Genomic DNA, 72089 nt, shown 5'->3' on the forward strand with positions numbered 1-72089 from the left:
TCTCCCCTGGCATAAAATGACACAACTCCACTGATGTCCTCAGAGCTGCCCTTGCCAACCCCAGCTGTGGATCTGGCCCTTATCACACAATGTGTTGTTGAAACATCAGTTCTTTAGAGAGTTCCCCAGCTTGAACTACCTCACTAGTCCTGGTTAGTCATGCCCTAGGGGCAACCGTGGTAATCTCCATTCAATCTGTACTTTCTGGAATGGAGCTGTTTGGAAATAATTCTTTCACCTTGCTTTTGGGAGCTTTGCCAAGAGGCTTCTTGCTCTGTTTTGAAATAAAGACTCACATCTCTACTGAGATTTTGGCTCTATTCCCTGTTGCAGAATTTTCAGTAAGTTATTAGGTGCATCATTACCCCATTTCATTTCCTGGCTGTTTTGACTACCACCCTCATACTTTTACACTGAAGCCACCAAGACCTTTTCCTCAGCCCTCTCCCTGAGTACCTGATCCAAATCCCACTGAACTCCATTCAAAGTTTCCCAGCAAACTTTCTCAGATTCCTTAGAGAAAATGAAGAAAAATATCTAATGTTTTTGATCATGAAATCTTTTATGCCACAGGTTGAGGTGCTGGAGTGGAGCACAGGAAGGCAACAGGGAGATGAAATTTTCATTACTGCAATGCCTTCTACAGGTTTTCCTCTGTATCTGCAGAGAGGAAATCTCTTAGAAAGCACCTAACTATGGACTTTTTTGTTTCCATTTAGACCATACTGCTTCCTTCTGAAAACGGGCAACTGACTTCACTGAAAACTTTCTACAGATTGCTCAGGTTCATGATTTTCAAGGAGAGAGAAGATTCAGAAGGTGTGAAATAACTATTTTGGGGTCTCTAAGTTTGCTGTGGGTCTCTGCAATTCTTCCATAATACACCAGTGGGTACCATGCTGATTCATATTTCTGCAGTCTCTGTGTTCAGTCTTATAGGGTACCTTGTTAGGATCAAGAGCAGGAGAAAAAATGAACATGCAGACAGGTTTTCCTAAATCATGCACACAGTTCATCCTTTGGATTCAAGCAGTTGGCTAAAAAAAAAAGAGATTTTTCTAGAGAAAAGGAAAAACTGAATGCGGCGGGAGCATCTTCCATCCAAATTTGCATACTTTGGAAGGCTGATAAGGTCTAATCTTCCTAAACACACAAAAAATCGAACAGTAGGAGATCTCTCCTTCACCCACACCTCCAGCCCACATCACGAACTCTGGTAAATAATCTCACTTTCTCTTTCTGGACTTCTGCCTCATGTCTGTATGTCCTCTGCTTCCCTCTCCTCACTCTACCAAATATTCCTCAATGGCCAGGCACTTGCCTGTGCTGTTTGGGTGATGACATATTTCTTGGCTTTGATTTGGAGACTGCAATAGTTTCATAAGTGACTGTAAGTGCTTCTTTTCAGCTCTCTGGAATGAAGGGCAGCTGTTACACCTCGAGCCTCAATAATATTTTGTCCAGCCAACACCAACTTCATCAACTCATTGAGCCAGCACTGGTTCTGAGCACTCTGTTGGCTTGTCCTCTGGACTTTAACATCCTTCTGAGTCTGCTGTTTTCCTCTTCTACCATTGCTCTGGTACTTTCTTCATCTCAAACAGACACAAAAATACTCATGAACAATACCACTGAAGTCCCCTTCAGCGCTTGCTTTTCCTTCAGGTCTTAAAACCTGACTCTATTTGGGATGGAGATTGCTGTTGTTTCAGCTGTTTTGTTCCATGCTACTACTTGCATTAATCATTTCAAGTAGTGGAGAGTTTTAACTCCCAGAAACCAACCTGATTTTTTTTTTTTCAATTTCTTTGCTCATAGAGACTAACAGCTTGGGTGCCTGCTGGGTTCTGAGCAACAGAACCTTCCCCATGTGACACCCAGTGTTTTCGCTAAAGTTATTCTCCTCAATGTCAGTGATTTTCAATAGAGAACCTCTCAAAATAAAAGTAGGCAAAAAGCACACATCAGAAATCTTGTATATTTGGTCCTGAAGCAGAAGACCAGGAACAAAAGTTGATTGAGTTTTTGCCTCTGACTTGACAAGGACCTATTAGATGGCGTATCAGAGAAGGCAGAGATGAATGGGAGAAGGATTCCTAGAACAGTAGAAGAATTTCTACTCTACAAAGTCTTTTTAGGGGCACAGCACTAGTTCTTCAAAGAAATGAATGGCTCTGCTGCCAAGTGTTTCAGAATATTAATTATCCAGTTTTTGCCAAGTGTTTGGAAACAGAACCATGGAATAGTTTGTGTTGGAGAGACCTTTAAAGGTCATTCACTCCAAGCCCCCTGCTATGAGCAGAGACATCTGTAATTCCAACAGGTTTTTCAGACTCCTGTTCAGCCTCACCTTTAATGTTTCCAGGGATGAGACTTCTGCCACTACCAGAGACTCAGCTCTGGTAAATCACAAGGGAATCCTCTCCCTTACCTCAGCTCTCATCTAGACCAGATTTCAACAGAGATTTAAAAAGATTTCTTCAGAAAAGTATCAGAAACAGTTTCAATTCAGTGCTGGGAAATGAGACACTCTGTACTAACGGATTTAATATTCATCTTGTCACATACTAGGTTGCCCTACTGATCTTTGAGCTGCTCACACAAAAAAGCATCCTATCGAGTTTCTGCTGAGATCTCTTGAATGCTCAGCAGCACGACCATACAGAGGAATATACAGAACAGGAAATTATTTTTCCCCAAAATGTTGAAGCACTGTTTACAGATAAAATGGCAAAATGTAGTAAATACATGCTTATGAGCACATTAGATTGCATACATACAAAAATATTCATCTCAGAAACTTTTTATTTGAATTTTCTGAATATAAAAATGTAAATGAAATTTTGTTATCTATGTGTACTCAACTTTGCTTGAAATGCTATTAAAGCTTCAGACTATTTAAACAATAATACTTTGGATGTCTTGAAAGCCTTCCAGGCTTCATGAGGGCTTTTTTCAGGCTCTTCATAGACATTTATTAAACCCGTGGGAAACTCTGTGTTCTTGGTACTCTTTACACCTATTTTATACTACCTCACGTGCTACATCCATGGTCAGACAGCAAATCGGTAACAAAACCAGCATCAGAACTGGGATATCAGAATTCCTGAGACCTGCCTGAGCTATTGGATGTTGTCTTCCACCAGACCAAACTATCAGTTATAGAAAATGACTTTGGATTGCTCAGAGAACCATCTGAGTACAGACAGTATTAACACTTATCAAAAAAGGCTGTGTGAATGAGACTAAAGGAAAAAACCTCAAACTTGTAAATGTGCTATTGACAGGCAATTTCATTAAATCTGGTTTCACTTTATTTTGGTTATATATTCCATTTCATAAAAACCTTATCATAAAGATTTAAATCTGTGAAGAAAGACATTAAGCAATTCTTTATTATTTCTGCTGGTCCATTAAAATAAATCACATCTATCCCTTCCCCTATTATTCCAGGGAGTTCAAGGGCTGATGTATTTTGGCATAATTGCTTTGGCATCCCAGGTTTATTCTGTCACTGCTGTTGTGCAAGTGCAATATTAAAGGAGTAATCATCTTTTTTTCTGTATGGCCCATCACCATGGTATATAAGCAATATACAGTCTGCTGACTTTGTAATATATAAACTTTTCAAAAATTTTATTGGCAATTTTATTGATAAAGACACATGTCAGACTGCACCCAGTTTATTCATACATTGTCAGGTGTTCTCTGGCTTCCTAATTTATTAACAATGGTCATTTGTTACACTGACAACTTAGAAAAACAGATTACCTAGAAGTTATGATGGGGTAATTCTGCTTCTTGGAGCCTCTGTAATGAATCACCATTTTCCCTCCCTCCCTTGACCTAATTTCAAAATCATATACCTGTGTAAAATATTGTGATGAGAATTGTGTCTAATTATCTTCTAAATTTTCCTTTAATTGCTAGAAGGATGCCCATTCTTGAATAAGGGAGGTATTCATGATGTAATAGTATTAGAGAGTCCTTGAAATCTAGATTAATTATTAGTTGTGTGGACTTCTGAGAGTTTTTGATGTATTCATTTGCATTCACAAAGATGGCTTTTTAATTAAAGAGAGTTTTTGAACTTATACAAATGAGCCTTTTGCAAATGTCCCTAGAAACGTGAAAAGTGTTAGAAGTGAGAAGAATTGAAGTTTTACTGAAACATTACCTCCTGCTGCAAACACTGAATGACCAAAAGCATTTGAAGCTCCAGACCTCATGTCAGCAGCTCCAGAGGATCTCCAAGACCAAGTAGAATTATAAAAGCCTGTGCTTGTTTCAAATACCACAGAAATGGTTCTGTACAAAAGAGCAATGTCAGAATATCTGATTTCCATTTCAGCTTCCACCACAGCATATGTTTCTACCTTTACCTGCATGCTTATTTTTTCCTCTTTAGAAATTAGATCCTCATTTCCAAGGACTCCAATGTTAAATGTTTCCTCATTGTAACTCTTATGATCCCTTGTTGCCACCTCAGACTTCTGGTTTTTCTTTCTTTTCCTTTGTTCGAGATCAAGAGAACAAACCGAAAGCTCTCAGTCTCCAGGTCTGTTTCACAGATTTATAAATGTTACCATATTTCCTGTATTACAGCCATTCAGTTCTTAATGCAGCCTAACATCTAATTTACAATTTTGACTGCTGCTACATATTGAATTTGAGAAGATGTCTTTACTGAGCTGTCCATAGTGATACATACCTAAATCATTTTCCTCAGAAGTTCACAGCAAATTCGGATGCCAGAGGAGTGAATATGCAGTTAATTTGTACATTCTAAAGTAAATTGTTTTGTGAAGAAGTGGAATTTCATGTGACAGAATACTGCCTGATTTCCTCATTTTTGTGAGATCTACCCACAGCCATTCACTCTGCCAGGGCTGGCTACTAATTTAAGTTTTCAGCATGAGCATGACACAATTGTGGTTCTGTTCCAGAACTGTTCCATGGTGAGACTGGGACCTTTAAACCTCCTCCATGTTCCTGTCTCCTCCACAGCTCCCACTCACATACAAAACTGTAATTCAGATTTACAGGTGTCTTTAGTTTGGTCTTGTGATGACTTTGGAAAGTCTGTATCACAGATATCCACTGATCTTCCCATGTCTCCTCTTGTTTAAGTCTTTGTAAGGGGGAATAAAACACATTTATTTGCATCTATTCCCTCCTATGCTTTTCTTGAAGATAAAGTAGTTCAGGGTGCCCATTATTATCTTCATAATTTTTTTGTGAGTTTAACCTGGCCATTATACTATATCTACTATATTGTATATATACTGTAGTATATATATAGCATATATATTGTTTATAATACTATATAGTATAATGGCCAGCACTAGCTACCTGGCCAAATATACTATATCCACTTAGGGCACATCTGTTTCATGTTTCATTTCCAGGAGAATTAATGTTTGATCTAAATTTCCCTAAAACAGCATAAATATTTGACTGGATCAGGGCTATTTTTTTTTTTTAATTTTTACTTGTTGTTCATGCCCTCTGTTTTCAGGTCTTTTGTCTCTGATGCTGTCTAAACTTGATGACATGTGTAAGGTACAGGGTAATGTAGGTATTAATCTTTCAACTTGTTGGAAAATAACACTAAATGCCATTCTGGTTCCTGTTCCTCTTCTATGTTTATTCATGTTTTCATTTTTGAAAGTGCTCCTTTTCTGTTCTGAGGCACTCAAATAATTAATTTCAGCCTCTGGTTACTTGTTTTTCCAATTTAATGCAGTTCTCAGACATGGAACCATATATTCCCACCTTCCAGAAACTTTTTCTTCTTTACTTCACTTGGGGAAAAGTTTAATTTTCAAATTATATTTCCTGTTGCTTGAATAGATGGTTGTGACTTGGATTTTGACTCTTTCGTCCCTGGTAGCTTTCCTGCTCTGTGATTGTGTCTGGTAGTGAAATGTGAACACTATCCATGGTTCTGTCAGTATTTGTTCAAACACATTCCTTGCGGATTTCCTTCCCCGAATTTTCCCTTTAGGATATTTATATGGAAATAAACAAGGCTTTCTTCTTCCCTTTCACATAGCTAGGTATAAATTGCTTAAAAGCCAAATTGTGCTTATTCACACCATGACCACGGTGGTATTTAAGGTCTCATACCGTGTACCTGCTCATGTCCTGCAGCAGAGGGGTTGTTCTGAGCAGAGCACCTCCTGTCACCCAGCTATTCCTTCCCTGGCCATCTTCTAAGGCAATGCTCAACCAGCTAAGCCAGGACAACACAAAGGCATTTGTTCTCCACCAAATTTTTTGCTGCCCTCCTTCCAGTGTTTTCCAGTGACCTGAAGCATTGGAATGGTTTCCATTGCAGTCTCTGCTGCTCTCGGTCTTGCTGTGAAATGGGAGTTTTACCAGTGAGGTTTCTGCATCAAGGTCTGCATGAAGACCTTGAGACCCCCTGAAGTTCTCCTTGAAAACAAGAGGAAGAAAAACACACATCTGAATGAATATTTAATAGCTGGAGAGTCAGGGCCCAGGAGATGAGACCTGGAGGTTCAAGTTGTGATTGTGTCTGCTTTTGAGGGCACCTCGAACCTGAACTTCTGACAGCTGGGTGAAAGATGCAGTCAACAGACTTGTGGAGTCTGTCTTAAAGCCTCTTCTTTTTTTTTGGAATAAAAGTAAAGATTATTATTACAAAATGTGAGAGAGTTAACGATCACTGATGACATCACTAATTTGTCTTTCTCACTTTCTTTGAAAGCTTTATTCAAATTGATATTTTTCTGTGAAAGATTTTGCTTTCTCCAGGACAGACTCAGGTGGGAATACTTGAGAGTCTAAAAATTCCCCCACATATGCAATTCCACTGAGCCATCTTCTTTTAACCTTCACAGGTGCATATCTGCACTTAGCCTCACAAAACATTTTGCTTTCCTGTTGGGTAGCAGACATTTACCCATCCCTGATTTGAAATATAGATTTTGCTCATATACTTAGACCCACAGTTGATGCTGAACCAAATTCCTTGCTCTAGCACTTTTATAGTGGATAGAATTCATCTGGTTTTAACATTTCCTCAAATATTTGGTTTAAATAAATCTTCCCCAAATATTCTTGGTCTTCCTTGAAGGCAGTCTGTTTTCATATTGCTTAAAATGTAAACCATCCGTGCAATGTAAATGCAAACCTCCAGGCAATTGATTTTCTAATTTGTTTTCTCCCGCACTGGAAACACAAGAACATGTACTTCATTTACATCTATTATTACTATATTATAGATATTGTTATTAATATTAACATTATTATTATTATTTACTCTTGGGGTGCTATGTACCCCCAGGCAGATACATTGTAAATTGAAACCAGATGTCCAACGAGTTGATGGCACAGAGATTTCCAAGAAGGACTGAAATCTTTTCCTAAAATTCACAATGCTGCAGACAAACTAACCTGAGTCTGTGTGACAAACAGGGAACAGATCATGGCAAGCCTGAAATAATGTCACATGTCACCTTGCGTTTACACAAAACTCCCACTTTCCACAGTTTTAAGTTTGCTCTTCAAACACAAAGTGAAAAAATAACAAAACAATTAGGGAAAGTAAGAGGCTACAGTAAGATTACAAAATAGGGAAGGTACATTCGGAAACCATTAACAACCCAATGCTACTAACTAAAGCTAGCTTTAAGATAGTCCCTCCTGGGAGGATACTTCAAAGATCCTCGAATAAAAAAAGGCAATTTATTGGCTAAGTGATCTTCTTAGAGGCCCCAAATTTCCTACCCAGCCCATTTGTTTTCCATTCCCCTTAAATTTTAAAGTCACCTTTGCAATTCCTCAAGATCTTTAAGGAATTTTTTTTTTTTTTTTAGAAATTACACTAATTGGCCTATTTTTACTCCCCTCTCTTTGCCCTTAAAGACTACGAAGCTTGGTGCCTAAAAATAAGTCGGAGCGAGCCGAAGTCTGCGCTCTCCAGATGGTTATCAGCAAGAGAGTTCCCTCTCCAGCCCGGGCTTTGCGCTCGCCCCGCGCTCCCCTGCGCCGGGAAATTTAACCATTGCAGCCGAGCGACAGCAGCAACACCGCAGTGAATGTAGGGCACCAGCCCGCCCTGCTGCGCCTATTTCCGACCCACACCGGCGCTGTCTTCTCCCCTCGGCCCCCTTGACTTCCACAGTGCCGGAAATGTTGCGGCAGGCTGAGGAGGAACCGAACCCATCTCCTCTCGCTGCGAGCCGGGGGCTAATGGCAACGTTTAACACCTTAAGGCCGGCATTTGTTTTGTGCTTCCATTAGAAGCAAAGTCACCGAAAGTGCAGGATCTGGAAAGACAGACCTATAACAAGGAAGAGATGTGCGATCCCAACAAGCTATTCTCGCGTGCCTCTTCAAATGATATTTTAATTTTCTGCAGCACTCTCAAAAAAATATTGCCACCAGGACTTTGCCATTGAAAGAACGTGGCGAATTACCTCATGTAAAGGCAAGGAACTGTTCCCATGGCCCCGTGCTTGGACATTGAGAGATCCAAAGCAGCCAATGTGCTGGGTTAGTGCAGTGAATCCTGCAGTGCTCTGCTCCCCTGCAAGAGTCACAGCCTCTGCTGATGGGGCTGTGTTGATTTTCTGACTTCCCTACGTGGCCTTGAACATGTAGGAGACAAAAAAGCACAATCTCCAAGACCTCCAGCTAGCAAGGAGGTGAAAAGCTATACACAGTTAAAAAATTATGTATGTGCTTAATATTAAATCTGTGAATCTCACTAAATTTGCACGTGTTAAATGGTGACATTTTTATAGGACCGTAGAGCACTCAGAAGCTGAAAGCTCTCAGCATAAACACAGACTCCTGTTATTCATGGGACTCATTTGCCCATATTTGTCAGAACAGAAAATGAAGAAAAGTGTTAATTGAACTGTTTGAAATTGTTGTTTAACACTACAAGCTGCCAGGACATACAAACAGTCTAGACTTGAATCATGTTCCAAGTTGAAAATACATACAAATATCTGAGAGATGTAGATGTGAATCAGGATATTAGGGCAATATTTTACTTTTGAATTTTTGGGTAGAGGGTGACATTGGCAGGGAATAAAGAGTTCGCCACCTGCCTTTCACCTATATCACACTGTTTTTATTCTCATCAGATCGTTTTCATGAGCAGGGAAGAACGGGTTATTAAAATATCCAGCCAGTATTTTCAATAGGCACCTGTCAAAAATGGGATTTACACAAAAGCAGTTGTAGAGAGATGGCAGATAGAAGAGGCCACAAAGTGCCGAATCTTTTGTGGATTAAGCCAAATTTATTTCACAGACATCAAAAGATACTTTCTGACTTTTCCATGCAATGTCTGTAATCTTGTATTTGTACATTCATGGACTGCTGGAGCCCTCTTTGGCTGCTGATTCCTGCAGCTCAGGGGCCATGGGGTCTGGCACAGCCCCACACAGGTTGGGAATGCCCCAGAGCCAGAAAATTCAATCCTACTTGATATCTTTGAGCCTAAGTTCCACAACCTATCTCCTCTTGCAGGTGACTGAGGAGGAAGGGAACAAAGCAGGATCAGAACCAATGTGGTGTCTCCTAATACCTGTCTACGAAGGAGAATTTAAATGACATTTCAAATGAAGAAGAAAAAAAATCCCCCTTGTCTAGTTTGTGCTGAATACTTTTCCCCATGCTCTTCCTCATGTTTAATTTTTAGTCATTTGCACTCTGATAGAGATCAAAGACTTCTGTCAAAATGCAGTTTGCACTGAAGTAGGTATTTTGCAAACATACAGGGAGATACTTTTCTCCCCTGGTGTATCAAAATTTAAAACTAGTCTGAAATGACTTGTGAAAGGAATGATTCCTACAGACTTCTGCCTCTTGATTTCTTGCATTTTTAAAAGAATTATAGTAAAATAGTCCATTTTCATTTTATGTGTCTATAAAATGCACCTTATAAACCTTGACTTGCAGAGACATTTAGCAGCAACAAGCAAACATAGGAATGATAATTCATAAACTATTACAGAAATAATCAGTGAGCATGTTCAAAAGACCTGAGCTGACACTGCATGACAAGGTGCTATTTTCCTGCTAGAAGGCATTTTATGTCAGAGAGACATTCAGTAGCCTTTTGTAATTTTATCTGAATGAAGTGAGAAAAATAAGTTAAAGACCTTTTTTAGGAAACCAGGTGAAAACTCCAAAAGAAATACATGTAAAAATGAAGGGATTGCTTAAAGCACTCAGGAGTGGAGTCCTCATGTATATCTCTCTATCATTTTATCTGCATGAAGGGAAGATCACTTGCAGGTTGGCAGCAAGGAATTGTAACCTCAGGAGAAAAGAATCTCTCCTCCCCCAACCAAAGAGAAATATCATCTGATATATTAGCACTTCAAGTCTCCCTGTTTTCTAAACAAGTTCAGGTGTGTGTCTTTAATAACAAAATGGTAAATCCAACAGGTAAATTTAAAGATCAAATCAACCTTGGCTTTCCAAGCTGAAAGGAGGACATATTTCCGTTAGGACAACCATCTGTAACACCAATAAAATATTTTAGAGATCCTGTGTGTCCATTTACCAAAACCGAACAAGTGCATGAGTAAAGGGGCTCTGCTCTCGCTAAAAGATTTTTCTGTCCAAATTATTCTTCTATTTGCACCTAAGATCACCCTCAAGTCTGTTTCCCCTCAGCTTCTGGGAGATGCTGCCTCAAACCTCCACCACTGGAGAGGCCCACAAGTCAGAGTAAGATTCTGTCTCCCTTCTCATGTCCCTGAAATTAACTCCCATTGCATGGGCAGCAAGAAGGATGGTCCCACAGCTGCCACCACCAGCAGCTGAATATTGCCCTGGCACAGCCATGACCAGCACCCTGGGAATCCTCAGCAGACCTTATCCCCTAGAAAACACCACATCCTCCCCTCCTTGTTGTGGCCATTCCTCCTCAAAATCTCACACTTCTCCCTCGCAAGCACATTTGCCACTTCAAATCTGTTTTCCCACAGGACTTTTTTGCTTTGTCACAACAATCTGTTAGCATTTTGCTGGACTGCCACATATTGTCCAGGCTCTTTTATGCAGGCTGGGAAAAAAACCCCAAAACCCTCCACCTTTCCATTTCAGATCCTTATTTCTCTGTCTGCCAAAAATTCCCCACAAGAGTGTTGCTTTTATTGTTGCTGTATATTTTTATCTTGCCCTTTTATACTCAACAAATTGCTGCCCCCTCCCCATGCCACCTGTTCTCACCTCTGGCCAGCACTTTCTCTAGTTTTTAATTACCATTTCACTTACCTGTTATGACTCTATGCAGAATCACTGACACTAGAAAACACGCTGCACGTTGCTCTCTTGTCATTGAGATGCTGGCTAGACTGGTTGTTGTCTTGGCCATGGGGACAGGATTCCACTCAGAGACCCTAAGCAATTATCTTTCTTCTTCCCCTTTGAGGTTGGAGCATAGTATTGGTAATTAAATTCATACTTCTGTTTGTTGTGGTTTTTTTTCTATATGTTCCCATTTCCCAGAAACCTTAGGCAAAGGATTTTCTGCCGGGATGAGGAAGAAGGGTCTGAGGCTGGTTTGGCTTAACTCTGGAATACAATCTGGATTTAACAGTTGCATGGTGAATCATTATGTATTTTTATTTTTTATTAAAAAAAAAAAGGCACTAGGTGTTTTGCCGAGCAGTTGAGAATTTATTAGGTCACATGCACAGTTTGCTACACCAGAACCTGCCTGGAATGCATTTTTTCTTCAGGGCAAGACATTCAAAGGTTAAAGATGAACTCCTGACTAAAACCATCAAGATGTGGACAGGGAGAAGGGAAATCTCCTGGGATGGGTCCTCTTGGCTGGAATCACTAGCTCTGCTTTCCACTCAGCCAGCCGGGCGCTCTTCCCTCTTTTGCATTTCTGGACCTTGTTTGCTGCCACACACTACAAACCCCAAGCAAACAAATCTCTCTCAGCATTTCAGGTCATTGCCAAGCTCTTGTGCTGTGAGCTGCCAACCCCTATCTGAGTTTTCAACTGCACAGGCCCTCTTCTCCCTGCCAGACCACTTTTTTCTATACAGACGTGCCATCTCCCTCCACCACTTCCCAATTTGTTTGTCTCCGAAGCCATCCATTATTTCCCCATTTCATTTCCATGCAGAGGTCTGATCCAAGGCCCATTGAAATGTTTCCATCAGTTTCAATGGGATTTGAATCAGGCCCAACATCTTTGTCTCTTTCAGGCATCCTTAGCTGCCTCTGGGTCAGTATTTCTTCTCTTTTTGCAAGGCCTCTTTTCCCCTCCCCTTTTCATTCAGCAATATGGAATATGCTGTGGAATCTCCTCTATCCTGCAAGGCCCACCCGTGCTGGCAAAGATATCTGAGGGCCAGAGAGACCGAGGAGCTGGAAGAAGGTGTAGAAATTGCAATGAAAGAACCTTGGCTGGATGTCGAACCACCTTTCAAAATGTCTGATATTTTTCAATTTACTTTTAAGATGGCTCTCATATTTGGCAATATTTCTTGGGTTTTGCCACAGTTGTGTGTAAATTAAACAATTATCAGCTGTCCAGAAGATGCAAACCAGTCAAATCGTGCATTAGGTTGCTATTGAAGGATGAAAAATTCACAGGTATGCTGTAGAAGAGGACAACCTTGGATGGTGTACACCTCCACAGTAATCAAAAGGACTTTGGAGATTTACAGCAGGTAAGTATTTGTCCCTGGAAATACAAATCTAAATAAATAAATTAAAAAAAAATACGATTCAGACCTTTGAATAAAGAAACCCCCTTTGCAGTCATGGGTGCAGTTAAAATTTCAGCTCACACCGTGTGTGGGGTTTTTTTTTTCCTTTTTTTTCTTTTTCCTGAATTACACAAAAGATTGTTACATCTCTTTTAGCAAAGTAACACTCTAGATGCAGGAACTGGTTTTGGCCTGTCTCCATAAAACATAGTTAAGAATTTTCACTCTGCTAAATGCCTTTTTCCTACCACAGACATTTTCCCCCCACATGGAAGTCTTATCTACCTTTCAAGTATCCTCCGCTGCTACAGCTGTTTGTTTGTTTATGGTAAGATCATCTTTTAATGGCAGCCTAAAGCCTTCGTGTTTATCTTTGGCACGATCATTGCCCCCTACCTGCTGTGCTGACAACCCCCGTGCATTGTTCAGGTCCCAGCCCGTGTCCCAGCCCTCCGCAGGCAGGGATGAGCTGCCTTGCTGGGAGCTGGGACAGGCTGGGTGTGTCCTCGGACCACGAGCAGCCAGGAAAGCACATCCAAGAGCAAACTTCACCCCTTTTGCAATGCTTTTTCTCTGGTCTAAGAGGTGGTGCTGGTATTTTCCCATGGTAGAGGTGCTGATAATTTGAAGTATTAATTTCATCATTCCTGCAAATACTGGGATTGTCTGGGATGCAGTAAACACCCTCCGAGTGTGTGACTGCTCCAAGCCCCATTGAAATCAGCAGGGGTCTTTCTGAACTATTGAATTGCAGACTTTCCTCGGGGTTGTGTACAATGCCGCAGACTTAATTACCATGTTCCTGGCTGGATAAATATGCAAATGGACTTTTCAGCTGGAGGGCCTTAAAATACAGGTTGGCCACATGGCAACTAATGACTTGATTTGGGCTATATGCAAACATTTACCAGCCAAAGGCCTCCTCCTATTCCCATGGAAGCAAAAGGCACAATTATTACCAGCTCCAGGGAAAGCACAACTCAGATGCCTTCTTTAAATAGTGGCCCATGTTCCCAAGCAGCTCAAATCTGTCAGCAGCCTTTCCTCAGCCTTCCCTTCTTCTTCTCTCCCTGATCTGCTGTGATAAGAAAATGTTCACGACAGATTTTATCATAAAGGGTAGAGATTTACGCATCTGCAGGTTTCACAGCTGCAGGGCAGGCATCTTGGTGCAAAAGCAGCTCCAGCTATATTCAACACATGAGTGCTTTTCACAAAGAAGTGGGAGCCTTTCCCCAGAAGGAGGAAATCAGCATCTTAAATTTACCAACACTACCTCAGCAGCACGATAGCACCACACACTTTCTCTTAAGGTGCTGAGCACGAATTCAGGCACTCTCAAATCATTAAAGCTAATTTGTATGGCTGATGGTGAAGGGCAAGAGAAGATTCAGCCCCACAAAGCTTGGCCTGCTGACGCAGCTCCATGGAGCTCCAAGGCCAGCTGTAAGCAGACTTGGTAAATCAGCTTCTGTTACGGGATAAAAACATCTGCTGGAAACCTGATGTCCCTAATAACTCACAATTCCCATACTGTATTTATTGGCATTCATAGTCTATTTTTGACTTTATTTTTTTTTCCCTATCAAAGAGCTGCAATCAATATAGCACCATTTCAGTCATATGCTTTTGAGAAGGCTTGTGTCCAGAGACACAAACCGTGACTGGTGCATTGCTTGAGGAGCTCAGTGCAGTGTTTTTCACCAGTGCAAGAAAAGCCTGGAGTGTGTGCCAGGAATGGCTTCACACCAACTTCTCCTGAGGGGCACCACAGCACAGAGAGGTACAGTGAAACAGCAGGAGGAATTAGGATAAAAGGCCATTTCTTCGCTGCTGCCGTGGAGGTTTTTACTCTGGTGTGATGGAGGAGTGGGACAGCTGAGGGAGTGGCAGGGAGAGGCGGGTGACAGGAATTTCTGGGCATCATACTTATCTGGAGGAAAACACTGACGGGACAGGATCTGCCAGCCTGTCACCAAGAGCTCTGCAATGCTCTTTGCCAAGGCACAAGGCAGAATATTTGAATTCACCCAGGATTAGGTACAGACCCGTGGTTCTAAATGTCAATTTTGTGCTGGTACTTTCTATTATATTTTGTGAGTGCCTGCAATAAAACACTGGCAGGAAAAACATTTGGATAATTGAATATGAAAGCAAATGATACCACTTTTTAACACGAAGTGAAATACCGAGTCCCTTCTGACTAAAGAGTTGAAAAGGGCAAAAGTTTGATAGTTCTGCTCCATTCATGCCTGCAAATCAGCAATTAAGGGATCATAATAAAGTACAGAAAAATAAGTTATTTCTAAGTTGCCTCTTAAATTACTCCAATTTGTGTCAGCAAAGACATCTAAAATAGAGGTTTGAAAGCATGAGAGCAACAGTATTACAGCAACCATGCAGTGTGCATTCCAAAGAAATGACAAAGCCTTGCTGCAGCATTTGACACCACAAAAATACCCTGGGAAAGGAGAGAGGTTCAGTGAGCAGAGCAACAGACAATATGAAGTGATCCAGTAAAGCAACCAATTGATCTCTATCAATTCCACTTTTTCCTCTCTCTGTGTGTTTCCTCCATAGCAGCTCACAACACTAATCAGACAGAGGGGCATTGATAAGCAAAGGTTGATGACAAACAAGGGAAAATAATGTATTAGACACATAGAGATTAAAGGGAATCAACAGTCTAAGTGTAAAATAATAATGTGTGTTCATGTGTATTCCAGTGTGAATGCATGTGCGTGTATTAAAAAAGAAATCCATTATTGATTCTTTAATATTACATTTGTAAAAAAAAAAATGAATTGATCATGGCTGTACCTAAGTATTTGGATTGTTAATTCAGAATCTAAAAAACACAGTATCTATAAAAGTATAACTCTTGCCTTGACAAAACTGTTGAGAATTAATTGGCATTTATGGAAGAAAAGAGTTTTAGATGATAGGAGAATCATTTAATTTAGATCCAGTCAATGAGAAGACAAGGAGAGGAAAGCTCAAGGTAGCTAGTGCTGGTGAAAGTTTGTTTTATTTTCGTGAAGAACCATACAGGGTGCCTGCCATGCATTAACCTGTTTGGATGAAGATTCACAGCAGGTTGCTTCAGTATACTGGTGTCCTCTGCAAATCATCTGGACAGCTGGGACCATGAAATTTACCCAGATCCAAAAAAAGTTGACCCTCACCAAACCTCGGTGCCCTCTAAGGCCATATGTGCAGACCACTTCACATTTTGCACTTGTTTTGTCACTATGGAATGACAAAAATGCTCTTGTCAAGTGGACATGAGATTTTCAGGTCCTTCCACACAGAAAACATGTCAGCAGAACTTGTCAGATGTTTTTTAACTACAGCATTATAGACACATTTTCCCTTTGTTTTTAATGTCATCTTCTGTACCATGAAATAAATAAAGAAAGAAAAGACAAAAGCCTGTTTGACTCAATTTTGTGCTTCTGAACCAAGTGTAATCCCATCAGTTTGGTTCCATCATTTGTAGTAAACTATTCACTAATCTAAGACAGGTGCCCCTGGGTGTTAACATTTAGTCTCCTAGTAGAAAAGTGGGTGCAAAGTTAAACCACATGTTCTACTTATAAATAAGTGAGGTGTGATTAGGCAAAGTCTTTAAAACACGGGCTCAGACACACACACATGCACAGAGAGTTTGCAGGGAAAAGATGCTGACACTTGCAGGCTGTGTTGTGCAGTTATGGTCTGGACTTAACTCTTTGCCAGGTGGATCACTCTGCAGAAATCTGAGGGGCAGAAGGTTATGTTGAGCTCATTACTGTGGACAGCTTTTAAAACAAAAGCGATAATATGGACATTCCTGGGATGATGTGTTTCATTAATATTTGCCCACTGCTAGGCTGTGTGAAGAGCTTTGCTTATAGGAAACTTTGCAGCTTCTTAGACTGTTATCTGTACAAAAAGTAGATAAACATGTCCATTTAAAAATATGTGTAAAATTGCTTTTATTTTAATGAGCAACTTCCCATCAGCTGAACTTTACTTTTATTGAGAGGAGGAAAAAGTCTAGAAAAAGTCCACCAATTCTGTAAAAATTGCTTTTAATGTCATTTCAGGTGTAAATGAATGCCTAAAACCTGGAGCAAAGGCTGCAGCAACTCAGCAATTCAAGAAATGTGCTCACTGTATACTGCCTTTTGTGCAAAATGATTGTCAAAGGCTTCCAGTTCTGATTTCTGCTTTATTTTCTCAGGAGGATTAAGGCTGTTACTGTGTGGGTGGGTTACAGAGCAGTTGAGACTCCTGGCCAACAAGTCACAGTGCAGCAACTTCCAGGAACCTGCTTCCAAAATACAGGAGAGACAGAAAACTCTTCTTGGCTTTGAATTAATTATTGAATATGGTCTGACATTATTTGAAGAAGCAAAGCACAGGAAACAGAATCAATTACTTCTGTATGAATGCATTTGAGGCTCAAGTTGCAAATGTTAGGGAAGAAGTTTTTTTTTTTAAAAATTGAAAACAGTTATTGCAGTATTGCTGGTAGCTTTAAAGTCTGAACCATCATAGATCTAAATGTCTTCAAACGCTGGCAAAAGAGCAATGGAAAATTAATGATGCAGTATTTCAACAGAGATGTTCCCATCATCCGTTATTTGAGGATCACAGCATTCCAGAGAAATGAATAGCTTATCCCCATTTTACAGACAGCCAGACAGGGAATTTCCGTGGCTCACCTACAGCCACTCAGCCTCATGGTGACACCGCTGTGAGTAGAGCAGCTTCATATCTGCTTTCATGTCTACTTATACCAATTCTAGGCACACAAGGAGCTATTGCAGCATATCATAGGCTTTCCAGTGCTGAATTACTTGCATCTGTGCTTGAAGCCTTGTTTCAGAATAAAGCTATTAAAATTTAAATATTCCCTCACCCTACAAAATTGAATACTAAAACTATACTCTTTAGGTGTAAAGAGAAAATTCACTTGTTTTTGAACTCAACACACACTCTTATAATGTCTTATTACAAACAAGAGAGAGTTTGATCTAGGAAGGGAGATGAAGTTGTTTTTTTATCAGTAGTGAATATAAATATCCTTTAGGAATAACTAAGATACTAAAAAAAGGAAGATTTTAATGATACTATACCGGATGTAGCGTGTCAGTAATATGCTTCTGGAAAGCCTTACAGATGATGTAGGAGGCAAAATAAAATGGTTAAATCAAAATCGTGAAACAAAAATTGACTAAAACTGATCTTTTCCAGAATTAATTTTCATTGGATATTGAAAACATATTTTCTTTTGCTTCAAATCTGAGAAGCACCTACTGGAAAGTTGAGCTATCTCATGAAATTCAAATGTAGTCATCACTACTTGTCCATCCTCACTAAGTACACCTAAGACCTTGGAGCACAGGCGCACCTCTGCTTGCCAAAAGAAATATTTCTCCCTCCCTAAATGAGGAGACTGCAGTGCTCTGCACTTCAGATTATTGCCACCTCCCTGCACTGTGCTGAAAAGGAGTTGGAGTGGACCACAAGGCTCTGTGAGAGAGAGAAATTAATTCCAAGAGCGTAAATGAAGCCTAAACGAGACCTATGAAATATGTATCTATTACAGATGGGTGGGTTTTTTTTCCAGTGCAGTTTTGGATTTTCACCCCTCTCCTCCTCCTATCACATGTTGCTTGTTTTAGTGGTTGGCAGGAGGGAGGGGGAGAGGAACTAGCAACATGTGTGCCTATCATCACCCTGACCACTGCGCTTGTACATCTAACTCGCTCCCCTGTGCTTTGTCTGCTTTCTGTCTTTATCCTGCTCCATCCTGTGAGCGCTCACGTGCCTGTGAGCTCTGCCCAGGCTGACTTCAGCTGCAGAGGAAAACTGCAGACACTGTGCTCACAACATGGAACCCTCTCACTCTGCCCCTCGGAGAGGTTTGTCCTGCCATTGGTCTGGTGCGAGATGAGCGGAGACTAAAGCATTCTCCTCCCTCCTTCATCCAAACCCAGCAAACCAGCGGCTCTTCCTTCTGGCACATCAGTACAAGAGATACCTCTCCTAAAACACAGATAGAGCAGAAGGAAAGAAGAAGAAAACATAGGAAAGAGCAGGGTTGGAAGATAGATTCTGCCTCTTTGTAGATTTCTTTTCCATTGATGAAAAGTGGGGTGGGGGAGGTGTCAAAGTGACTGGTGGCTGTCCTGGGGATCAGGCTGCCAGCTGTGCGGGAGACACCCACATCAAATCTTCTCTCTCCTATCTTGGCCTCAAGAGTCAAGTGAGCTCCAGGAATTTTTGTTAAAAAAAAAAAAAAAAAGAAAAAAAAAAAAGAAAAAAAAAAGCATCTTACTGTGCAACACCACACAACAAGATGGATCCATGAAACAACACAAGAAATGTTAAAATGAAAGCAATTATCTGTTTCACCGAGGCTAAACTGATAGAATCCTCTCTTGCATTCTAATTTAGTAAAAACCATCTGCTGGTACAGACTGTACCAAGGTGCCCATATTAAACTGGCCATGGATCAGTAATGGGCAGGTCCTCTAAAAGTCACTTTAAATGTACAATTCACATGTTCTGAGGATGTTTCCACTGAGGATGAAGAGGCCTTTTCTTAAGCAATGCTATTAATTGTTGTGGTTACTATAACATTCCAATAGATCTTATTAGTAATAAAAAAGAAATGGGTGTTTATCTAAGTATTTAATCAAAATAAGTGAAAATAAATGTGAGAAAAATGACTGCTGGAAAAACAAAAGCTAAGTCAAAAGTTTTCAGTTTTTAATTTTTATTATTAAAAAAAAAGAAGAAAACAAAACAAAACAAAACAAAACAAAAAAAAGAATACTGGTTTAGATAACTATTAACAAAGTCCTGGTTCCCTGGCCTGATTTTTCTTTCTTCTAATGATCTACAAATATTATCAAGGTACACACCAGCACCTTCCATGAGACGAATTGGGAGATCTTTCCTGGTAAGTTCATCAAGAATGATGATCGTCAGCTGACCAGATGTCTGATTCACAACAGAGAATATAAGAATATCTGTGCTACGTGGGGCTGGGTTACTTATTTGACACACATTTCAGCAAATCCTACACAAGCTGTATGCACAGGAACAAAAGGCCTGGATCACCAACAGAAAAACTCAAAGAATGCAGGTTCACTGGAAAAGTCTTTCAAGAAATGGAAAATAATTTATTTTCCAGAATATAAACTGTAAGTGCAGAAACATAGCTAAGATGTCAGCATGGTTACTGGATAGAGAGGGTGAAAAGAGGTGGAGTTGGAATTACTCCATAGGGCAATCATGTGGGGGACCTACCTCCACAGGAATCAATGAGGCACTTGTGGATGTCTACCTTGATGTGCTCCATGAGTTTTGTCTCTGAAACCCTCAGGAGCTGAATTAAGTGCAGAGTGAACACACAGGACCATGGAGAGTTTAGAAGAGAAGCAGAGGACTCATCATCCCAGCCGTTCTTGAAATTAGACCACAGATATTTTATTACCTGAGAGACTGAAACTCAAGCGTAACACATGCAGCCATCCTGGCTGTGTACAAGCCCAGATAGAAAAACAAAGCTGACTGAAGGGTTCAACCAGTGAGGGCTAACATTTATGCCCGGTTAGCAAACTGCTGGCAGATGTCAAGAAGAAACATGAGTGTATCTTTAAATGAAAACCAAATAGACTGATGGGGGCTGCCATCATGTTTGTGAGGAACCCTCCTTGCTGAGCTCAGGCTGAAGCATTTTGACTTCCACAGCCCACAGCCAAAAGCACAGGGTTCTGATGCCATAGCTTTTACACAAAGACCCTATTCCTATAGCACTATAAATGCAAATGATTGTGAAAGGATACTCAGCGAGGTTCAGTAATAATTCAAATCACAAATCCTTTTGCCATGCAACTCATATAATATGATATTTTTTATGGAAGCCCTTCTGCCCCTCCAGAAGGCATTAAATTGTTATTCATATTTCAGATTAAAAAATTCAGGAAGAGTATTAAAAGACAGGCAGTGATAGCAAGATAGATTCAAGGCATGGGTATACGCCTCATGACTGCTATAGCAAGTGCTCCTGCTCTAGAAATATGAAAAGGAAGTCAACTGAACAGCATGAAAATGGAAGTAAACATGGAATTAAAGAGATCAATCTCCAGAAGTACAATAGCATTTTTAAAGGAAGGGTGTGTAATTTGAACAAACACAGCTGAGGGCAAGAATTAGCACCATATGCATAATCACATAAATCAAGATAAATAAGATTGGTAGAATTACACATGATTCTTGTTTGCTCTGAAGAACAGTGAAATAGATAAACAAGGATGTCTCAGGCTTAGCAGGAATTGCTATGCTGAGTGGCAGCCTTGGTAGGCTGCTAGTGGTTTTTAAATGCATTACTAAAGAAAATAATCATGGTACAAGAATCACAGCTACTGAAACTCGGGCTACAGAGCTCCACTGATAGCCAGCAACATATGCAGGTGCAAGGGGAGGCATGTTACTCTTAAACAGCTCATTCATTTTAAGTCTCAGTTCATTTGCCACTGAAAATATGAAAGCAGTACACTGGAGAAAAAAAAATTCTGTTAATGTGTGCATACCAGCTCTCCAACGAGCAGTCATATTTTAAAAGCTTATTCATGTAGTTGTAAAGGTGGCGAAGTTTTGTTTTGGGTCCTTCACTGGCATAAAGTAATGTGGTTTGATTTTTTTATGTGCAGGTTAATTTATTCCTAAAATAAGTGTATTTTTATGCTGCTCTCGATCCTGAATTTGACCTAATGAACCCAGAAGCATTAGAAAAACCCAAAGTGAGATCAGTCATTAATATTAAAATGCAGAGTCCAGCAAATTCAGAAAGAAGCTGATATATTCAGAAATGATACTCTGCCACGGAGGAGGAACTGAGCCTCTCGGATAAAGTGTGCTGGGGCTCTGGGCCATCGTTGTGAGCATTGTGGTGCAACAGGAGCAGGTCTGCAGAGAGCAACACTTGGTTGTCAGTGAACACCAGGTGACTGAAAGGTTTGTTTGTTTACCATTTCTGTGAGCTGAATGTCCACCACCAGTGTACAGTACACACAGGGCTGTAACTGCCATTAATGATTGGAGCCCTCCAGCTCAGCTCCTCCCAGAAGAATTCCAGTTTATGTCCTCAGGGCTGCTCCAGGCTGACCTGAAGCACAGGAGGTGAGTACAACCAGGTTTACTTCCAACACATGCTCTGGGAATACTGAAGAGAGGAGCAGTCCTGTGAGCATACTGAACCACTAAACAGAAAACAAGGTCTGCAAGTTTTTCTTTGAAGCTCCAGATTCATTTCTTTCACTCAGGAGTTATGGATAATGGACAATTGGAAAGATTGTTCCTACCATCTAGGTAGGAACGTTATAATAATGTCTCTTCCATGTGGCTAATGAGAAAAGGCATATGAAAAGATGTGTAAAGCATGAGTTAAGGGCAAGACACTGTTGACACAGATAAATCTGAACTGATTTGGCTTTGGTTAGGTCTCCTCCAGCTGTCACAGAACAGCTGCTCTTTAGCATGACTGTATTTTCTACTTTTTTTTCAAGTGTGATACCATTAGCTCAGAAATTTTTCTATTATTCTAGAAAAACACAGGTCTCACACTCATTAATGAAATTTCTGGGACTTTTTAAGGCTACAGTTGACTCTTCTGAAGGAACTGCCTCCAGCATTATTAAATGCTTTCTTGCACCCTGGTGTCTTTGATAGGAATCAAGACATTGTTCCTGTGAAGTTAAACCAAGAAACTTTGATTTTGTCACCTTTAGCAGTTTTCAGAGGTCAACTGCTCCAGGCTACAGTGCAAGGGCCACCTTGCAGCTCTGTGCTGGGGTTGGAGGAGGCTGGGCTTGGTACAGCAGAGCTCACTCCGTGTCTCACTTCCTCTGCAATTGTCAGGAATAAAAAGAAAAAAGGAAAGAAAAGACACAGGAGTGCAGAGATAAGAGGCAGAGCTCAGCTTTTCTTTGATCTCCTTCTCTGTTGCAGGCAGAGGAGATCAAAGAAAAGAGGCATAACAGAAAGCACGTGAGACGGGCATGTCTGTGAGAGGCTGTCACTTGGAGCGCCTTGGCTCTGACTTTGGGAGTGTGGCTGCTTGTGAACACCACGTCTCCTTGAGTGGGAGCTGCAGCAGCTGGGACAGAGGGCAGGGGACTTATTTTCACCCAGAGAGCACAGGGAGTGCAGCAACCTTTCCTCCAGCCAACCTGGCAGCTCACCAGTGGGCACCGGGAGCGAGCGCGACCTTTGCTGCGTGGCTGTGACGGAATCAGGCTCGATTTACACCAGCATAATTCAGCTCAGGACCACTCTTGGAAGGTCTTTCTGGAATGGAAATATCCTTCCTTTGTACTGGAAAAGCAACAAAACTCCAATGTCGATGCTATAACTTTTCTCTGGCTTGCCAAAGTCGGGTGGAAATGGCAATAGGGTGTTTTTTTACCAGTTTACCTGCAAAAAACACTGAAAGCTTCTGCTTGTGACAGCCACGGATCACACCTCATTCTACCCTTGAACGACACAATTATGACAGAAAAGTCTGCTGTGCAGGCTTAAGAGGGAAAATGTGGTTCCATTTTATCACATTGGAGTTTTCTCATTAAACTTATTTGGACTGGGATTAGGCTATTAGAGAAAATTTAACCCCAAATGATTGGAATGGAGAGAAAACCAAATTAAAATATTCTCATATGCTACAAAGGAAACAGCCCCCAAAGAAATTATAGAAAATATAAAAATGTATAGATTTATAGGGGGGAAAGAGGTAAAATTGTAGAAGAATTCAAAAAGATATCCTAGCTGAAATAGCACAACCTGAAGCAAAAAAAAAAAAAAAAAAGGCAAAAAAGAAAAAGATAAAAAATATTTGAAGTACTTTCTGTACTCAAATAATGCTTCTTTTATTGTGAGGACCTGCACTATTAATGTATAATAATCCATAAATTAGAGTCAAAAGGCTTGTTTTAAGGTTGTACAACTTAGATTTTAACAAGAGACTCTTGCTACGTATAAATAAGCTTCAAGGGGAAAATGATGTCACTGTACCTGAGTTAAATATATATGTTTATTTATAATGAATATATAAGTAGTCAGTATGGGCTTTCTTTGCATCCTTGGCTCTTAAGTATTTTTATGACTCCAGAATCCTTGGTTATTTAGTACCTTTTGCTTTTAATTGGATTAGCTCTTTTTAACTCCCTTTGTTTCCCCTCAAACTTTGTTTTGCCTTGAATTTTCTAGCTTTTTGAAGATGCTGAGTCCTCTTTAGCAGTGGTTGATAGGAAGGGGATGAAAAACTAAGAGAGTTCTGTAGACACAGACAGCCTACGGTTGGGGTGGCAGAGTAGTCTGGGAGCAGTCAGGAGCCCCCAGGGATGGGTCCACCAGGCATTTATTGCTTCACTTGTGCCTCCTCCTTCCCCAACACCTAGAGCTATCACTCTCCTCCTTTCCATATCTCTCTGTTTCCTTTTGATGACTCCTCTTTTCCTTCCTTCACTTTCTTTGCTCCTTCTCAACTCTTCATTGTTTCTTGTCTCTAACCTGTTTTTATCTCACACCTTCTTGTGGTTTCTCCACAAACGCTCCCATCTTCTCCCACTACAGTAACCGCACTCAGCCTGACTCTTTCTTCCAGCCTTCCAGAATTTGGGATTTGGGCTGTTTATAATTCAACAATCCTGTCTTAGCAATCTGTGGAATTATTCATTACACTCTCCCATCAATTCCCAAATTATTTTCATTAGCATTCTTCAGTTCCTCAGGCCAGACTGGACCAGAATGATAGATTTACCCTCAAGGGTGGGAGAGGAAGGACCTCCCTGCATATTCACATCCTTACCCTCCTGTGCTCCTGCCTTTTCTCTTTATCTCACCCTTTGCTTTTACTCCTGTTTTGCTATCCTCATGTTAAGGCAACATAGATCCAACCCTTCTCCCCTCCCGTCCAGCTTCTGCCATGGCCTTTCTCTGTGTTGCCCATGCTGGTTTCCTGTGTTTGGCCGCCAGACCTCTGGCATACCTATACTGGACTCTCAGGTATCATGTGCTGCTCCTGTACTTCAGGGTGCTTAATATTTTTGACAAATCAGTCCCATAATGGAATGAATTGGACATGCAGCTGAAGCATCCTTTGGCTGGACAAGTTAATCCTCAATACTATAGAAATGAAATATACCGTGAACTCAGATAACATATTGGTCAAAAAGAATAAAAAAACCACCCAGAGCTGGAAAGAAATAAATCCAAGCAGTTGAAGCCTTGTGTATTATGGAACTGTTTAGACACTGTGTTGATTTTTCAAAGAGTATAAACTAGCAGCCCTTTTGGCATTGAAACGTTTTAAGTAGCTTTTTATATGACAGTACCATGAGATATTCATTTGTCTGCGGCAGGCTGAAGGAAGGAATGACTGGATCTCCCAGACAGGAAGATATAAACAGACCTTGAAGAGGTCAGATGAATTCATGTTTCATAACAGCCTGAAGGGAGCTGTTGCAGAGAGGTTAAAGATGGTTAAGCATTTTTCCCTATGGATCCAGAAGCAGAAGCTTAAGCCTCACTCCAGACTCCTGTCAGGGGTTTTGCTAATCAACCCAGATGTAAATGGCTATTTAGTACTTTAGGCCAAGTAGGCAGAGGCAGGTGGAAAGTGCTAGCTGTACCACTGCTTGCCTGCTGCCTTTGACTTAAGTAGTCTGATAGGTTTGTGTTGGGTAACTGAAAAGAGAAAACCACCTCTGAAGCATCCATGTCATTATCCGGCCCTCCATGGGATTGCTGTGCTTGGGGTGTCAGCAAAGCAAAGGACATGCAATGCTTTAGAGTCTAATCAATATTTCTCCTGGCTGGGGAGCATTTCCCTGGTGCATATTTTAATCATTCCAGTTCGGTGAGTGATGAAATAATAGATTTTTTTTCTAGAATTTATTGTAGGTTGGAAGAGAAAGGACGGACAACAGTCAGACTGCCAATCCTTGTAACAAATCAAATCCACATTTTGGCTTAACGTTTTAAAATATTAAGGAATACTAGTTTTCCACCTCTTAACTCTATAAGAGGTTTGTAAAGAGCAAAAGAAAACTAAATTATCTTATGATTCCAGCAAGCAATTGTAACAAATCTTGTCTTGCATAAATATGCTTTCTGTTTTGCTTCCCGGGAGTACTTCAGAGTTTTTCCAACATAGGGGTTTTATCTGTGAAGCAGAAAATACAGACTATTTTGTGGTGGGAAACATGCTAAAGTCAAGCAGCTGTGGCAATTTGAGACTATTTCCAAACACAGTCATCTTGCTCCTGTGTGTGCGGAACACGCAGTGCAACACATTTGACAATTTAAAGTTCCTTGCTCAACTGACTCTGCAATTTGTTTCCTTCTCAGCAGCAGCATGAATGGAAACCACCTATTGCAAAGTCTGCAACACGAAGTGATACTAAGGGCTCAGGCTGGAAGAAGAAATGAGTTCCCTCTCATGCAAATGCCTCCTGAAAGTCATAGGTCATTTTAACAAGCCTACTAATTATTACCACCACTTGATTTTTCACTTTGATATTGCATATGCAGCTCAAACTACTGGCAAGTTCAGTAGCTGTACAGTGGCTGATAAACTTGTAAATGTGTGCACCAAATCTGGGGAGAAAAAAATTAGGTAGTTTCATTGATACTTTCTGTGCATCTGCAGTCCTTATGTTTGTGTTAAAACTGGACTCCAGGCTAAAAGATGAGCATGAAAGGAAATAATTATAAATTATCTGCATAAAATCTGCAACAAATTACCTATAAAACTATAACTATCTAAACAGGATGACATTTACTTTATAGGTTCATGACTTCCTTTCTTTAAAGTTAGCTAAGAAGAGAGCAAAGTAATTACAGTTCTCTTTTGATTGATTAAACATGACATATATGCTAATATGAAAGTAACTTCTGTCCTTTGTTACCCAAGCTTCTGGTTTAAAGCAATTCTGAAGATAACAGATATAATCTCACCAGTGCTGCCATTTCTAACGTATATGCCAAGAAAGTAATTCCTCTGCTTTTTTTCTCCAATGGAGAAAGCATATTTTATCCTTCATGTTTCAAATTTCAGATACAGAAGTCAGTTGATATTACAGCCATAAATCCTCTGTTTCTTTGCCATTATATATCAGGAAAGATCTGTGCCATCAGTAGAATAAATAATTCTGCCTTTTCACAAAGGTTGTGCCACTGATTTGAGGGAGATTACTTGACTGATTAAGGTTGATGGAATATAGTCCAGCAGGAAAAAAAGAAAGACCTGCTCAATTTCACATAAAAGTACTACACACAGGAACAGTGTCCATCAGATTCACCTTTACGTAATTCTGTCTCGAGTACCAAGAGACTCTCATTGCAATTGAGGTTCATGGAACTCAGCGTCCATAAAGTTTTTTTGCTCCATAGTTTTTGCCTAAAATTAGATTTTATCTGTTCTCCAGTTCTTTGCCTTGATGCCTTTATGCTGTTGTTTCACTTTAACGTCAGGATAACACTTGTATTTATGGTGTGGATGTATGCTCTCTTTGCCACCTCTCCTGTAAAAGGCAGATTCAATTCCCCAAATTCTCTGAGGCTCTCCTTACAGGATGGATCCTCAGCTCTCTCATCATCTGCTTGTGTCCCTTCTTTTCATTCTCTGGTTCCATTCTGCCTTTTCTGTTGAAACCAAAACACAGCACGACATTTTAGCTGTGGTCACACTACTGTGAACAAAAATGAGCTTCAAACTCTCTGAACTTAGCAGAGACATCCCAAAAATACATTCACCAAATAGATGTGTTTTTCTTTTCCCAACACTGCATCATATTACATACTTAAATTAAACCCAGTGGACCAAATTCCTCTCTGGATTAAGTTTAGTAATGTCTGTGGAGTCCGGTGAGAGGGAATTTGGACCAATAGCTATTAAAATTTCCAGTTCCCTCCCTGAAGCAATGCTCTTTTACTGATATTAATATTCCCCTCCAGCTTATTAACTGCATGAAGAAACTTGGGAGGAAAGTGATCCCAGTATTCAGTTACCTTAAGTCTTCAAGCACACACACTGCTCTGGCAGAGGTCTGTCCCTGTTCTATCCCACCCTCCCATTCCCCCCTGCCACGAAGGCGCCTGACATTCAGGTTAATGCTGGGCTTGCAGCAGGTGGCTGCCATGGAGGGAAAAGGGATTCTCCAGGAATATTGGTTTTGGAGATGATGATCCTCAAGGAATAATACAGCAGGATGTCAGAGATTATTTTATGACTTGGATCATGTACAAGATGTAACATGGACAAAATTTGCAGTGGGAGGGCAGCACAGCCTGGGGATGGAATGAGAGGAAGGGAGAAAGAAGAGAGGATGTGGTAGGCAAGAGGGGTCTTTCACAGGGCAGGAACTCAGCTTTGCTTCCACAGAAACCATAACGTGCAACTACAGAAGGACAAATCCCAAGTTCTTATAAAGTAGATGAATAATTTGAAGAATAATCACAGAACCACAGAATATTCTGAGTTGGGAAGGACCCATAACTCATCAACTCCAGCTCTTAAGTGGATGTCCCATACAGGGATAAAACCCACAACCCTGGTGCTATTAACAGCATGGTCTAACCACCTGGGGTACCCAGCAATTAAATATCTTTGATTTTTTATAATATTTATAAATTGAAACAAACAGAAGGCCTGAGCACAGCCCTTCACAAGATATTTCATACACACTGTCTTGGAGGTGTCAGAGCAGCTTGCAGTATTTTTGCCTAAAGGCAAGGACAGGATACACAAAGGTTTTCTATTTGGTTCCTTCCTGCTGTATTTCTGTTTTTCTTGGCTGGCTCTCTACTAGCACTGCCATGGTTTTGTGCTTGGTGTGTTACACCCGAGGGGTACAGCAAAGATGCAGCTTAAATTCATTGCCTGGAGAGCTGCAAAGTGCTGAAAAAGGCTTCCAAGGAGTAAAAAGCTAGTGGCTTGAAGTAGTCTTCTACTGGAGAACTAGAAAGGAGGTTGATAATAAAATTTTAGAAACAAAGAATATGCTAGCAAAACAACAACAACAACAACATTATTTCAATTTTCATATTTTCCCCATTATTTCTTAAAGTATAAGCACAAATCACATAAAATAAATTAGTATAACCCAAACTACACTATTCACAGGACACTGTCTCAGATTAATAGATTTGACAGCAAAAGGGAAAACTTTCATCAGTAAGAAGAAAATTTTGTATTTCTTTTTGTAGATGATCTACCTTATATACTTGTTACGATGTGTAACACTTAGAAATGGCACTGTAGAAATAGTGCCACAGAACTGCAGTGCTGGTCCTTGACTTTTGTACAGTATTGCTTCTCTCAGGTCTCTCTTGGCACAGTGCTAATTTACACTAGTTAAAGATCCAGGCCAGAGCAGTTTTCAGGAGGAGATGACGGATTCATGAAGTCTAAGTGACTGAATACAGAAGTAATTCATTAGCTCCATGCTATATTTGAAAGCTTGACCAGAGTTGACTGCAAAGTACAGCATATGTAGGCTAAGAAAAAAAAAAAAGATATTAAAAGACTGAATAAAATTTAGGCAAACCCATAGCTAATTTGACTTGAGTTTAATAATAGATCTGCAACTTAATTTATTTTGGTGTGACTTGAAGTAATGCAAGAGAAAGAAATGGAAGAACAACATTCCTGAACTGACCATGCATTATGATTTTCTGGAAGAAATGTATTGCGTACCAGTTTTGCTTTTCTTATATATTCACCAGATGAACTGCCTCTGTTTGGTGTGGTGGTTTTCAGCTAGGCTCATCCCTGCTGCAGAAAACACAGCTGTTTTCTAGCTTTCTATTTGGGGTTTACCTGTAGGTCCTTTGGACCGTTAATAGCACAGAGCAAGTCCTGCTGGAAAGTAAAAGCCATAAGAGCCATGATGTGTGAGTTTATTTTGATTCCAATCTGGGGTTATCTGAACGTTACAAGTCTCTGCTTTTCCAGTCTACATTTAAATTTATATTGGTGCTTTAAATACAAGGTCTTAATTATTACATAACTACCTAAACAAATAGTACATTAAATGATATTTCCTTGTTATAACATCTCCAGGTTTCTGGAAATCATTAATTAATTTACTGAACAATTTGCTCAGCTCCCACCTTCCACATCTGCACTGGTGAAGCATCACTTAACTAATTTTCAACTTGTTTATTAGGAGCACCCACGAAAGGAGTTCAGAAGTGACCCACTGTGAAGTGCTCACAGTCCTTGTGTAGATGAGCTGCCAGGTTTTGATCCTTGAAATTATTTTGTCTCTTTCTTTGACCACTTCTCAAAATTCTCTTCAGAACATTGTCAAAGGTGTTTTAAATTATTTTTTTTTCTTTCTTTGTGAACAATGTGCTTGAAAATCTCTAATACAGTAAGGAGGTATGTTTTTCTTTGCCAAGTAGACACTGTCTTTATTCTACTATGATTCCCATTTATTTATTTTTGTTTCACAATACCCTTGGCATTAAGAAAAGAAATTGGTGTTCAATTCCCAGGATCATCTGTAGCACTCTTATTAAAGATAGTCACTGGTGATCAGGCACAGTAGTTGATTTTAATGAGCCTGAATTTTAGGGCTTTTAGCAGTTCAACCATTTCACTCTTAAGCTCCTCTGGAAGTCCTGGAATGGCACTCTCCCATTTCAATAGTCAGTGGTTCTCTAATTCTTTCCTTCTGTTCAAGTATGTCCTCTGTTGCTATTTCAGCCTCTGACAATACCTAATCTTTATTTCCAGAAAAGAGAAAATGTGTCACAGACATCTTCTGTGGTGAGGACAAAGGCAAATAAATAATTTAACTTTTCTGCATTGTCTGTGTAATCCTTAATTGCTCTCCTTAATCCCTGGTAGTCCAAGAGACATAAAATGTTTTCAATGACTTTCTGGGCAATCTATCAAATCACTTTCACTGAGTGAAAAATCAAAATTTTGATTTTTTTTCTATCAAATGTCACCGTAGTTAGACACTCGTTGTGATTTGACATATGTCTTCACATTTTTTATAAGTAATTCTGTGCAATCTAGGTAAATCATTTTGCACAGACAGTCCATATGCGATATTTAACTTGGACTGAAGACAGAGCAGGCCCAATTGTCTCTTGTCACAAATGCTTCTAGATTTTCCTGCCATTAGCAATCCCAAATATTTTTCAGGTGGTGATTTCAAGGCTTTTTGTGGACATAGACAGACTTCATTACTTCTAGTTTTTCCGGTAGGAAAAGGAGGGATGTGAAGAGGACCCTGGTGACACCGCTGGCGATTCTGTCACCAGGGCTGCACCTGCCCTCCTCTACCTTGGGTCCAGCATCACAGATCATCGGCAGAATCTGACAACGTGGCCATGTACTTCTCCAAGATAACTCCCTTGGCAAAAATGAGATGAAAACAAGTTACATTGCTTCTCAATAAGCGATAACGTATTTCTTTCCCCTAGACAATTGTTAAGTATTTGTAGGCAGTACAGGAAAAAATGGAACACAAAGACTACGCTCTAACTGTGTAGTCATAAATTACATGAAGTACATTTCATTATAAAGCACTACATTTTTTCTAAACCTTTATGAATTCTCTCCATTTACCCTGGGGGGTTGTAATGTAAACTGACATCTTATTCTCTTCTCGAAAAAAAACACAAGTATTCTCTTAGAACGTTTTGCCTGTAAATGTGAACAAGGAAATAACAGCAACAGAACATGCAACAGAAAGTTGTCTTTTTTTTTCCTTTAAGGGAAAGTGTAACATCAATATGGAAAACCTGAAAGTGTTCAAGCATCCTGTGTACAGAAATAATGACAACCCACCCATCTCTTTAGTTCTGTGAAAAGAGAAAAGTTGTTATTCTTGATATATAACTCCCTTAAAGAATGAGGAATATGCTAGAAGTATTAGCTAATTGCTATTTCATATATGATTTGTATTACTGTTATGATTTATATTGCCCGACAAAGAAATAACACTCTCGGTTTCTTTAGCTTGAATAATTTTGAAGAATTTTCATATTTTCTTTACATATCTACCAGTTAAACAGCTCAAAGCAAGTTTTCTCCACTCCCAGTTTTGAATAGCACAGAATACTGGCTTTGTACCCTTAGGCTACTTGGATTTAGTATCAAATTCTTACCTTGCACAAGGTCAGAGAAAAAAATAAAGCCTATAAAATTGGACTCATATGAAGAATGAGTTTCTATCTTTTAATACCACCAAACAATCTGCAAATTATTTAAATTAAGACAACCAGCACTCCAACATCTGCAAGCAAAATGCTTAAACGCCAAATGCAACTTTACTGGCATAAGAAAATAATAAGTGGAGTTCAATTTGTGTCAGCATAGCTCAGGAAAATAAGATATCATGTCTTGCTGTCTGCTTGATGTCAACTTCTCAGATTCAAACCCTAATGCCTCATCTTAGGCTGTCCTTACTGGAGGCTGCCAAATAGCAAGGTTCAGCCAGAGTTCATGCAGCTACTACAAAATAGGTTTTTTTTTTCCCTTCTCCTTTTTCAATCATTATGAACCTTCTGCTTTATATTGTACACACTCGATTATATCTATCCTTGAAATGTATACAACTCTATTAGCCTCTTCTCCTATTCTTTTTAACATACTGTAAATTCCTTTCTGTGCTTAGTTTGTTTTATGACTTACAGAATTAGGCTTTTAAACTTTCACTGCACAGAGAAGATTGAGTTGTGTGATTGGCTACAAGGAGGAAACAAAGGAATGGGAATTTATATTAATACAAAAAAGGAACAAAAGTTTGAATACTTTTGTCATTTTTTTCTACTAAAATATTAGTTACCATCATAACCAGTTCTCAAAATAGCTGAAAGTGGGTTCTTCTTGGAAAGGGAAGATTAGCAGCTCTGTAAAATGCCCATTATTGTTAATTCCAAGAAGCCTAAATCCTCTTCTGCCTAAAATCTCATCTCTCATTGATATTGATATTTCAAATGAGACCTCGTGCTAGCTTAAAATGAGCAATTTAGATGGATTCATTTTCTCAAATTGTTTTAAATTGGTTGCATATAAAATTACTCCAAATGGAAGTTGTGGGACAGATAAGCCAATAATTTTATGATAATATATATAGCTTAGTACTGTCAAAGTTTGCAATAGCATTTCAGAGAACTCAGCAAAGCCTGTTGGAATCTGCGTCAGGTGGAAAAAGCCCAAACAAAACACAACACATGTGGGTTGGAGCATTAAAGTCGTGATACACCAACACGTATGTTTTGAAGATAACACAATCCGTCTGCAAAACAGTGATTGAAATTTTCTGAACAATTCAATCATAATAAATATGCAGAAGCACAGATGAATTTATGCACATGTGGAAACACAGAGTATATGTAATTTCAGTTTGTTACAGTGCTGGAAACAGGGGAGTTTCAATAATTTTAAATTAGCTGATGAGAAGTTAAGAAAATCAGCTGCCTTAATACTTTCTGAAATATGAGGAAGATGTAAAAACAAAAGTTTGGCTCAGTTATATTCTCTTCCATTTCTGACTTGGTCTCCTACTTTAAGGGAAACAAGTTTCTTCACTTAGGCCCATTCATTGCAAACTTATCTGGTATGAATTACTGAAACAGATTTGCAATATTCAATGTCTGAACAGATGAAACACTTTAATACCTTAGATGGCTCGTTTCTGGAATCAGCTGGAATGGCATATTCCCCAAACTTTAAAAATATTTTTTACAAAATTCAAAGGCAGTCAAGATTAAAATTCCCAAATGTGTATTCTGGATCGCCTCCAAAAACATTCAGTCATTATTGGATATTGTCTTGATTAAAATTCCTGTTGGTTTGTTCTATGGTTAAAGAGTAATCTTGTATCTTAGCTTTTGGAATGTATTCCTGTCATGTGACATCTATGAAGTCCGAATTAATATAAAGAGATCTTTCTCGCTACCCAGCATGGGAAAAGGTTTAAAATGTTCAGATTTCAGCATAAAAGCAGTTCATAGAATGTGTTTTGCACTAAAATTACCATTTATATACTTCAAAATTTCCTTCAGGAATAGTGAAAAGTTAATTTCTAAAGATTTGCTACAAACCTTTTCAAAGCAGTATCAGTGAGAATAATGTGTGTACTAGCCAGAAATCACACCAAGGATTATTTATTTTCTCCTTTGTAGCTAACCTTTACACAGATCTCTCATTTTTTTTAAAGAAGCTAGAGCCATTCCTGACTTAGCTCAACCGAATCACTTTTCTTAGTCTCTTAAAACTTAAAAAAAAAAAAAAATCTGGAAATGCTCCCATTCTCAGAACTTATCCTCACAGATTCTGGGACTCCAAAGCTAAAATGTTCACTTCTGAGCAACCCGTGATTTTTCCACTCTATAAAGCCATGTGAGTTTCTCTTTCCAGGTTTTTATCTACCTTGGGACAAAAAGCAGGAGAGTTTCCCCCATGACCTTGAATCACATGCCCAAGCCCCAGAACCCTACTGTGCACATGGCACTCAGAGGAGGAAAAGACAAATCAGAGATTTTACTCTGTCATTCTCACATCTAAAACTACGCTTTTAAGTAGTATTTAACTATTGAGGTGCTATTTAAGGATTTTAAGGTGTTTCTTGTTCATTCCTGATAGGTCCCCCTCCATTAACGAATTGAGGAGGAATCTTCAATCTGAATCTCTGATATTTCATGAAATGCTGCAGGGAGAAGTGGTTTTTAGATCTCCTAGAAACAGCAGAAGAAATTCCATTTTGGATTCTATGAGGCTGTCCATGAGGAAGTTTCTTCAATACTCATTATGACAAGCTAGCAGTCAGTTTTTAAAACAATCAGTTTTCCTCCCCAAAGTCTTTAACTTATAATTCCTTAACCAGATCTCCAGGTCAAAATGAACACCTACTTTAGAATTGTTTCCACACAGAAATTTGAAAAGAAATTGTTGTAGGACAGGAAAGGGAAGAAAGAAACATTTTCCAGCATCCCCAAGGAACAGTTTTAGATACATAGTCAGTCTGAGGTAATTGACTTGTTTGACAAGTTACCTAAAAACTGCAGTAATCGTACTGGAGGGAATCAGAATTAGAATTAATCTCTGTATCTGTCTACAGAATTTTTGACTTGATCCACAATACAAATAATACTCTGGTGAGAAGAAATCCTTATATTGTCTCTTGTTTTTTTCCACAGAAGGACATAAAGCAATACAAGTGCATTCTTCTATGGTGCTTACAGTAACCCAAATTTTTTGGGAAACTACAAATTTTTTGTGCCTCCAGTTCTGTTTCTACAGGTAACTGTTAGTACCATGAGTGATGGGCAAGTGCTTTCTAGAGATGAGTACAATATGAAAAGATAGTTTTGAAATTTGGGTTCCATGCAATCATTTTCTTTTTTTCTCAGAGATATCTATGGAGGAAAATGCAGAACATGTGGAAATCACAAGCTGAGTAAATTACTCTTACCTTGCTTCAGCTGTCCTTAAATTTAATGTGCATCCATTTGTCACTCTAAAATGTGATTTGTATGTGCCAGAAAAAACTGAGAGACAGCAAGTATGTCAAATTCTATGCTTTATAATCTTCTCCTCCTCCCCCTTTATGTTTTGAGGTTGTCTCTTGTCTAGTCTGTCTGCCTATTTATCTAATTACAGTGCTCTGTTTTTTGACCAGAATGTCATGGAAGGCATAATGCCCTGGAGGAGTTTTCCCATTTCTAAAATGTCATGTTCTCAAGGTGAAAGCTCTCAGAGTCTGAGCAGGTAGGATTCTCATTTAAGAGGGACAAGGGCTGAGTGGAGGAGACAGAATTCCCTCCTCAGCTTTGAAATAGTCTTAGAGACAAGACACTGGACTATGATGGACCAGCTGCAGGCATTTATTTCCATGTTTTCAATTTATGGGGATTTTAGGCATCTTTCATGATTTTCTGGCTTACCCAGATCAGAGTATGGTAAGAATATCATCCCTGATGCCTTCTAAATTTTAGAGAGAGATGTCTCCTTCAGTCTGTGGAGAGCTAACGCACAGCAGCAGTGCCCTGTCTGGGGTTTAATTGAGTTTACACCCGGCCAAGAGCATCGACATCAGGACAAAAGTACGTGTGGGGTAGCTAAGGAAGAGATCTGTTTTTCAGTAAACATTGGATTTGGAACAGTGAAACTGGAACTGGAACAGTATTTGGCAGTGTATAAATTATGCTAATAATTTAGGAGTCTGACTTTCAGCACCTCTGTTTCAAATGTAGATTCAGGTTACTCATTTAAACCATGGTTACTCATGCAAGTTAATTTTATTGACTTCAGTAATAATATTTCTATAAGTAAGATTTTCAACAGGCCTTTTTTTATAAAAAGTATTTTTCTTTATAGTTTGGAGGTATTTTTAACACATTTTGGATCTGTCTTTTCATGTATGACTGATGATTGCTCGTTTCACTACTAAGTATTTCATGGTTCCTGGGTGAAAAAATTTTGACAGGATAAAAGATTTTTAGTGTGGCAGTGAACACGTAGCAATGGCTGAGAGTTCTTTTAAGCTTTGTTTGTGTCCTGGCTTTCTTTCCTTAACAATTCACAGGTCTGTGATGGCATTGTTTTGATCTAGTTGCTATTCTGTTGTGAGCATTCACACAGAATCTGCAATTAGTAAAGCAGTTAAGCCTTTGTTTTAAATATTGCTCCCTTCAGGCTTCATTGAGATGAAATGTATGTTCCAACTATAGAAGCAGCAGCTGGTGCACTAGTGCAGAGAAAGTGGAGGCGCTCCAAAAGAAAGCTAGGAGTGTAAAATAGTGCTGGCTGATAAGAACACGAGGATGACGACACTGGATCAAAATGTGTAACCAAGCTTTGAGCATCTGGTTTTAACTGAGGCAAGGAGATTCCACAACTTCCTTGTGCACTTTATGAAGAACCACTTCCTTCTATTTCTTTTTGAAGCTGCTACTTGCTGACTTCCTAAGGTGCCTTGGAGAAGACAGGGTGCAACTCTCATCAGCTTATCCAGGCCAGGTTTCCATGAGTTTATGGACCTCTTCAGAAATAGTTTTTTTCAGATTAACAATCCTTTCTCTAGGCATTCCATAATTCTGATGGTTGTTAATGTCCTCTGAATCTCTTCCAGTTCTAGGATAAGCTTTCTTTAAATGAAAGGATTGGGGATTAGGGGCCAGAGCTATGTAAAATATTGACGATGTGGGAGCACAGTGGATACACAGAGGCATCATGATGACACAGGTTTCATGGCCTTTTCCTTTCCAAACAATTCCTTGCACTTGGTTTGTTTATTGGTCTCTCATTTTTAATGATAAGTGAGAGTCCACCAGTGATTTTACATGGCCCAGAGTATATTTTCCCAAACATACATCACTTCACACTTATTTACAATGAATGTAACCTGCAGACTTACATCATTCAGTCACTCAATACTGAAGTTCCTTGTGAGTAAATCACCCTTCTGCTAGTGACACACTACACAAGAATATTTCTCTTTTAGACCTTCACTATGCACCTCAAAATGAACTTTCTTCTCAGTGGTACATGCAGGTGCTTTTACCAGTGAGAATTTTCTTCACTGAATAATTCATTTTAGTAGAAAAACGTCTTAACACAGTAAAAGTATCTATTTTAAATTTTGAGTTTCTGTTCTGAATGTTCTTCTTTTCTCTGGTCTATGCAGAAAAATTTGGTTCAATCATTTTTAAACAGCCCAAATATTGTGGTGAATGTTAGTTGGGTTCTCCAGACACTACTGAGATGAATAAAATAAAGAAACAACAAAATGTATTACTGTGACAAAGCAGTCACTTCTTATAAGTACTTTGCCACTAATATTAGGAATGTATTTATGTAATTTTAGCTGTTGCTAAGGAAAAAAGAGTTCTGAACTTTTTATTTATTTATTTATTTTTTTTTTTTAGAAAAGATTAAGCACTCTGTCTACATTTGATTCTCATTTCATCTTCTCCATATATTCTATTCCTTTCTTTGGAAGCCAGCCAGCAACTCAGCTCCATATAAAAACCTTCTTCCTTCCAGGCCTTTAAAAGTACTTGGTTTGACAAAAAAAAAAAAAAATCTTTATGGTGCCTGTTATACTGGTCATTCTGCGTCCCTCTTTCCTCTGCATTGTCTGCTCAGGCTGTGTGTTTGGGTCACTGTTATGTGTTTGTACAGAGCTTGGCACAACACCATCCTACACTTGCACAGATGTTTAGGTACTGCATTGAAAAATATCAGTCACTGCAATAACTATTAATCCTTTTTGCTATAAATTATTTAATTCAAATAACGCAGCATTAAAATTACATGAATGTCAAATATAAATGGTTTAATTAAACCTTCATATTGTAAAGGCTTTAAGGTCTTAGGTAAAAACCCCAGACGTCAAAAGTCTTCCAAGTTTGGAGGGGATCTGTTTGAGTTTCTCTTGCAGAGCAAGATCAAAATTTAGAAATAGAATTTGATATTATCCTACTAGAATTCTGGATGCAGTTTTCAATCATTTTTTCAAAATGGTTCAACACAAGGAGCTGCACATGCAAACCTACAAACTTCTAATTGTTTTTAAGAAATACAGGCTTGAAACATTTCCCGCACCATTCTGCTCTGTCCCACATGGAATGACAGATCCAGAGATCCCACTCAAATGGCAGATTACTGCTGTAAATGTTCCCCTTCCTGGACCCAACCTCTCTGTGGGCAATTTTACATCAACATTTAAACAATAACCCTTGAAAGGCCTGATAATTTTAAGTGAAATAATTGCTTAGAAATTTTGATCAGCCCACAATGTTCCACATGGAAAGAAAACACAAACTGGCCCAGAAAGATGGTATCCCCCATTGAATCTGAAATTTATAGTACGGCATAGTAAAAATCATTGTACATGCTCTCAACTGTTCAATATGTTCTCCATATGCTGTCACTTGGTAAGACAAAAGAGAACCAGGTCACTTTCTTTACTTGTACAGCTTGTAAGAAGTACTGGTGATGATCCCATATTTATAAATCTTTGACTAGTTTGAATCTATTCTCCAGATTTGGTCTCTGTACATCTCTGTCGATTTAGTTTTTTTACAGTTATGTTTTTAAAGCATGCCTCATTTATAAATCCCGCATTTATAACCCTCTGTTCAGCTAAGCTGGGTTACATTTCCACTTTCGAATCCTGTGTGATCACTTTAAAAATGAATTAAAAAGAAAATAATTACTTTTTAAAGCATGTGTGTTTGGAATTCCCTTTGACTTTAGACTGTTTTTGAAGTAATATTTCTCACCAAAGACATAAAAAATTATGCACTTCTTTTCAGAAGTACATTCAATAAATATTATATATGCATTTTTACTGAACAGTCAGTTTGCCATGTGAGTTTTGTGGACAAGAAGGATAAAAGCTCAGATTCAGAGCTCTTACAAGCCTTAAAAATACACTTGCACTATATAAACAAATGTTTCAATATTACATGATAGTACACCTAGAAAAAATTTTAAAGATCAAAACCCAAGGAAAAATTTAAATAAAATATGCCGATTTCTTAAATATACTTACAATTCCACATCTATAATAGCTGCAAAATATATAAGCAGGAAGAACTGAAAAAAGCACCGAAGTTGTAGTTAAAATTCTGGTTTTCTGAGTTACTATTTGAATTTATGATGTTCTTAACTTGTATTCTTCTAAATAGAAGTACCAGTGAGTTTAAAATATTCACTAAATATGTCTTCTTTCACAAATTTTTTTCACTTTTGAACCATTGAAATGAATAGAAAATAAAGAAAACTACCTTGATATAGTAAGAAGGCCAGGAAGACTATTTTAAAATATGCAGAGGAGACTCATTCTATCCAGTTTGCCCAGACTGCAGGTAGTGGGAAGTGCAGAGAATCCCCATGCAAGGTCTGAGAAGTTTCTAATTCACTGCTCCATCATCCTTGCATCCTGCAGTTCCTCTCATTGGCAGGGAGCTCTGGAAGCCCTGGACCCTTATTGTGCTTTCTCTGCTGGGGACACTTCCATGAGAGAAGTCTGCTCCAGTGCAAAAAGCTCATAAAACCCCCACTGCATTAACCTCCTGAAGGTTACCCTCCCAAAGCACTGCTGGGAAAATCTCTGCAGCTTACAAGTGATTCTGTCCAGCTGTGTGGAGAATCCGGGTTCAGCTTTCCCAATAAATGCACCATCACAGAGGTTTTCATCCTCTGGGATGGAGCCAGTTTATGAGAGCAGCTCAACAGCTCCTTTCCAGCCCTATTCCTCCTCGGCTTCTGCATCTCTCAAATAGTTGGACACTTAGGGACTCCTAAATACTGACAACAAACTGCAAAAGTGGGTTCGTGAAGAGGAACTTTGCCAACAGACCTACAGATGGTGTTAGGAGGACAAAAAATAATGGAAATCATTTTCTTTGTGGACATAAAGTAAACAAAAAATTTCACTCAGTTCTGAACACTCATCTTCAGCTGCTCTTCTCTCTGCAAAAACTCCACTACTTCAATCCCAGAAGATTGTTTGGAGAAGACAGAGAATTTTGAGTTCAAAACTCTGCTCTGTTGCAAAACTCGGACCAAGAATTTTTAAAATTCTCGAAGTTTCCTAACACTTTTTTTTCCAAGGAGGTCTTAGACAACATTAAACTTCAAAAACACTAAAACCAAACCCACAACCTTTTGTGTGTGTACACTAACATGACACAGATGCAACTGCTGGAAAAGTCAGCATTTTCCAAAGACACTCCACAGTGACCGTGGCTCATTTCTGTGCCAAGTGTACTGGGGTAAAGACTGGAACATCCCATAACTTAGCAGACACTGTTTTTCAGGAATGAATGAGCTAGAAATAAGTTTCTTGTTGTACAATCATACTGCAGTGTTCACACAAGCTGGAGCATTTCCTAGTTCCTGCCTAATATCAAACAGCAACAATACAGATCAAAGATAATGCACCCAAATTTGATATTTACAGTGCCTCCCTGCCTAGAAAGAGGAAAAATGATATGATTGTGTATAAACAAGAGTTATGGCATTTTCAAGGATCAACTACCCATCTAGTCAACATGTGCACAGATATAAGTTTAATAGCCTCTTATTAAAAGATGCAATAAAATTTGAGAGTGTACTGGCAGTAAATAGATTAAAGATCCATTAATCTATCTTCAGGAGAAAAAAAATTCATATGCAGGCATGATTAGATAGCTGGGTGTAGCACACTTATCCATGTATCATTTTCTAAGAACTGCAGTTGTTAGGTTTTAATCATGCACCAAACATACTTCCATTAAAATATCTGTTTTGTGTAAATGAACAGCAGGAAGCAATAAACACCCAGTCCAAACAGTGTTTTGATATCAAAATGTGGGTGACTGATAGTCGAAAAACACATTTGCCAGACTCTGCAAATAAACACCAAAATATGAACTGACAATTGGGAAGCAGAGACATTCGATAACTTTAATGTCTGTCAGCAGGATGCCTGATGTAGAAACCCAAATGAAGTGTTTGCTGGTGCTTAAGACAAATACTGTCTCATCATCAGAGTATCAAGGTAGAGAAATACTCAGAAAAAAGATCAAAAGAAAGCAGGGGACTTAGGCTATAATCAGAGCACTAAAATCAATGTTGACGAGAATTGAAGTTGGCTACAGTTCGAGTTCATGTGAGGCAGATGTTTATCATTTTGCCTTTCTCTCATTGGTGCTAAACAACAAAGCAAGAAGGGAAGCCAGAAGAAATAATCGGAGAAAAACCTGAAGAGAAATCTTCTCTGGCAGATCAGGTAAAAGACAAACTCTCCACATTGGGGCAAAAGTTCCAATCCTGTGGAAAGAAAGCTTGCTATGAGAAAAAAACACACCAGGCCGGGTTTCCATGCAGTGTGGAAGACTGACAACAGCACTTTTCCCTTGACTAAAGCAGGGAAAAGACACATTAAAAACTGCTTTGCTACCTACTGGTATGGGGATCTACTATCCAGACAGTGCAGGAATGCAAAAATATTTTTAACTCATCCCAAATCACATTCCATTCTGAGCTGTGACATGATCACCAGATTTGTTCCAAGGAGAACAATTCACATTACATAAACCAGTTCCTTAATGCTGTTGAGGGACTGTTCTCCTTAAGGGCATCATGGTAGGAATACAATGCTCATATGGAATGAGAATTGTTTGGTTCAGTTTCAGCAATACCCTCTAAGAAGTGTTCCCTGCAGATCCCTTAGTAGAACTTGCCTTGAACACACTTATTGTGACCAACCTCATGCTCTGAGATTACTTTATATTTTCAATATTCACTTTATCGACTACATGAAGAATTGTTTTCCAGGTGCTAAAATTTCCCTCAGCAGTCTGAATTCCTTTGAGAACATATTTGTTTTTATTGACTTTCCATTCTGGTAACTTTCTAGCCTGGAAATTAATCTTTGTCATGTTAGCATGCGTGCCTTTGGCTACAGGTAAACCCTACCGTGTTTGGGAGGGATATCAGAGACTATAGATTTATATGGTGCCATCACAAAAATATGTAAATGGTGGTTTAAGGTCTCTGTAGAGACTGGCAACTTTCAAAAGAACCGGGTGAATGAAAAATAAATGTATATAATTAGTGCCCTAGATTTGCTAGACCGATCATTTTGTATTCCTGCCTGCTTGAACCTCTGATGTGCAAAAGAACTTCCAAAGCCTTCTCCTGACAGCTCTGTGTCCTGCCAAGGGCTGGTCCTCTCTGACACAAAGAGGGCCCCCCATTCTCACTGGCCCCAGGCTGCCACTCAGCCCTGGCAGGATTTGGCCCTAGGTGTGCCCACTCCTCTGCACTCTCCCATTTAACAGGGAAATGAAACTTCATACAGTGCTGTGCTAATACTGATTTGACCCCTTCACACTCCATATACAGTTAATTTAAAGTTTGAAACAGCTCTGACAGATATTTTATTGAACACATATAATTATGTTTTAAATTCTTCCATTGCAGTACATGTTCTCACTGGGGTCCCACAAATCATCTGATCAGTTCTGGGGTCATGATTAGGATCTTTCACAGGAGTGGACTAAAATGCAGGGAGGAAAGAAAATGGCACACTTTTTTTTGCCAGCATATTAAAAACTACTTTCTTTCTCCGTTTTCCCATTTTTTATTTCTAAAAGTACATTTAAAGCCTGTGATTCTCACTAGAGAAAAACAAATATGAAAACCCTATCTTCAGATTTAGTGCATATGAAACTAAAAGTTTACTATATTTGAACTAAAACCAGGAAATCCATTAGTATTAGTGGTACCAGCTGTTCTTTGTATTAGGCCAAACTCTGCAAGGGGGACACTGAAAGTCCTGCACTTCGAGGTCAACACAGAATGGATAACTTTTATTTTAAGTGAGAGAAAGAAAGAATAAAGAGACGTCTCAGAGAAACGAAGTGCTGGGTTTATAACTCTTTCTGTAAGGGCAGCCATTTTTAATGGATTTGAAGAACTCGTGGAGCAGGACTGCAGAACTGCTTTTGGGAATTATGCTGGCTCTGTGTCTTAGTTGACTTCCTTCTACATTACAAGGACATCTGAGAAAAGCAGGAAAACCTTGCAATGTTCTAAATGTTATCATTCTTTCATACACTATGCTCTCTTTGTCCTACATGTTATTTTAACAAAGGGTGGTGTTTTTTTTTGGTTTTTTTTTTTTTTTTTTTTTTTTTTTTTTCCCCGCTGAAGAAAGAATAAAAACCCTGATAGAGAGCAATTACCTCTGAAGAAGCACCAACTGAAGAAGCCAGCAATCCCACCTTCCATTAGGAAGGCAACACACAGAAAAAGCTGGCAGTCAAAAACCTGTGCCTGTTCCAGTGACTATTTCTGTGACTTGCAAATTCAGTCTGAGAAACGAAACTCATCTTTTCAGAGTTTGTATTCAATGTCCTACTTTAACAGGTACAAGTAAGTAGTGGCTACAGACTTTGAGCCCTGAAGAACTAGGAATTGGATTTAGTGTACTAATTCAAACTTGGCTCTTCTAATTTGTTTTCTTCTCCACTGATATGTTGAAAAAACTCAACTGATACATTGCAAGAAAGATCAAAGTCACTTCACTTCCCATTTGCTTTAAATGTCTGCTACTAAATGGTGCTGATAAGTAGAGATGCAGCCTAAAGCAGCATTCAGATGGCTAAAAGTTTGTGTTACCTCCAGAAGCTTGCACTGTGGTGTCTTAATTTACATTTTGCAGCAAGAGTTTCCAATTCTATACACTTAATAAATGTGCAGGAGTAAAAGTTACAGAAGGGAAGGAAAATCTTGGCATCCAGCTTTATAACTTGGACAGCACAGTGATAAATAGTATCTTCTATTTTCTGCGACTTGAATATTACACTGATTCTCCAGAAGTCCCTCCTCATAAATAAATAAATAGTTGAAATAAACACTCTTGGTGTTATTTTGTACCAAAAAATTCCTGATGATTCAGGGCATGTCTACATGTGCTTGACACATTTCACATGTGTAATTTACGCAGCTCCCACGGTACTGGGGCAGAACACATACATGTGTTTCGCACATGGACTGTGCGGTCCCTATTAGCTATGGTCCACCTGGGTACACCCTGTGGGCAGGCTCAGTGAATGGTTGTTTGCTGAGTCTTCAAGCATGGAAACAGTGCAAAATCCTCCAGGAGACATAATTCCTAGAGACTGTGGAGGAAACCTCTAAGCAGAGTACCTGGAGGTAACTTTACCTTGCATCTGTGTCGGTGTGTGTGTGTCTGAGTGTGTGTTTCAGATGCTCTGTAAGCATCACTTCCCCAAGAGTCCTTTTCTGGCAACATGTTCACTCTTCAAACTATAATTGATTAATGGGTGGGCAATTGCCAGAGGTCATCTGAACAGAAGGAGGGGGGAGAGCCTGCCCTGTGAGTCCCAGAGTGCAAACAGGTTTTGCTCTGAGAAGGAGCAAAATGTTTTATCATAGGACAGAAAGGACTCTGAGAGCATTTCTGAACCTTTCCCCACCCTAAGGGAAGATCAGTGACCCTTTTGCAATTCTTAATGATGTTTGTCTAGCCTGCTTTTAGAGATCTCCCACAAGGGAAAACCCAGCCTTCATGGGACTTGTAATCGTTAGTGTTGCAAAGGTTTTGCTGACACCTACCTATATAACTAAAATATAAATCCATTTGTGCATGTCTTGTGCGTGATGGACGTGGAAAACCCATTAGTTGCATCTGAGACTTGAAGATTGTACTTCCTGTCACTTGTTCAGTCTTCCTTTCAGATTAAACCACCTCAGACCTTTCTAGACTGTGCTTTTCTGCTTCTCACTAGAAGTTATATGAATAACTCATTTATTCTGATTTGTTATGAGAACATCACAGAAGCCATGTAAAAAGTGTCACTAGAATTAAAGTATATGATAATAACAATCTCTCCTCTACGCACAGAGGCTGTTGTCCTGTCACAGAAAGCAGCTGCCTTGTGATATGTCATGCAATATATTCTATGTGCTACATAGGATCCTATTCATTGTGCTGTATTCCAAGTTCTTCCCTGAAATATATGTTTGAAGCAGGATTTTGTTCCAGCATTATTCCAGGAATTCATGTTAATTTGGCTGGACTATAATGCCCCAGACTCTTCTTTTAGGGGAAGGGGTTATAAGCAGGTCACAGGCTGTTTTGTTATATATTTTGCTTGCAGTAAAACACTTGCACTGTGTTTTCCATGATGTTCTCACAAGGAAGCTAAGGAACAAGATAAACAAATCTGCAGGATTTTAGAAATTTAAATTTATAGGAATGCTCCTCTTGTACTTAGTGTATGTGTCATAAGGACTACTCCTGATTTAAGATTTTCTAAGGTGTAATTGTCACTTCTGTAGGGCAAATACATTCTGTACTTGGGGTGCAACTAATTTAAGTATTGTTTAGGGGCTAATATAAATATAGTAACTAATATAAATATTAGGAACTAATATAAAATACTAAACTAAGAATTGTTTAGGAAGTCTCAAAACAAATCAATTCTAACTCATTTGCAGCATCTGGAGCCATAGTTATAAATGCCTTCTTAGATTTTTTTTGTAAGAGACATTTCCATCAGGTGTAGGGATAAAACACTACCACAACACATCTCTCCACAGAGGAGATAAGAAACATGAAACTATTAGAAGAGCAAAAATTCCCATCAATTAACAGGTTCTAAATGAGGAAAAAATTTTGAAGAAGTGAAACAAAATGGATTTATTTGGTAATATTCATTGTTTCATCATCTATTTGTGTCTTTTCTGTTACAAAGCACTTGGAAAATATTTCCAGCCTGTGTTCCAAGATAAGCTCTTTGTAAGGACTTATGATGATAATCCACCTAAGGATGTAAATTACTGGGGAGAACAGGAGAGAATTCTAACAGATTTCAGACTCAGTATGTTTGGCAGACTTATAAATAAGGCCTGTAATTTCTATGCACTTCTCCAACTTTCTTCTAAGCTTAGCTAATAATAATGTAATCTGTGATTTGAATGTCATGGCATCCTTCTCCAAGGCCAGTATGTCCTTTAGTAAGAGAGGTAAGCTGATTAAATCCTACACCTGAAGGAAAATAAAGATACAAACTTGTGAAGAGATTCAAGGACTGTAAGCTCTGCAATGAAAATATTAAACACTAGACAACACTATCTAACAGCTTTGGCAAGATATTGTCTATGCCAATAGGAATGTTTCTTCAGGTGAAATTTTTATTATCTTTCCACAGTCAGTAACCTCGGTTAGTCCTGGACTGTTTTTAGTACTGGTGACTTTTTCTTATAAATTGCAACTGTTGCTCTGGCAAATTGACCTATGTGATTTACTTGAAACAACTGGCCTACAATAGAATGGCAGTTCGATAAACTTCACAAATAACTATGGAGATCTTTGATTTCTTTTCTTGAATTTGGAAGCCAAATGTGATTCCTGTGAGTGAAGAGGGAACAAGTTATAAATATAGGGTTTTGCTTTCAAGACTTCTGAGCCACACTATACAGCCCTTAATATTACCAGTCATTCAAGAATAAATATGGGGAGAAATTATCTTCAGATGATTTGCATCACAGTCACCACTAAACTGAGGTTAGGTATATTCAGGAAAAAGAGTCCAGGTACTACTTGCCTATATTTTTTTTAACTTAAAACTAATTAAAAAATTTATACCAACTAAGAAATCACCTATGTGATCACTAAAACACATTTTCTATACAAGTTGTTTCACTTAGACCATTCAGAAAATCCTATCTTGCAGGTGTTGCAGTGTTCCAAAAACCAAAAAGGCTCCTTATCTTGGCCCAGAAACTTTAAGTCTGGAAGGGATTTTACTAATCATTTCCTCTGGTTTTGAGAGAAATACTGTATAAGGTCTCTTATTCCCTTCTTGAGCTTCATAACTTCTTTGTACCGATTTTTTTTTTTTTTGAAAGATCCTCAGTTTGGATCTAAAGAGGGATAAATTGGGAAGTGCTTTTAATTCTAAACTGCATTTCTAGAGTTTCTTCATTTCAGAAACTGACCTTGCTGTGTAGTTTTTTGCAGTGCAGTTATACAACAAGGAATAACTGTCCATAATAAAACCCCCAATCTTTTGAAATAAGTTCTCTTAACCTATTTCACTTTTTTTGGAAGCATCCCCATCTTCACAGTAAATTGTATAAAGACCTTCTGAGTTTACAGTACATTGTAAACAGACCTTCCCAGTCTCAGTATTTGTCACCATAAAGAATAGATCTATCTGAAAGTGAAAGATGGGGTACAGATAGTGGGGATAATCAGTGAAGAAAAGCTCTTTTAGTCTTTGTAGGTTATGGAAGAGTCATTAAAGCTGTAGCACAAGTTTGGGAACATTAGGTGTCACCTGCCAAAACATTGCTGAAAAAGTTTATCATGACAAACTCCTGGAGTAATGGGATAAATTGAGGTTAGTTTTACAGAAAATTTGGTCTAATTCCTCTGGAAAAAGACTCCAAATGCAAGAATATTAAGAGGGCTGTACTGAAAGGTACTTATAGATGTTATCAAATGGATCTTTATAAACAATTATGGATTTACTGAAAAATCATGAGTAATACTCTTTCAAATCCAGCTGAAGAAACAGCTACATGCTCACTTCCGTACTGATAGTTCAAACAAAACTTTTGGTGTTGTGTTGCATGATAAAGACACGTACCTAATCCCCTGAAAAAATTGCTGAAAGACTGGTGAGGAGGCTGGTGAATCCATTCTTTTTAACTGCAACTATCTGAGCGTGTGGGAGAAAGTGAGTCAGAAATAGCCAGCAAGACAAGTAGGTTCAAGGATTGTCAGGGGAAGAAACAGGGAGACAGGGCTCCTTGGACCGTGAATTATTCAGAAATGTAGGTTTACTGGTTTCTGATCAAGCAAAATTGCCTTCTGCTTATGGTCCTTTTGCAATCTGGAAGAGAAAATTTTGACACTATCCCTGTAAATAAAGAAGACTGCAAGAAAGATGGGTGGGTTTTCTTCATTGTTTGCAAGGGAAGAATCCTGTTTCCCCATTTCAGTAGTGATTTGCTGGGAGGAAGATGATGTTACAGAGAACTTCCTACCCACTTTCTCTCAGCCTATCATTTTGTGACTGAGACCACAAAGAAGCAAGGAATCCTGTTATCTTGCAGCTTTAATGCTGGGTCGTGAAAAGCTAATTTGAGAACTGCAGAGACAGCATGTGCCTTTCCAAGAGAGCTTGATATTGTGGTGGGCACAATACACCAGATAAAAGTGCTGGTATAATGCTTTGGGTGCCAAGCCATCCTGCTGCCTCTGCCCTTCAAGGAGACATTAGTGGTGCTTGCCTGTGTTGAATTTTACTGGGAGTCTTTCAGCAACTTCACTTCTAATATGATTCAGATGATGCCTAGAGTTATCTCAAGATCTGGGTTTTTTGCTTGGTTGGCATTTGGAGTAAGAACTTCCAGTACAGGCTTTGCAATAGACGGTTCAGATAAACTGAGGTGTCAGCAACTTACTAACAGGTCTTTGCTCTGCATTTTACACAAATTTACAGGCTTCATTTCTGCACCTGGCTTGCTGCTGTCAACCCTTCTCTCTTCTCTTTCTCCTCAATAATGTCTCTTGCTGGTCTGTGTAACCGTGGGCAAGCAACAGATGCCTTACTACCTGTTAACAAGAGCTAGCAAATGACATATTTTCCAAGTGAAGTCGGTGGAAATCCCCTGTCAGCTGTGAATTGTACTATTTAAATTATACTGCTGTGCTGACAGATTCAGATTTGCTACTAACCATGATTGCAAGAAAAATCCAGGTATGGCAGAAAATTATTTCTTACAAGCAAAGCTTTACCTTGGAACAACTATAGAGGAAGGCTTTTGGCTCTGTAAGTTACAGATTTCAGTGGCATTCCACTTAATCTTTATGATTATCCATTTGCAGAAACTGTGAGTGGGTTCAGACTTTCCACACTGCCCATGAACTAATCAGAGGAAGTTCTCATGGCTTGTGTTTTGGCCTCTGGTTTTCCTTTATGGGTTTTTATGTAATGATTAGGCATCAGGTTCTTCTCACGTGTCTGGATATTTCTCCCCAGGTCAAAGGCCAGCCCAGTAGAGGGTGGTTGCTGCTCATGGAGGGTGGCAGGGCCTGGGAAAGCAGGCTCTGGGAAACCAATTTGGCATCCGCAGCCTGGGGTGTTGAAACAGAAGTCATCAGCCTGAGTGGTTAACAGGCAACTGTTCCAACCCACTGGCTTTGGGGCAGGAGACAAGATATTCCTCTACAGAAAACCACGTTAGGCTGGGAGATGTGTCTATCCAGCACTTCACCGTCAGCTCATGGGTACATAATATCTTTAGGCCCTCTCTGCACATATCAGAGGAGGAGGAGGCTGCCTAGCAGGGCCAAAAGGTGGGGATGAAGGAGGGACTTAAGGGGAGATTGTGGGTGCTGTTATGTTAAGTTTGGTCCTGGAAGGCCTGTGGTTAAAATGCAGTGTGAGATTGGAAGTCTTTTCCAGCTGTATTATCCTGACCCTCACACCAACATGCTTGATCCCAGTTTGCCCACTGACTTTAGTGTTTTTGGAGCCCTCAGGCTACCTTGGCTGTCGTGGCTGCCTGGGGAGAAAGGCAGCACCACGCCAACCTCAGAGCCTGGCGCACTGGCTGCCAAATTTTCTTTCCCAATACAGTGAGCGTGGAGTGGGAAAAAATAAAATTTGTGCTTAGCCTGTTCATGCACAGTTGGGGTGTCCTGAGTGCTGCTTGCTGTTGGGAGTGCAGAGCCAGGCTCTGGCAGCTGCAGACTCTTGGTGGTCTGAGTTGCTCATTACCCTCCCGAACTCCAGTGCAATAGCAGCCTCTTAATCTTGGGCGCTGCAGTTGGCAGTTGGAATAGGGCCCTTATATCCTGCAGCTTAAGCAAAGACTGTAAGAATGAAAAGTGGTACAAAGTAATCCACAAAGAGGGAATAGGAACAAATATTTGGGAATCAATCTTCTTTTATTTCGTAAGCAGTATCCAGTAACCAAGAAGGGCTCAGTAGAAACTGACCGTGGAAGCACTGGAGAAATGCTTAGTACTTGATCATAATTTAATTAGATCTCAATAGCTCCTAGGAAAAAAAAATTCTCTAAACCTGCATATATTTAAGATAAGCCTTTTCTTTCATTTGTAATCCACAAACTGACAAGGAATTTAGGTCCCTTCCCCCTTCTCAGGCTCCATCCTCTTTTTATTTTGTTCTCCATGTTACAGAACTTGAATTTTTTTCCCCGCAGTACTTTTCTTTGACCTCATTCCCCCCTCCAAGTAACTCTATCCTGTGCTGCTATGTTCATGCCCAGCCAGAGCTTTACAGATGGCTTAATTATTTTCTTTTCTCAAAGAAAATTCAATCTGATCCCCAATACGCATAGGATAAAATAAAATGAATCAGCTGGGAAGCTGCATTATGAAGGGGGAGGGGTAAAAGAGGTTATGTAAAATTTCGTGTCGCTGTCAGACTGTTTTCATAGAATTTGTGTTTGAGATTAAATTAAATCTCTAAAACTGCTTTGATAGCTTCATACTCAGGGTGAAATGAAGCAGATGCATTTTACCCCAACACCATGCTTCTCATCTCCCCTTGCAGAGAGAGAATGAGCTGCTTTGTGGAACAGTTCTATATACTTACAGTATTAAGCAATTCTTCTTTTCCCCTGGCATTGGTATTCTTTTATTCAATTTATCTGTACTATATCTTGGATAATATTTACCAGATGTTAAATAAATAATTTAAGATAACAGAGTCCTTCATGACAGTTGTAGCATTTTGGGTCACCTTTTTATTCAATTTTTTTTAAAAAAAATCACTTCAGTTCAAGATTTCAATATAGTTCAACTCAGTGGTGACACTTAATACTTTTTCCTCTCCTTTAATTTGAAAGCAGTGCTCCTCAAATAGTTCATTTGCCATATTGTTTTTATCTTTAACAAGATAAAATAGACGTAGCGGGTTTACTATTTCAGCCTGATGTCGACAAATATGAAACCAAAGAATATGAAGAGCCAATGTTTTGTAAAAGCCTGTGTTATATAATGAAACCAAATGCACGGTTTGGAATTTAGAAAGAAATCCTAGTGTGAAGATAAAAGGACATGAAAGATAGTAAATGCTGAAATGATACACCACATAATGGTGTACTGTCAAGAAAGAAAGATAACATGATAACTTACAGAGCCATCTCAAAGCCTACATTGGTACTTGACCTATAGTTTGCAAGGAAACAATCTTTTTGTTTCATCTGGCTCATATTAAAAATAGGAAAAACAAAACCCTTAGTTTTTTTCCACTCTCACACATATGGTTCAAAATCCATGCAATTTTTAACTGTCTAAAATTCTTTTAAGCAATTTAAGACAGAAAGAATTATTAAATCACTTTTCCATTTCATTTGATGAAAAACTGCACCGCCGCTGTTGGTCTCTGTACTATCAATTTTAAAGCTCGCAGGGCTCCAATTGGTCCTGTGTGCAATCCATCATGAGTGGCATCAGATTTGTATTGCTCAGGTTGGGTGCTGCTGGAGATAGAACTGAATAAAACCTGTGCAAGTTAACTCTGAGCAACACTTAAAAGCCTCTCTTGCTCCAGTTCTTTCCAGGTTTGAGATGTGACTGTTTCCCAATTCTTAAAGGGTTTTCAAAGCCTAACAGGTTCCACTGTCCTCAGTCCATCTGCTCTCTGGGGGCTACTGTCCTGCTCCCCTCACCTCTGCAGGACTGAGGAGCTAAAAAGCTCTCTTAGAAATTCACTTTTTTTTTTTTTTTTTTTTAATAAGAAGAGAAACAGAAACCTATCAACCCAAATAATCTGGTTTCCAGAAACAACAGGTTAAAATACCATTAGATTGAACTCAACCTTTCATCTATCCCATGTACACAGTTTTAAACAGCTGTGGTCTGCATATAAATGCTCACAGGTCTGCATTGCAGCTGAGAGTGCTGGAAAACCTTTGGTAATAGCTTCTTTTTGGTAGAAAATTTGGGTTTAGATTAATTCAAGTTCTTCTGGATGTTCTTCTCTTCAATATTTTAGGAAGTATTCACAAAGCCCCAGAAAGGTTTAATGTGATTCTTTCTGCCCGCTATGCTGACTTTCTTTGTGTCTGGCACCCAGCTTTTGGTTTTCAGCTGGAAAAAAAGAATTTTCATTTTTTGAAAGCCAGAAAATCTTTGTCTGGGGTTATCATTTAATGATCTTTAATCTTCAATGTGACTACAAGTTTTTAAGAAAACAAAGCCTTATCTGTCCTGCAATTCACAAGTCTATTGAACAAACACTCTTGGAAGATGAACTTGTCCCAGTTTTCTTGGCTATGATGTTCTTTTTCACTGTAACATTTCAGGGGAATTTTTTCAGCAGCACTGCAGTTTTTTTACCCTGTTATAGAACTTAGACCTGCCAAATTTTAAAATCTTATCTCCCACTCTTCACAACAGCAAAAACAACAATATAACTTTGTAGACAACACTCTTGAACAAGTAGCTAGAAGAAAAGGAAAGCCATGATTTTTGGAAACAGCCTTTCTACAGTGGGAACTGAAGATGCTCAAAGCCTTTTGAAGTCTTCTTAGTTTACTTGTGAATCCTATTTCCAAATGATATTAGTGACCCTACTACCAGAGAGTATAGATCTGTGCCCTAAAGAGATGACTTGCTTTTTCACTGGGATCATTGCCAGGGAATAGATTCAGCACAACGCTGAATTTCAAGGGCTAAACAATAACAGGTTATTGCTCACTTAATTGAGAATTATGTGTTTAGCTGGCAAACACAATATCTGAAGGCCCACTCACAGCTGTTCACAGGTGTGCTTTGGTATTTACATCCAGATATTTCTTGCTGTGGGGGCTGGCTGAGAGATTCTAGCTGCTGCCTTGCCATGCAGCTCAGGGTTCTTGGGAGGGAGGGAGTGCAGGAAGAGTTGCTCAGTGCTCATCGTTAAAGCAATTCAGGAAATAAAAGTGAGTGTCTCTCAGCACAATATATTCCTGGGAGCCTAATTTGAATGAGCAATTCATAGGCATGTTTCTATTTCCAGCAGGGGCTGTGCCAATTAAGAGGGCTGCATATAAACCCTTTTAGCGATGTACACTGGGAGGTAAAAATAATGATAAAATACGGATTTATTTTTTTAGCTATTCCTTTAGTGATAGTGGGAATGGAGCCAAGCGACCCTACTGCCTTCTCCTTTCACAGGCTGTTTCCATGAGTATCTGGCCAGCTAAGAGACCAATTCTCCTCTGGAAGTGCTAAGAAACTTGTCTCTTACTTCTTGTGCATCCAGATGGGAAAATAAATGTTCTACTGCAGCCAAGATTTGTTATTACACTTGGAGAATTAAAGGAAACCCTTGCATCTTTACAGTCGGAGTGTATTTTTAGCTAAGCACCTATTGCTGTCTGTGAGAAGATTAGGGGATGCTGAATTAATGTTATCTACAGTGTTTGGTCCTTTTATTCTTTTAATATGAATATGGGGTGGGGGAGGAAGCACACCTGAGAGAGTCAAGCCTGAGCGTCAAGAGATTCTGCTCTGTTGAATCATGCAGGAAATAAAGAAAAGAGCTGAAAAGACCCCAGAGACTTTCAGAGATGAGGAACTTTGGGATCCTCTCTGCATCGCTTCAGTCAGAGCTATGAAACTCTGTTTTGTACTTCCAGTTGTAGTTTTATGCTTTTTCCTTCACTACCTCATGGCTGCAATGATGCTTTCACTGTAGCTCTGCTGTGAATCCATGAGCCTTCAAGGGAGGATTTCATCCACCAAGTGGGGAGAAGCTCCTCCTGCCCTGGTAGGAGCAGGAATTTGTCCCCCACTGAACAAGAGACAGGAGTTTAAAAGCCAACAACATTCCTATTAGAAAGGAACAGGGTACTTGTAGCTTTCCAATGGGATCTTCCTGGGAGGTGGCAATTGCTCCCATGTCCCAGCAGCCTGCTGTATCTTTGCCAGCGTTGGATTGCTGGGTGGTAGGCACAGTGCAGACCCAGTATGATCATGCCTCAAGTCCAAGGCTCCCAGGGGAAAAAAAAAATGTATTCTGCTGAAATATTAAAGGTTCCAGCTCTTGTTTTCACTGTGGTGCAAAATTAACTTGAGGCTTTTAGAAACTTTTAGTATAAGAAAAACCAAAGAAATGATTTTCACACTCCTTTGATACAGTAAGTGACCCTCATTCAAAACCTTCCTCCAAGGACTTAATTTGAAGTTTCTTCTGCATAAAGTCAGGTGCCAAACCACAAAAACGTTTGGTGTGTCTAGTAGCAGGAGGGCAGTGGAAAGGAGCAGAAAACATCTCCCATTCTCTGCTCTCCTAGCAGGAGGTATGTTAAAAAACAACAGCCCTGCCCAGCTGGGATGTCATAAAACCTTTAGATGCACACCTGAAAACTAGGAGAGATCTTTGATGCTGGTGTGCATCACAGATTAGCTGGCAAGTGTGTTCCTTATAGCATGGAAGAGGCCTGCCTTAAAAGTATTTAAAGAAACATTTTTTTAAAAGTACCAAGAGAGCAAACAAAGTAGTTTTTGGATGACCTCTTGTTTCTCTTGACTAGCAGTAGCATTCATTAATCTCCTGCATATGATAAAGTCAGCTGTTCAGCTGGCTCCCACAAAACTAGACTCCTTTAATTGACAAAGCCCCTGCCATCCAAGAATTTGGTTCATTTTTTCACATCATGCTAAAAGACTAAATAAAATCCAATCTTCTGGAGCAATATTGAGATATTACATCCAGATGAAGGGTGGGTGTCATAAGAGAACAGGCTGCTAGCAATATTCTCTAGGCTTCTTGCCATCAGCTTGGGTTAAAGTAGTGAAGCTGAGGTAAAAAGTAAAGCAGTTTTTATTCCTGCTGACATATAAAAAAAAAAAAAAGGTATAGAGGGCACTTCATCAAGTCCTTTTGTTATATGATTATTGACCTGGGAGTTAAAGGTTTATTGTATTCCTTGCTTCCTAATACAACACTGTTTCATCTTAGAAAATACTGTGCTTTATGTAGTAAATATACATGCTGTAAGATGAGAGGAGAGAAAAAAACCTTGTTTAGATTCGTACTCAGATCAGATTCCAAATGTCCATGAATATGTGTAATGGAAAGTGGAGATTTCATATTTCTCCCCTGCTAATTTCATCAGGATGAGACTGCAGTATCTGTTCTGCTTTTCAGAGTGTGTCAGGCCTGCCTGGAAAAGCTTTTATTGTGTAATGGCAGAATGTTGTCCCTACTGTGCTGGGTTATTGAAATAAGAAGCAGAGTTACTACAGTCAAACATACACGAACCCTTCTACCAAACTGACAATAGCATTTACAGCTCTCTTCAACCGATGCAAAAATATTTACACCATATGAAAGCTATAAGGCATTAAATGAGGAGCACATTGAAATGATGAGCTGCACAAAGTCCACTGAACAGCAACTTGAGGAGCTGGCATGGCAGTGGCTGCAGGGGCTGGGCAAAGGTGGGACAGCTTACGCTGCCCAGCAAAACCCACTGTAAGATGAATTTTTCCATGTCAGTCCTGCAGCTGCATGAAGCTGTGGTTTGGGTGAGTGCTGGCCGTCCTCTGGCCATGGGGGTTGTATGACCATGAGAGCACACACGCTATAGGGTGCAGCATGGCTCAGGGAACTGTTTTCCCTATTTATGGCCACAGTTTCATTAATAACTGTCTAGTTTCTGTTCCTCTCCTCCCATTGTTATTCTGTTTTCCATTCTGCTCTTCCCCTCCCCACAGCGGAGAGGGGACTTTCATAACTCAAGAGATACCCAGGGAATACTGAAGCAATGGTAACTAAGGCACTCCAGGGAATTTGAGGGTAAACCCTGTACTGGCGGCTATTTGCAGTAGAAATATTCTGTATATTGTTAGTTCCATCTCGTCCTGACCTTAATATTCCCTCCAGGGCTTTCTTCCCTGGCATACAGTGCAGCAAATACCTAGGGAATATTGCAAAAAAAAAAAAAAAAAAAAAAAAAAAAAAAAAAGAGAGAGAGAGACTTACCTAAGGCAACTGAAAAGTTTTAAAACTGCTCAGTTTAGTTCTGTTTCACAACTCCCATTTAACAGATAATGCCTGTCTCTCAAAATATCTGCTTGGAAATGTGGAGCCAACAGGGAAGTTGGAGTGCTCTGACTGTGTGTCCTGCCTGTATCCAATTAACAGCCAAATTATTTGAAAGGAAAGTGATCAAATGGAATGAATTCATTTAAAAAATATAAATGGACATAATGTTTTTACAATAGAGATTTATGTGTTTGCTGAAATGGGGTGGTTTCTAGGCTTTTAAGAGCAAAGCCCATACTCTTGAGAAAATAGTCTTACTTTTATTTATTGCTGGTATTAGATTTGGGACTTCTAGGCACAGTGAGGGATGTTTTGCCATGTGTTGTACAAGTCCTTTTCAGAAAGAGCTTGGAGCCCAAATAGAAGGCCTAAAGCAGGCTATAAAGAAATAATGAGCTGCTCAACATCTCCAACTTAATATCTCCATCTTCACCTTCTGCCTTTAGTTCTAGTCTTCCTGCTCTGCCCTCCAGCAGATGCCCCATCCAGTCTTTGAAAATTATGAGATCTTCCAAATACAATTGCATTTCTTAATGCTGTAATAAATGACAAATTAGCTACCAATGTCTCTGTTTGAAACAGCATGATCCTCGTTGGCTTCAGGATGCACTTGGTAGAGAAATTCATGTGTCATGGATGTGGTTTCAGGCTCTCTGCAAATTCAAACCAACGTTCCTGAGCTGGTTACAGTTGGGCCATGTCTCCAAGGGTGGTTTTTATTTTTTTTATTTTTTTTCCCTAGAACTGGAACAGCTGTATTTTAAATGAAAGGCTAAGCTTCAGGAAAATTAATTAAGAAGTTGAGTCTTTACAACCAACTGCATTGTATGTATGTTCCTCATGCCAGTTACAGATACTGTATCTGGCAATAATTTGCACTCTCAACAATTCTATTTAATTTTAATTTAGCAAAATGATTCTGTTTCGCTACTAAAGTCATAAAACCAGATTAAAACATCAATCCAATGAAATGCATTTAAGTGTGTGTTTAATTTTATGCATACAATTGTTTCTGGTGACTTCCATTTCTATTTTTCAAACTAAGGACATGCTTAAGCATACTAACACTGATCTGATTTGACTGTAACACTGATTTATGATTTTGGTACTGACAACAGAGCCAGTAGAATTTCATCAGCAGTGAATTTGACCCACTGCATTGAAAAAAGGTGAGAAAAGGTTTTAAGAATTCAAATAGACTCAAGAGTTTCCAGTTCAGTCAAAAGATTGCCCAATATATGCCCCTCAGCAAACTTCTTTTGACTACTACTGTTCTTTTGCTCTGCCCTGTTTTTGTCTTTCATCCTGGCTGAAAGGATGACCCAGACATCTTTCTGCTTGAGACAGAAATAAACTATAATGGAAACCATAAGGGAAAAAGGGATATTTAAATATTTACAGTCACGGGCATGTCACAATGGGGACAAGTAACACTTTGGTGTGGAGAAATGGCAACTCAGATGGAGCTATTCAGACAAAAAAACCAAAAAAACCCCAACACAAACAAACCCTCAGAGTCTTCCAGATTTTCAGAACCTATTTTTCTTGAGGTAGTCTGCAAAACTCTAGCTTCTGTGATGTTTCTTTCCATATCCTATATAGCTATTGGAGAATAAGTCATAATTAAATATGTATAATAGGAAAACATCATGATACATACATATTCAAGAGCAAATGTTAATTGATGGGCATAAGGGAATTTCTAGTGCAGAATCTGACCCTCAGAGATGCTGTCTTTGAGAACTAGCTATCTAGATACTTATATTACTCCCAGCACTATGATATCTGGGGGCCTTGCAAACGTTAATGAACTTATCCTCACAACCACCTTGTGAGGCTGGGAAGTTTTAGCATCGACTTTAAGGGAGTACAACCAGGCCCTAGGCATGTAGTAGCAGCCACAGAGGAGCTCAGAAGGAATCATGCTTGCTTCAAACAACATTAACTACTTGTTGGATAATAGCTGGGGATAATGGCACATACAGCGTCGAGTGGGTTGCCCCTCTCCCATAAATAATTTGGAGAAGAGAGCCTATGAAACTCCAGTGAGAGAGGTTTTGCAAGGAAGTGGGGGAAATAATACTGCTGAGCTCTGGATTCCCTTCTCTCCTCCCCTTCCCATCATGAAAGCCTGATGGCTTTCAGTCATTTGCGGAGGTAGAAATCTATGTGTGTGTGCGCATGCGTGTGTGCGTGCGCATGTGCTTAGCAATGAGGAATGGCCACCAGAAGGGGAAAAAAGAGTTTCGGGCTCTTTTCCTACAGGTACAGGCAGATATGTAGTGAAAATACAAAATCTGAATTTTTGACTTACTTTGTGTCCAGTTTCAGTTATACTGCCCACTGCAATGGCCATCAAAATGAAACCTTCTGTCAACTCCGGCTTGTGAAAGGGCTCGGCCGTGCAAGAGCACTGAGGAGCCATCAAATTCCTGAGTGCAGCAACTCAGGTGGGAGTTGCACAGTCAGTTTTGGTCATTTTTCTCTATCAGGAGGTCACGTATCCCATACAGGTGTGGCATACTGTTTGAAGGCAAAATGACTTTTGCACATATCCCGTTCACCTTTTGGGATGTAATTTAAGAAGGGACCTTTTGTAAGGCACAGCACATATTTGGGCACAAAGGAGGAAGCAGCCTGACAAACTGAACAAAGCAAGACATTTTCTCTCTCTCCTGAATGTAAAAACAGGGAAAGTGCAAAGCACAAGCATGCTTCATAAATTCCAGCTGCTGTCACTCAGTGGTGGAGAGGAATACAGGGGAATATCTGTTACTTACAGGCACCACAATGGTGGGGTTTTGTCCCCCCCTTCCTGCAGCCCAAGGCAGATTTATGTTTAACCCCACTTGCTGTGAAAAGCCAGTGGCCAAAGTAATTTTGACTGCTCTGGGAACTAAATGTGAATCTGCAGTAAACAGCCTCAAAGCATGTCAGTGGGAGGAAATTCTCCAGTGCTCTGCTTCTGTGAAATGGAAGCCTGTAGAGTTCCCAAAAATCTGGGTACATGTACCCAGCTACTCCTCTGATATCCAGATGATCTACACCAATCTCCAATGACATCTGATATTGTCCTCACACTACAGAGGACTTCTCACTGCCCGTTCTGCGAAAGTGAAATTTTTTGTCCCCAGAAATTTGGTTGCAGGTTTGGGGCACTGAATGTTATAATCCCAGTCTAATCAACAATGTCATTTCTACTCTGCAAAACCATCATCCAAATGAATTATTTCTCTATTTTTGCAAGTCCTCTGAATGACTGTTCCCCTTATCTTTCTAGAATGGGAGATTTCAAGCCGTTTTAAATGCAGATGCACACTAAGTGCACAAAATATAATGTATAAATGACAGAGAAATGGGACAAAAGGAAGCTACTACTCCCCCTGAGCAGTTAGAAAATACACCAAGGTTCAGCAGAAAGCAAAACATAACATTTGAGTATTTCTTTTCAGTGAGGAGAAAGTTGCAGCTAACACAAAGGGCAGATGTAATTTTTCTGTGAGCTATGTAATTTTTCTGTCTTGTACAATTCCTTAAGACTCTTTATTGTTGTTTTTTTGGTTAATATGAACCCCTCCGCTGACTGCAGTTGGAGTTGCATGTGTGGAAAATGACAGCATAGGCTAACAGCAGAAAATTTGACAAGCTGGCTTGATTAGCTTTCGTTGAGCTTTGCAACACAAGCCTCTCTATGTCTCATGAAGCTGCACTTTAAGTGAGGAGGAATTATTGCTTGCTTTTCCTAGACATAAAGAAAGGGGTGAAGACAATGGCTTCTGTACTGGGATCTGGCAAAAGGACTAGTTAGAAAATATGCCAGTTATATGGTTTTTTTAATAAAAGAATAAACTCTTTTTTTGTGGGAATGTTTCCATAATTCTGAGACTGCTGGTTAGAGAATAATACTTCAATTTTTAATCTTTCTGGGACAGGAACTTCTCTTGCCTTTAATGACTGCACAATAGCTAACACAAGAGAGTGCCTGGTTTCAGGTGAAGAAAAAATCTATTACTATTGAATAGGAAAAAATGAAACAACATTCATAGCTCTGAAGTCAGAGGGAAAAACAATGCACAAAGTAAAATTCTACATGCTCAAAGAAAAACAATTGTATCTTACTTAAAAATTATTTTTAAAAAGACTCAATATTTATAAAGTTATTTATAAAATTTGGGGTATTTCTAAACGAAGATGTTATGCAACCAGAAAAGTACCACAGCTAGATTTTATGTATGTTTAAAGATAAACCAGAAACTTAAATTTTTTAACTCTTTGATGAAAATCAAAATTTTGTTAATTGTTATTACATTTCCCCAGATTAAACATTTTTGCCACTGTTTAGCATGTCCCAAATAGCAGACCCTGTTAGATTGGAATTCTCAGTCTGGAAGTTTATTTATCAGGGGCACATTGCTAAAACAAAATCTGAGTGAAGGTCTGATGATTTCAACATTGGATTAAATCAACCATTAGCTCCTACAGAAGTGGAAAGGCAAACTCAGTCTCGGTTAAATACATGAAAGCATATTGCCATATTGTTCCGAAATGGATTTGTGATTTATTATACTCTTCCTTTTTGTAGTTGAGAGAAAGAAGGTTTTAGTTCACACTGACTTAAAGCCCTAGAGTCAAAAATGTAAATGAACACACACACAGGTTTTGCATACAAGGTTGTGTTGTGTTGTGTTAGGTGGCTTGAAATTAAACTAAATCTCTACCCAGATTAATATGGTAAAAGTGAGCTTGCTCAAAACATAATACAGATTCATTTAATTCATAACAAAGGGTTCGCATTAGCTCTAGCTGGTTTTTGTTTTCTTTGAAAAAATGCAGTTTTAGCAATAATGAAGTGCCTTCTAAATTCATTGTAGCTTTGCCAAATTGTCTGGAACAAAACCATGATGTTGAAAACGCTGTAATGTTTTATTTCATAATTTTAAAACCAGAATGCTTGAAATCTAAATGATTTTTTGTTTTGAAATTTCCTTTAATACACTTAAGAAGTAAAGCTACTTTAAAAACAACTTGAATTTGGAAGGATTTGCTCAAAGTGAAACCTTTTTTGATTCTACAAAACTGTGGGGTTTTTTCAGAGACATTTACTTCCTCTGGCTTTAATGAGGATTGAATTCTCCATTTAGAACAGAAAAAGTGTGTTTCTTGCTAGCATTATTATAAAAAGTCATAATAAAGATAAGCGGTTTCCTAGGAACAACTGTCAGCAAGTCCAAATAAAGACAATGTAAGACCCTAGGATTCACCTTGACCTGCAAATCTACTCAAAAACCGCCCTCAGTAGGATTTGAACTTACATCTTTTATAGCTGTCTTTTCCTTCACAAGGATTAGGCTACATAAAATGAATATTTTGGTTTATTTTGTTTTGTTTTAAGGGACTGGATTAAATACAAAAAATTAATCTTTAATTCCAGATTTTGAATCTTTAAAGTCTGAAGCCACAGATAGAAATCATTCCCATTAACTAAAACCTTCCCTGCTTATTCAGGCCCCGTTTTTCTCCCCCTGCCCTCTGTCAGTATAAGATTACCAGCAGTTTTATAAGCCCCGGTTTTCTCCTTTTCTGTATCATGCTGTGCTTTTCCTTTTCATTTACTGCATGGCAGCATTTCTTTTACCATGTAGGATATGTCTTCATCTCCCTCTCCATCTTTGTTCTCCATTTGGGAGCCTAATTGAACCTAAAAATGCCACTCGATAAGCATGGTAAGATGCATACCTTAGAAGAGCACTCTTACTTTCAGGCAATGGAATATCTTTGTTAGTCTTTCATCTTTTCCCAGAAATGAAAATGTATCGATGAGGCGTCCCAGCTGTCTGCCCATCTTTTGCATATACCACCAATACATCAGCCTAACCACAGAGGGATTGACAGCTATAAATCTGTTATCTGTTCTGTAAAGGGAGGGAATGGGAGTAAAAGCTTGGAAAAAGAGATCAAGGCTGGCCAAGGTTTGGAAGATTGCAGTTGTGAAAATGTCTGAAGAGTATAGAGACCAGGGCTATATTTACAATCTCAGCAAAAATAAGAGGCATTCAGCCAGATTCTTTGGCTGATGTAAATCTGCACAATGTACAAAAATCATTAACACAGGGAAGGAGCTGGCCAAGTGCCTTCTGCTTGAGGCATAACATTCATGATTTAGCAATCTGTGCTCTGAGTGATGGATCTGGGCTGATATTCACCAGGTGAGAATCCAATCCCTCAACTTAAAATCAAGATGGCCATTGCATACCTTAAGTAAATTCTCTGCAGTTGTTGCTTGGAAAAAAATCCCCAACCAGTTATTGTTTGTTATTATTACACTTTTGCCTCAAATTGAAATGTATAAATCTGCCTGCTTACCCTGGCCTCTGCTTTCAGAAATCTCACTGTAGTAGTTATCTATTGCCTTCTTGAATTGCTGTTTGATATTTTATTGGCCACCCAGAAGGGTAATAGAGCAAACAACATGCTGATGTTAAAACACAGCTTGGGAAGAACATTTTGGTGTGTGTATATGTCCGGGGGTGCACATGTGTGCTTGTTTACAGGAAAACTTTTGCAGGGAGAATATTAAGCAGAACTGGAGCTGAAAGATTTGACTATTTTCTTCCACAGTCTGTATTCATCCTGAATTTGACCAAACCAAAAATCCCCAGCTTGGAAAAAGGCTGCTAAAATTTCACTTCAGAAGCTCAAATCCTCATATTTTCAAAGAGTCCAGTCTCCCTGCATCCTTCAGATGTTCAGTAAAACGTGACATTAATGTCACCTGGACCAAGGAGCTTCAGGTTCCAGTCTGGATCCTACCTGTGACCAGGTCCTGTTTGACAGCAAAGCTGGAAGAAAAACTGACTCCAGGTGAAGTTCTTAGCATTTCTTGGGTCCTGGAGCTGTTAAAAAAAAATAATAATAATAAAAAAAATTCTGCTGGTGACCAGGGCACGGACTCCGAGAAAAATTCTGCTTTGGTTTGGGCAATATTTCTTTGAACATCATAGGCACTCTGAACCTCACAATTTCAATTAAATGTCACCATTTCTGCTGTAACTGTGTGTCATCAGATGGTGTTTTACCAGCCTTACAGACAAACTCCACATCTGAAAAGCTTTGGCTGTTTTTCACAGCACATTTTAAGTTTCTTTGCCCCTACAAAGCGATATGGCACCACCCTCAAATATGCTTTACTTAGAAATATTTGCAGCAAAACATCATGGTCTACCAATGGTTTAATTCTCACTCAAATCTGTAGAAAACTTCAGATATCAAAAACCTCTACAGATTTCAGCATATGTAGTCAAGTGTTAACTGTGCATAGGAGGCATATAAAAGCATTCTGGTTTAATTTGAAATTTGCTCTGTTCAGGATCATCCGGACTTTAAAATCTGGGATCACTTTGGGTGTTCTTCAACTAAACCAGAGCTATGGGGAGCACAAAATAGTAGAGGCCGCTAATATAGAGCTTGTGAATATTCAGTGCACTTTAGCCTATGTCACTGGATTCAAAGGCAGTTTGTAAATCAACTTCCCATTCTGTGACTTCCATTGCTGAGTCCAGAAGTTTAGTCTGCGCAAAACTTCCAAAAACAACAGATACCAGCAACTTATTCTTGATATTTCAATACTAAATAAGAAATGATAATTAAATATAAATGGTTTAAAAATTTTTTGATGTGTATCTCAATGTACAGGCTGTGAACAAATGAGAGCAAGGGAGGCAAAATCAGACATTCAATGTATCAAACGTAATAAATCCTCTGAGGCTAATCAGCCTGCCTTCCCCCACTAACCTCAGCCCCACGCTATGCCAAATAGTGAAAGCAGATGTCTCATGAACAGGTAAAAAACAATCTGAATTCCCATTCCCCACAACTGAAACAAATGTTGGGTTTGGGGTTTTGATTTGGGAAGCTTCCAAACTGAACTGCATGAGACATTTCATCCAAAGCCCTTCAAAGAAACAGCCCAAAAAGAGGAATTCAATTTAGCTGGCACAAGGAGAGAAGATCTATTGTAATATGGAAGAAATTCAAACACTATAGGAGAGCCAAATGACATTTCAAATTGCTGTGATTTATCTTGCCTTGCTTACCTATATTTCTTCAAAATAGCAAGCTAACAAACCCAGTTATAATGCTTAATACACAGAAATCCTCCCCTTTTCTTGTCTCTTTTACCCTCTAATTTTCTTTAAGAAATTGTAACCAAAAATGCTCCATCTTTGGTCTTAGAAAACAAAATCTTTCCTCCAGAGTGTGCTATGATCTTCACGTTATTACTCTTGGCATCAATCTGTGCTTGAAGAACTTATTTCTAAGGTGCTTCACTCCTTGAAATAATGTAAATGAAATAAGAAAGATATTCTATTGGAGTAGCTGAGGCAAGAATTCTTTGGGTCAATATATGTGTATTGCAGGTATATTTTCTTGACTAAATACTTCAGGAGTCTACAAGTATGGTTTACATTCATCACAGGGGGTGACTGTGGTAACACACCACCATTCCTTGTGCTCTGTCCCGCAGGCTGGTTCGCTGGCTTGGGACAAGCCAGGTTCTGCAGGCAGGAGCTGACACTATCCATAGCCCTGTGCCTGCTGACACACACAGTGAAGCACGAGTTGTAATTTCTGCGCAGCCCTTAACAACCTCTTCTCAAACCAGAGCTTGGTGCTGTGCTTGGTTCCCTTCCTGGTGCTACACGTGTGTGGGCAGTACTTTTTCCCCTGTGCAGACCAAGGGCAAGGTGTGTATGGATTGGTGCTTGTGTCTCTCTTCTGGGAGTATCTGGAAGAGCAAAATCATCAGGTGAAACCCTTTTTCTCTGTCAGAATTTTACATCTCTTCAAGGCACTTTTGGATCACAATAATTCTTCCAGGTAAATAATGTATTTAACACGGGAACAACGTGGCTGGACAAAGCTCAATGTGAAGATTGTATCATTTCCATCCCTTCACAGGACTGTGGAGCCTCAACACAATATTAATAGAGTTTTGCAATGACATGTTGGAGGTTTTTCAGAAAATGGCTGAGGAGGATGCTTTTTTCTTCTTCCTTTCTCTTCTAATGCTTGTACCACTGAAACAGCCCTCATTGCTCGAGCTGGTCTCATACCTGCATCTGTACAATTGTCTCTACAATGCCTTCTGTTGTTTGGGGATCTGCGGGGGAGATAACTAGCAGGAAAGGAATCTGATCTCAGTGGGTCTTTGTGAGAGTTTTGATGCAACCTTTAGCTAATTAGTTTCATTTAATATAAATTCTCATGGCTGAAGTTCTCAAGAGACAGGAGGACTGTTCCGTGAAAGGAAGAACTCTTATCCTTAGCAACACTTTTGTATGCACTGCCTTCTTGGGGAAAAAGGGGTAAGAGGTTGTCTTTGAAAAGCTACTATTGCCAGAACAGAGTTGGAGGGTAGGGTTTTGTGCAGTTACTCCTGTGTGATGTAAGACATGTACCCATAAAATTCCCACTGATTTGCAGAACAAAATTAAATTACCCCCAAAGTTGTGGAGACTCCACCTAGTTAAACTGATGGTGCGTTGTAACAAACTTTCAGAGCCTTAATGAGCATAAGAGTGCTATGAAATGTTTCCCTGTCTTCCCTTGACCACAGCACTTGCAGTCAAGAAATGGGTCCCAAAATGGTGGAGAGACTTGATCTGAACCCCTGAGCAGCCTGCAATTGTCACAGGGAGCTCAGGAGTGTCTCTGCAGGTGTCTGTGTTGCCCAGCCTGGGATCCTCTGCCTCAGGATCCAGGCGAGCCCTGCAAGGACATGTTTATGTAGTATAGGTAAAGGGAAAACAGAGAACCACATTCCTGTCTGATGCTCAGAATATAAATCTGTCAGAGGAGCCTTCGGAAGAGATTTTGGCCGGGGAGTAATGAAGTGAAGGAACTGTAGGTGAGTACAGATGACTTAGTAAACTAACGTAATGGCTGATTGGGGAATTAGCAGCACCGGGGAAATTTGGAGTGAAACATACCCTGAACTTTCTCTGTGACTGTGCCACTCAAGTTCACTGAACACGAGAATTTCCTCAGAATTAATGGAGATACTGTAGAGAAAATCAAGTTTTGCTTTTTGACATTTTTTCCATCACATGCAAAGCTCCTTCCCTCTTGCTTCCCCCTGGCTTTGGGTGAACTGAGAGTTGTGCTGGTTGAGAGTTTGCACAGTGCCCCAAATGCCACTGTGATGGGGTAGGAAAGAGCTAAAAAAACAGCCAGGCTTTTCAATTGAAATTCAGTCTTAAAAGGCAAGCAATGCTCAACAAAACCTGTGTCAGTTTGGAAAGCCAGAGCTTAAAACACAGGTTCTTTCTCTACTGCAAGTTCTCCACTCCAGGGGAGACCTGTGATTTAATTGATTTAAAGTAAAGCTGGATTTATTTAGTTAAAAAGGAACTTGATTTGTTTCTGGTTGAGATGATAACCTTTATGACCTTAAAATAAATGGAAAAAAAGATGGAAGAAGTGTCATTCTACTTCACAAAGCCTGAGCATCCTAGGCAGATACACAGAGCAGCACAGAGGAAAATATTCTGCCTTTTATATTCTCAAATAATCAAGCACAATCAAAAAATGGACAATGTCATTATGAGAAATAACACTGTAATATAATTTTATTTTTGAATGTCTGATTATTTCTCTTCTTTCTCACCACTTTTTTTTCATCTCATCTCCATATATTTTCATTCCTTCCCCCCCCCCCTTTTTTTTTTCTCATTTCTTTAATCCTTTGCTAACTGAGTCCCTCTGTTAATTTTCCTGCTCCTTTACTCATATTAATTCTCCCCACCCAACTGTTGCCTGGGTTAACTATTCTGGTAAGGCAATAGGATTGGAAAAGCCAGCACTTATTTTGAGAAGACCTTATGGGGAAAGAGGATTCATACTGCAATCTCAGGTGAGGGTCTAAACATTTCCCAAATTCTCTGACCCCTAAATATGAATATCATTTGACTTTGAATAATGAGCTATTCGTTCATCTCTATATAAAACTTCATGTATCCTGACAGTTCCCTATTGCCTTCCTGTCTGAAGTGGCTCAGGAGTATAAATTATTCTAGTGAAGGTTGGCAGTAATTTATGCTCAATAAATTGACTATAGATCTGCTTGTTTCAGTAGGTAGCATGGGAAGGACTTAAACATTTTGCTAAATTCCCTCATTTGTTCTCGGACAGACTACTCGCCATCCTGGGGCTGATCATGAGTCCCAAGCCTCTGTGATGGGCAGGCACTCCTTTGCCTTCAGTAAAACTGCTCCTGTGGCAAGTTACTGGTGTGAGGAAGAGGGATCTAGGACGGCCACTGGAAAGTCACTGGCACAACTGTGTGGAAACTGGAGGTCATATTTTCTAATATACGTAAAGGGCAACTAATGAAACAGCGAAGGGTGTTGTTAAAAACATCCCCCTCACTTTAACCAGCAGAAATTTATTGTTTCTTTTTAGACTGAGTTTTCCCAGAAGAGCATGAAACAGCCTATGTATTTTTTTTTTTTTTAATGTAAAATGGACTATTTCCTTTGTAGGACTTTGCAGAAAAGGGTGATACAATCCTTTTGTCCAAGATGCAAAAAGCAGAAAGTAATTCATCGCCTTTCAAGTACAATTTATTATGGGTCAGGGAGAAAGGTTTCACTCATGATCATTAGGTTTCAGCAGTGCAGATGCTGGACATGATGAACCAATGAGGCTTATCAGGTGTGATAATCAAAACAGATTTTCTTTTGTATCTTCTTTCTCTCTCCCTTAGAGATATCTAGGTTTTGGACACTAACTATGATTTCATAGATACAGACATAGTCCTTTATTGTTCTGTGTGGAAATTATCACCTGATATTTTAAATTAGAGTGATGGGAATAAATACCATGCCTGAAGTTTGATGCAAGTTTGGAACCTGCCTTCCTGGGCCCCATGGGAGCAGCAAGGGCAGATCTTCCTACCTGGCACAGGCACAGGAACTACTCATCTCTGCCCACAAGAGCCTAGAGCTGCAGCAAAGCAGTGAGTGAGGCAGGCATATGCATTCCATGGCCCACGTGTGCTCAGGCTGCTGACCTGGCGTTAAATTAATGTATGCACAGAAACTTAGGGCCAGATCCTGCTGTGAACACTGACCAGGCAGATCCCTGTGCAGGGGACTTTTCACAGTAGACAGAAGTCTTTGTGCTGCAGGGATCTGGCTGCAAGTAAAAATCTGACTTAGGGTAATCAACATAATTAAAGGGTCAACTTCGCACTGTGATGTTGTTCTGGCTCCATGGATTCACCGCAAATGTGTCTGACAAATTCAGGGAATGCACAGCACCACCTCTTCCATCCAGCTACCCATGCAATTCAGCTTTTCTTTGCAGTTTCATAAACTTTTCTATCAGCATTGCATTTGTGTGCCTCACCCCTTTACAGCTTCCCAGCACTGTGAGGTGATCGCCCACTGTGAAATGGGAAAGCAGAATGCACACTGAGGGGGTTTGCTGACAACGTGCTTTCAGTGCTTGTTGGTCATATAAACTGAGGCACCAACAGCTCCAGGTACCTCACCCAGCCCAGATCACTGGGGGCAGAGGCAGAGGCAGATTCTCTGACACCACAGAGCCAAACTCTACAGATTGGTGTTGAAACCTCTGAGTTTCCCTGAAGGCAAACGTTGCTGCACGAGATACCTCTGTGCATCTGTATAACTACACTAAGTCTGTCAAATGTCTCCCAGCAAGGATTGGGTTTAAACATCTGTATACAGATATATACTAGAAAGACACACATATTTATACACATATGCACCCATATCCGTGTATTCTTATACAAAATTATCTGTACTTCACAAAGCTGCCTGTGGTTGCAATAACTGAGGATTCATGAGTCATGTTCTGAATGTTGACACAATCCTGATCTTATGGGAAATCAATTAATTTGTGACAGCAAAGCCTGACAGGACAACAAAAATACTAGTCTCATCCTCTCCTCTCCTCTCCTCTCCTCTCCTCTCCTCTCCTCTCCTCTCCTCTCCTCTCCTCTCCTCTCCTCTCCTCTCCTCTCCTCTCCTCTCCTCTCCTCTCCTCTCCTCTCCTCTCCTCTCCTCTCCTCTCCTCTCCTCAGAGTATTTCTAAGTGCATAAGATTTACCAGATCTGGAGTTTGTAGGGCCTAAATTCAATGTCTTCTCTAAGAGCCAGTCCTGTATGTACTGAGACACCCTTGTGCAGACAGTGCTGATCCATACAGTGCCACCTGCCCACTGAGCCATGCCAGAAGGGCTCACTTTACTCCCCATGATCATCTGCACTCATATTTTTTACAGATTAGTTGAAACACGGTGATTCTTTGATGTTTCCTCTTGATTTTTTTTGTGTGCCTTTAATTGTTAAACAAGCATCAACATGTTTTGGCTAGTTGTTATTTTTTTTTTCCCAAAAAAAGTTGGCAAGTACTTTTATACTTTTTACTTTTATAAAGTATTATCAAAATTCTTTCAATGAATGGACAGTTAGATGGAGGAAATGTTTGCCAGGAAAAGGGGGAAGGGAAGAAGAAAGATAAGTTGCTGTCCCTCAAACTCTATATCAGATAAGGATGTTTCCTAAGGAAAAAAAAAAGCCTAAATTGTAACAGGAGCAGAAGTATTATATATTTAATTGCAGCAGCTACTGGTCTTTCATGATGAGAACCTCTAATCAAGGGCCTTGATTATAAGGGACACAGTTGAGATAAATATCTTATTCAACATTTTGAAAAGAAAAATTCCTCAGCCTGGTCTTTTAAGAACACATTAGGTACTACGAACTACAGCTTGTGTTGTGAATCAAGCCTACCCTTTAATGAGGGTATCTTTTGCTTTGTTTACCTAAAATGTGATATAGTGTCCAATCTGTGGAAAAACTGCTTCATCCAGGCACTGGCACAGGAAAATACTTAAGCAGACAGCAAATGAGACATGCATTGAATGCATTGCTGAAGTTGACCCACCAAGCCAGGGACCTATTCCTTCAGTGGAAAAATTCCCTGGAGCCAAAACACAAGGATATTTCCCAACTCTTAGCACTAAGTAAGAAGGAACTTCATTCCGTTTCCTTTCTTTTCTCATTAGTTTTACTTCTTTTTAAACTGAAGATTTTATTCTGTAACTTCACACGACATGTAAATTGTGTCATTCTATCAGTATGTGGGCCTATTCATATGAACAGGCTTGTGGAAGTTGTTAAATATTGGTGGTATTCTCACAGAGATTTGCAAAGTCAGTAAGACTGTAGGAAATTTGTGATGCTTCTAGCACAAGGGTTCTCCACCCCTGGCTGCTGTCCATGTGTGGTATTGTAAAATGTTGCAACATCGGGTTCTCTTTCAATGGTTTCATTGCTTTTTAGTTGCTTGGGGTTTTTTTTGTTTTTGTTTTAGTTTTTGGGTTTTTTTGTTGTTGTTTTTGGTTTTGGCTTTTTGTTTTTTGATAATTGGGATTTTTTAGAAAGAGGCAGCACAAAATACATATTTGAGAACAAATCAAAACAAAGTTGGAGTCCGTAATTACTCTACACGGTCTCTTCAAAAAGTAAGTATGAAAAAACCTCCAAACTGATCAGTCTAACCATCTAAACTTTATATTAAAGAATGATTATCCACCTGCCATCTATTTCGTGATCCTTATCCATGCCTAGATGTGAAGCCCTCCATCACATCCACTTTCTCTGGCAACCAGCTGCAAATTGAAGAGTTTGGCCTTTTGTCAGAACTTTTTTTATCAGCTTCATTTCCTTTAACCCAAATCTGCATGGGGAGTTTTGGGATGCCCAGTCCAGGCACTGAGTAGCTTATTCTGCCTCCTGATGACCAGGCTTCTGCTGCTGTATGTTTTGCGCCCAAGTGCTGGAAGGGGCTTGTGCCTAAATGATGAAAGAAATGTGCTGGAGCCTGAATGAATGAAACCCAGCCCCTTGTGCCAGCTCAGCACAAGGTAAACACTGGGAATTCCAAACAGCAGAGCACAAGTGAAGCCTTGCTCTGCTGTAAAGCTGACCTGCAGACAGAAGACGAATTGCTTCCACTCGGGATCTGGTCCAGACTGAGTGAGTTCAATGGGAGTCTTTTCAGTGGAAATTAATTATTGGCTTCCCTGATTTCAGGAACTAACTGGATCTTACCACACATCTCTTCCTTATGAATGAGGATGCAGGATGGTTCCTTCTGCTTTTGCTGGCTTTTCCTGTCCATCTCTTAGAGCTTAAAAGGGAGTTGTTTCCTAGAAGCTTGAAGTTCACAGAGTTAAACCCAGAGCTGGCATTACGCTTTGGCTTTGCATGAATGTGGAGCTGTAGTTAGTAGCACACTGACTCAACAGATCCATTCAATGTGAGCACTCATTTAAATTGGGCCATATCTACTGAATTTCCTGACAAAAATACGTTTTTACTACTGTACTTAGCATAGCACAGCCCAGCTAATGGAGACGGAGCAAGACTCTCCTCCATCATCAGCAAAAGCCTGCTCCAGCTGTCCAGTCCCTGCTACAGGTGATGAAGTGTGAATCAGACAGGGCGCAGCTCAACTTTCACATGCAGGATTAGCTGGCAGCATTGCTGGATAGAAAAATAATCTTTTCACCATTAAAATACACAAATTTGATCTGCAGTCAGAGGTACACCCTACAATGCCATTCTTCACAGAATGGCCTTTTAGCAAAGAAGCACACTCCAGCCCATTTCCTACTTCTTAATGGAAGAGCAATTACTCTGCTGCCCC

This window comes from Chamaea fasciata, unplaced genomic scaffold, assembly GCF_029207755.1.
Source record: "Chamaea fasciata isolate MVZ Bird 193981 ecotype frontalis unplaced genomic scaffold, bChaFas1.0.hap1 SCAF_8, whole genome shotgun sequence".
Taxonomy (NCBI): domain Eukaryota; kingdom Metazoa; phylum Chordata; class Aves; order Passeriformes; family Sylviidae; genus Chamaea; species Chamaea fasciata.